Source organism: Scyliorhinus torazame, chromosome 3, assembly GCF_047496885.1.
Source record: "Scyliorhinus torazame isolate Kashiwa2021f chromosome 3, sScyTor2.1, whole genome shotgun sequence".
In the NCBI taxonomy this organism is placed as follows: Eukaryota; Metazoa; Chordata; class Chondrichthyes; order Carcharhiniformes; family Scyliorhinidae; genus Scyliorhinus; species Scyliorhinus torazame.
In genome coordinates this window covers 79,120,537-79,192,625 of record NC_092709.1, presented here as the reverse complement: position 1 = coordinate 79,192,625, position 72,089 = coordinate 79,120,537, and the positions used below count along the sequence as shown (strand labels likewise).

Here is a 72,089-nt window from a genome sequence, read left to right as displayed (position 1 = left end):
GAGGCGGTCAACCCGAACTCGTCGCAAGCCCATTAGACTGGACTTATAATACCTTTCATATGTTTAACAAGTTGCACAATTTTACATGATAACCTGTTGTTGTTTATCGTTCCAGATGTCGTCTGACTGGACAACTGTTCAAGTTTTTTTTTTCTTCTTCTCTCGTTCGCATTTATGTTATGTTATGGTACAACTTGGTTCATGTGACGCACCCGACATCGCCCCATGTACATAGTTCCGTCATATGCACATGCTGCACACGACACACACACACTCTTAGATGCACTCACGACACGATCATATTTATTACCACGTAGGCACATATCTTTGTAAAAAGGGGGGATGTCATGATATTCAAACACACACATCATGATGGACACACTAACAGGCAAATCAGAGTACACAACACCACAACCAATCACAGACAAGAACACCAACCACATAAAAAGCATGAGCACGACACCTGGTGGTCAGTAGGTCTGGGGAGAAGGGAACAAGAAAGAGCTGTTAAAACATCACAAGCAGGGAACCCCCACGTGCAGGGTGCAAAGACAAAACTGTACATAGTAAGTTTAAATAAAATAGCGTTGTACCATATACAACCGTGTTGGCTCATCTGTGTGTCAGAACACCCAACACCACAATCGGTAAATTGGTGGGGTGGTAAATAGTGAGGAGGATAGCCTTAGATTACAGGGGGATATAGACAGGCTGGTCAGATGAGCTGATCAGTGGCAAATGGAATTCAATCTGGATAAGTGTGAGGTGATGCCCTTGGACAGGAAAAACAAGGCAAGGGAATACACAATGAACTGCAGGATTCTGGGAAGCACAGAGAATCAGGAAGACCAGGGTGTGCATGTACACTGATCCCTAAAGGTAGCAAGGGCAGGAGGATAAAATGGTTAAGAAGGCATACGGTATACTTGTCTTTATTAGCAGAAAGTTTAAGACCAGGGAGGTTATGCTGCAACTTTATAAAATGTTGGTTAGGCCACAGCTAGAGTATTGTGTGCAGTTCTGGAATCCACATTCTAGGAGGGATGTAATAGCACTGGAAAAGGTGAAGAGGAGATTTAGCAGGATTTTGCCTGGACTGGAGCGTTTTAGTTATGAAGAGAGAGTGAATAGACTGGGGTTGTTTTCCTTGGAGCAGAGGAGACTGAGGGGGCTGATTGAACTACATAAAATTATGAGGAAATAGGGGCACGATTCAACTAAATGGGAACAAAGTCCCACAGCTAGCGCATTTAGCCATGTATTTCCCGATACAACGAGAGCTGGTTTAGCACAGGGCTAAATCGCTGGCTTTGAAAGCAGACCAAGGCAGGCCAGCAGCACAGTTCAATTCCCATACCAGCCTCCCCGAACAGGCGCCGGAATGTGGCGACTAGGGGCTTTTCACAGTAACTTCATTTGAAGCCTACTTGTGACAATAAGCGATTTTCATTTCATTTCACTCGTGTTAAATAAGGAGCCTCAGTGGGGAACATGTGGGCGAGACCTCACATAGCCCTGTTTTCTACAGTGAGGACCCCTGTTCACCGGAACTCCTCAGCATAGCAAAGAGACATTTAAAGATGGCGTCCCGATCTCCGAGGCCCCCGATGCGACCACCGACCCCCCCCCCCCCCCCCCCGCATGCCCCAAAGCACTATGGGAGGGTTCCACAACACGCACCCCCCCCAACATCCACGGGGGGCACCCCGGCCCGATCGTCAGCGCACAAAAAACACCAGCTTGGCACCTATTTATGTCAATGCGACAGGATTACATTTGGATTGAAATAGCTAATTGCAACGTGGCCATCCACCATCCCCCAGGCTTCCAGTGTCAAAACGTCACCAGTAGTCATAAACAGTTCTGCAGATTGACATCCACAGAACAAGTCAAACAAGTAGGAACAGCAGTCAAACACAATTTGGTTTTACGCCAACAGCAATTTTCTTTCAGAGGATGAAGAGCCCAGGAACAACACCCAAGACAGGTACCTGCCTCTACCATGCAATAATTGCACTTACAGACCTTTCTCTGTCCCAAAAGCTATTTTAGCTGCTCAAACCCAGAGGCTCATCGAGATCAATCAGAAGAAAGGTAAATGCAAGCACATACTTATGCAGTAATTATACTTTAATACTAAGCTCTTACATATTCTGTTTAATGTTACAATTTCAGGGGAGCCCACTAGAAATAACAGCACAAAGGGGAAAGGAAGAAAGAATCTGGCGGAAATTAATAATGGCAAAGTTAACAAAGTAATAATTGGCCGAAGTATCCATTGCCAGCTTGAGATAAATAGGAAAATAAAAAATTATTTCGGCAATTGAGAGAGACCACAGACAACTATTGCACAATAAGAATGGGTTTTTTAAATTTCCCGATGGACAGATAGATCTGGGGCATCTGGAAAGGAGTAAAAGTAGAAAACATAAAAGTAAAAGGGTAATACATTATTGTTTCTCAGCATAACATATAAACCTAGATAAAATATGTTATCAATTACTACTTGTCTGACACACACACGCACACACACAGTACCACAACAACAAAAACTTCAAACTAACACTTTATTAAACATATAAAACACTGGCATATAACTTGTCGCAACTACATTTCAACCACGTGTTGAACGCAATAAAAACACATTAACATCATATACAGTACATATGTGCATGTAAATCAGATCATATGAGAGTGTGACTTGAATCACATTATTCAAATGAAACAATCAAAGCTCATGGTGTTGTGTTATGCTTCTTCGTGTAGCATAAGCTGCTTCCTTGATGTATGCTTTGACAAAGGAAGGTCCAGACTTTGTAATGAGTTCAATATGTTTATTGAACTATTAACACAGTTCTTAAATTAGTTTGACTCTCTTGCTAATCTAACTGTCGTAACTCAGTCTAACTAAACCAGTCTGCTCTAAGTCACGTGTTGGGTGTGATGCTCCTGATCAACTCTGATGTACTCTCTAGATGTCTGTCTGTGGAAAGAGGCAGAGCATGTGTACCCTGTCCTTTTATATGGGTTGTGAAATGCCCCCTTTTCGTTATGCCACCTCTGGGTGCCCTTATTACCCATTGGTTGTGTCCTGTTGTAATGACCCATTGGCTGTATGTCTGCATGTCATGACATCTCTGGTGCTCCCTCTAGTGGTTATTTAGTTGTAGTGTATTTACATTAACCCCTTGTGTATATACAGTGATGCATATCACCACATACCCCCTTTTTCCGTGTTACATATTTTCTGTACTTGGTTCAAGAAAATTGAACAAAATAGGTAGATAAGTGATGATATGTACAAGTCATAATGACAGTGATGATTATACAATACCAAATGATATTTATGAGTCCAAAGTTTACGCATTTATATGGTCAAGTGACTTTCTTGTTTTGTTATTGAAGTGTTGATGTTGATGTTGTCATTTCCTTGTGAACGCCGTCAGTGTCCCTGTGCTTAAGGAACCAAGAAGTCATCAGGAGGTGTTCAAGTGGTCAAATCACTTTGTTGTCTGATTTGGACTCTTTTTTTCTTTGATGCTTGTGGTAGCGATTCTTGATGTCACCTTTCCTGTCTGACCTGGACTGGTGCCTGAGTTTACGGTATTGATGCCATATGCCAGCTGCCTTGAAAGCTGGTCTGCTTGTTTGTAGTGGAGCAAATGTGAATTTGTAAGATGCGTTATCATGCCCTGGTATGTCTGCACACTTGCCATTGTCTTGAGCTGTGCTATCACAGTGTTCTGCATTTGCAGAGTTGTACCATGTCGTACCAGTCGTTGTTCCAGTGTTATTGTTTTTGTCGTGCGTGGTGTTGACATTGGTGCCTTTGGTACGCTTCTTGTTGTTGTCTGTGTTGTTGGTTTTGTAGGTTTTGTTGTTGTGTTTGTTGCGCTCAATGACCATTCTGAGTGGAGAATTTGAGTCCTTCACAAAGTTACTTGTGTCAGTGTCCTTTGTGGCATCTGTTGTTGCATTGAGCGTTTCATCTTTGATTCCTCGGTGCTCCCCGTCTGGCGTCCTGTCTGGATCACCTGAATCATCTTTGGTTTCTTGACGCTCCTCTTTTGGAGTCATTTCAGGTTCACTTGAATCATCTTTGGTTTCTTGATGCTCCTCGGCTGGAGTCAAAATGTTCAAGATTTCATTTTCTCATGGAGAGGCTCGAGTGGATGAGGCTTTAATTGACGTGGTCTCACTGGTCGCACTAGTAGTCTCACTTTGATTGTCGAGTGCCTCTGTACATACGAGCTAAGATCTGTCAGTCTCGTCAGCCTCCCCAAACAGGTGCCGGAATGTGGTGACTAGGGGTTTTTCACAGTAACTTCATTTGAAGCCTACTTGTGACAATAAGCGATTTTCATTTTCATTTCATACCTTGTATGGGAATTGTGATGCCTTCGTCATTTGTCTCACATACAGTGGGTAGACATTCAGTGTCTTCTTGTTGGTTAAATGAGCTGGGTAGACTTTCATAGTCTTCTTCTGGTGGCTCAAGTAATCTGGGTAGATTGTCAAAGGCTTTCTGTTGTTCACGTGAGAGTGGCAGACTTGTATCGACTGCTGCTGGTTGCTCAGTTAAGGTGGATAGACCTTCATGGTCTTGTTCATGCATGGACTGCGCTTTGGAGTCTTGAGTTGCTCCCATTGTGGAGTCTGTCAACGAGCTCGCTGTGGAGGCTTGTATCGCTCTCTCTGTGGAGTCTGGCATCATTCCCTGTGTGGAGTCATGCAGTGGTCTCGCTGTGGAGTCAATCTGTGCACTCTCAACGGAGTCATGCAGTGGTCTCGCTGTGGAGTCTTTCATCGCTTTCTGTGTGGAGTCGTGCAGTGGTCTCGCTGTGGACTCTTTCATCGCTCTCTGTGTGGAGTCGGGGACTCTTCGTGGTGCGTGGACCACTTTTTGTGTGGCATCAGGCTGCTCTCTGTGGGCTTCATCTTCTTCGTGGGTATTTGACAGGTTGCTTTCATCCAATGAATCGACGATCTGCCATTGCATCATGGTATTGGATTCATCTACTATGAGTAGAGTCGTGTTGAGCTTTGCAACCGTGTTGCTGATGCTGTGATCAACATATCCGAATAACTCAGCCATGTCTGAGTAGTATTCTTCAATAAACCAATTACCTTCTTTTGTTTCGGTATTGTCATTGCACTCGCTGTGTCCAAGAAAGAAATCATTGTCTGAGTAGTAGTCTTCAAGGACCAAATCATCTCTTTGGGCGGTGCTAACTGCTTGTTGCAGGGTTCTGCGGAGGTTGATTTCAACTACTGGTCGACATTCAGGCATTGTTCTGTCTTTCGAGGTGAAAGAATGGTGTTTTGCGGCTTTAAAACTCATCTTTTTAATTTCCGGGCATTTCCCCTTTAAGTGGCCGTGGTCCGGGGCCTCTGATGTCATGACGCTCGTGACGTAAAGTGTAGGAATGGATTGCGCATGGGCAAATCGCTTTTCCTTTACTGTGCGCTCTTTTGGCAACTGCGCATGTGCGGCTTCTCGCACATGCGCAAAACACTGTTTTGCCAGGCAACTACGCATGTGCGGACTGGGCCGGCTGGTTATGCGCAAAGATGGCTGCCAATCAAAATTGCCGTTTGCGTCTGTTGCAACCCTATCTCTGCCTCGTGGTGAGTATTGGCGCCAGTTATACCGATTTATTTTGTGTTTACCTCGCAGTAGCTTTCAAATTTGTCCAGGACTGTCTGGAATTGCGTTCTGTCCTGCCCTTTGGAGTATTTAAAGGAGCGGAAGATCTCTGTTGCATGTTCACCCGCAATGGTGAGTAGAAGGGCAATCTTCTCAGCATCGGCCACGCCAGTTAGGTCGGATGCTTCCATGTAAAGCTGAAATCGTTGCTTGAATGCACGCCAGTTGGCACTGAGATTGCCATGGTACCTGAGTGGAATAGGAACCGGATTCTCGATCATCGTGCCTGGGTTCAGTTGCTGGTTGTCACGGATCTTGCTGAGTTCAACTAAATAGATTGAATAGATATTCCTGGTATCATGTTGTGTTATGCTTCTTCGTGTAGCATAAGCTGCTTCCTTGATGTATGCTTTGACAAAGGAAGGTCCAGACTATGTAATGAGTTCAATATGTTGATTGAACTATTAACACAATTCTTAAATGAGTTTGACTCTCCTGCTAATCTAACTGTAGTAACTCAGTCTAACTAAACCAGTCTGCTCTAAGCCACGTGCTGGGTGCGATGCTTCTGATCAACCCTGATGTACTCTCTCGATGTCTGTCTGTGGAGAGAGGCAGAGCATGTGTATCCTGTCCTTTTATATGGGTTGTGAAGTGCCCCCTTGTGTTAATGCCACCTCTGGTTGTCCTTTTAACCCATTGGTTGTGTCCTGTTGTAATAACCCAGTGGCTGTATGTCATGACATCTCTGATGCTCCCTCTAGTGGTTACTTAGTTGTAGTGTATTTACATTAACCCCTTGTGTATATACAGTGATGCATATCACCACACATTGTGCAAAAATATAAAAGACTGAGCCTTCGCTGTACAGAAAGGGAATACTTTAGATAAGTGCAACTATTGTTATTAATAAAGGTCCAAGGACAAAATTTGTGTCTGCAGACCAGGGAGTCTCAACCACCAAGATTGCCTTTCAGAGAATTAATGAGGCTCTGTCTTTGATTTTCTGCCTTTTAGAATTGAATAGATGAAAAGGGGGCCATGCCCACAATTCTCTAATGTATACCCCCAGCGAATGAGGCGGTGTGTTTAGACTGACTGAAAGATCAGGGGCTGGATTCTCCGCCGACGGGGTGCTCCATTTTGCCAGCAGCCCAGGGGTTTCCCGACGGCGTGGGGCTGCCCCACAATGGGAAACTCCATTGACCAGCCGGTGTAACGGAGCATCCCGCCGGCGTGCTGAAACAGAAGTGTGGCGCAGCGGGCCGAAGAATCCAGCCCCAGGTGCTTCGAGGATAGTGTTTTCTACAATGAGGCGGGCTGTCAGAAATGTAGAGTAAGGAAAGCTGATACTGAAAAACTGGGGTGGGAGGACAATATGTATAGTTGGGATTAGATGAAAAGGATGTGGAAGAATTGGAAAGGGTGCAAAGGAGATTTACCAGGATGCTGCCTGGATTGGAGGGTAGGTCTTATGAGGAAAGGTTGAGGGAGCTAGGGCTTTTCTCATTGGAGTGAAGGAGGATGAGAGGTGACTTAATTGAGGTGTATAAGGTGATGAGAGGGATGGATAGAGTGGACGTTCAGCGACTTTTTCCTCGGGTGGATGTAGCTGTTACAAGGGGGCATAACTGTAAGGTTCATGGGGGAAGATATAGGAGAGATGTCAGAGGTAGGTTCTTTACTCAGAGAGTGGTTGGAGCGTGGAACGCACTCCCAGCTATGGTAGTGGAGTCGGACACTTTAGGAACTTTCAAGCGGTTATTGGATAGGCATATGGAGTGCACTAGAATGATTGGGAGTAGGTTGATTTGATCTTAGTTTCAGACTAGTTCGGCACAACATCGTGGGCCGAAGGGCCTGTACTGTGCTGTACAGTTCTATGTTCTAAGCACAGGGCCAGCAGCAACAGCTGGGTAGGTTAGTTGTGACCATAATGGCCACTCAAAGGACTGTGCCAATATTTTCATTTGATGACGATATTTGAATCATTGAGCCTTAGCCGTGCTCTCCAGATAGATTTGGCACCTTCCCATGTTCTAAGTACACATCAAACTTGCATTAGATCTAATGGGGGAAGAGCAAGAGCATGGGGACTAATTCGATAGTTCCTTCAGAAATCTGGTACAAGTAGAATGTACAAAATGACACTTGTCAGTGCTGTAAATTTTAAGCTCCCAAACTTTTAAATGATTGGACTATTGAAATCAATAGCAACCGCCTTGTGTAGATCAGGGGGGATAAAAATTGATTCCAAAAACTAGATGATGGACTAATTAAACTAAACATTGGAGTTGAAAATAAAGTGCAGAATTTTACCACATCTTGTCAGGCTCTGACTGAAAACCGGTATGTACCTCTCCAGATGTACAGCCCAGTTTGCACACCAGATTTTCAAGCACTTAGTGGTTTACTCTGGCGGGGTGGGGCCTGATAGAGCCAGCACGGCTGGCTCCACGGTGATCGGGGTATCATTTTAAAGGATACCCCGATTAGTGCGAAAGTAAGCACCCCACCAATGACAAGACCCCCCCCCCCCCCCCCCCCAAAGCATCAGGCTAACCCACCACCACAGAAGTAGCAGTGGCTCTCTCCCCTTCTCCCCCTTCCACCACAAAAGTGTCGGAGGCTCTCTCCCGAACCCCCCGCCCTTGCCAGGGAGGGGGCTGTGCCAACCTGTGCCAGGGGGCAGTGCCAGGACACTGCTCGGGCATGTCTCCAGGGGCTATACTTACTTTGGTATCCCCAGCGGGTTCCCCTCGACTGAATCCCATTTTTAAATGCTTGTTGTAAACCCTTCTGATGTGACGTGACGTCAGTGAGGTATGACTATTCAGAGAGGAGGGGTGGGATCATGTGGCTCGGAAGCCCATTAATAATATTTAAATGTATTTGATTGAGGTGCGCACCCTTTCTAGGTGGGAAACTCATTATGTCACTGTCCAGGTGCGGAGAAAACTTTTATAACTGTGAGGTCCTACAAATTGGCATGGGTAGCCTGGAGGCAGAGTTTGATGAATGTATTAGAGGTTGTTTTCTTGTATGTTGGAGAATCAAAGGGAGCAAGCTACTCTAGATTTGGTATTGTGTAATGAGGAGGGATTAATCAATGGCCTCATAGTTAAGGATCCTCCAGGGAGTAGTGACCATAGTACGGTAGAATAATAAATTCAGCTTCGGGGCGAGAAAGTGGAGTCCCACACTTGCATTCTGGAATTAAACAACAGAAAATACAAGGCATGAGGACAGATTTGGCCCGAGTAGAGTGGGCAGGAAGGATAAAAGGTAGGACAGCTGATGAGCAGTGGCAGTTGTTTAAAGAGATATTCAATTCCTCACAACTAAAATATATCCCAGTGAGGAAGAAAGATGGTAATAGGGTCAAATCATCCATGGCTAAACAAGGTCAAGGACATTATAAAGACAAAAACTAAGGTATATCATATTGCAAAGGTCAGTGGCAGGCTGGATGATTGGGAAACTTTCAAACATAAAGAAAGGACACTAAAAAAGCCATAATAAGAGCCAAGGTAAATTACGAAAGAAAACTAGCGCAAAATATCAAAAAGGATAGCAAAAGCTTCTATAAGTACACAAAAGGGAAGAGAGTCACTAAAGTGAATGTAGGTCCCTTGGAAGATGAAACCAAGAGTTTAGTGGGGAACACAGAGATGACAATGATGCTAAATCAATACTTTGCCTCAGTTTTCACGGTGGAGGATACTAGTACCATTGTGATAGGAACGGGCAATTCAGAGGCAATAGAAAGGGAGGAACTTAGATGAATCAACTTAAATGGGGAAACGGTACTCAACAAACTATTGGGATTGAGAGCAGACAAGTCTCCAGGACCTGATGGCCTCCATCCGAGGGTGTTAAAGGAAGTGGCAGCGGAGATAGTGGATCCGATGGTTATAATATACCAAAATTCCCTGGACATGGAAAACGTTCCAGTGGATTGGGAAAATGCTAATGTATTGCCCTAATTCAAAAAGGGAGAGAGGCAGAACTTGGGAAATTACAGAACAGTTAGTTTAACATCTGTTGTTGGGAAATAGTTAGAATCAATTATCAAGGAAGCAATATCAGGACATTTGGAAAGTCAAAGTGCTATCCATCAGAGTCAGCATGGTTTTATGAAGGCAAATCATGTTTGACTAATTTGCTACAGTTCTTCGCCAATGTAACAAGCAAAGTGAAGAATGGGGATCTTGCAGAAGTAGTATATCTGGACTTTGGGGAGGCATTTGATAAGGTGCCGATGAGAAGGTTAATTCAGAAGGTTACGTCTCATGGGATTAGGGACAATTTATTAGTTTGGATAGAAGACTGGCTAGCGGACACAAGACAGAGAGCCGTCATAAATGGGTCTTTATCCGGATGGCAAGATATAACTAGTGGGGTGCCACAGGATTCAGTCCTTGGGTCCCAGCTATTTACAGTATATATAAATGACTTGGATACAGGGATAGAAGGTTCTATAGCCAAATTTGCAGACAACACAAAAATAGGTGGGACAGTAAGTTGCAATGAGGAAATAAGGGGTTGGATTCTCCGATAATGGGGCTAAATGTTGACGCCGTCGTAAAGACCGTAAAGTTTTACAACGGCATCAACGGCCCCCAGGCCCACCGATTCAACAGCCCGCAAGGGGCCATCACGGGCGCCACGGGAAGCGCCTGAAGGATCGGCCGGCGATATGTGCCATTGCGTCATTGACGAGACGCTGTGGCGCCTTCAAGCCACATCTGCCGCAAACACTTCCATAGCGTGGAAGATGGCCATCCGCCATGCAGCGCCGAGATTTCAGGAGGGAGAGCTGGACACCCTCCTGGATGCCATGGAGCAGAGGAGGCGGGTCCTGTACCCTGCACCCGGCAACAGGGTAGCAGCCGCCGCCATCTGCCGTTCGTAGGCGGAGGTGGGTGATGCCGTCAGCGCCGTCGGGGCGGTTGTCAGGACAGGCAAGCAGTGCCGCAAGAAGGTGCACGGCCTACTCAGGGCAGCCAGGGTGAGTGCACATCACTGTGCCTGTGGCACCAACCACTCTACCCGACACATGTGAGCCGCACCCTCCCCCCAGTCAAACAGTCCCACCCCTGCCTGGCCCACATGGCTGCACCCACCCATGGCAGCCGCAGTGGCTTTGTGCCCTGTGCACCAATGCCATCACGGACCCAACCGCTGGGCAGCATACGTCAGACTGTTGATGTTTGTGTGCCCCCCCCAGGAGAAGAACGCCCATAACCACAGGGAGCGGGAGAAGACCATGGCTGAGCAGAGGGCACTTGACCTCGCTGGCGGACCCGAGGATCGGGAGGTTGCCGATGCCGAGGTCGGAGGCGTGCCACCAAGTGAGATGCGCCACTGCCTGGCTGTGGCCCCTAACAACACAGTTGTGCCAAACTCCAACCCCCCCCTCACCCCACCCCACAACCCCCCTCACCCTATCCCCCAACCCACAACCCCCCTCCCCCCCAACCCACAACCCCCCTCACTCCAACCCACACCCCTCACCCCACCCCCCCCACCCACACCCCTCACCCCAACCCCCCACCACAACACCCCCCCTTACCCCTGCCCATCGGTCTAACCATTCATGCTGTCTTGTGTCTTACAGGACCAGCCATGTTCCAGGCCCATCCGGCATCCCCCACCCCCAGCCATTGCCAGGGCCGGTGTACCCCAGGGACGCAAGCACCGATGGGGAGGCCAGCCATCTCAACAGCCCTGCGCCCAACACATCTACACAGGACACATCTACACAGGACACATCTACACAGGGGACGGACACACAGGGGACCGCAACACAGCACACATCGACACAGGGGACGGAGAAGCAGGGATCCAACGGACAGCACACAAGGACACAGGAAACGCTGGACTTCAGGTCCGATGAGGATATTGCATTAGGCTCTCCGGCACTGCTATCACCGACATTCTCCACCACCACAGAAACTATCACCGCGGTTGGGATCACTAGTGAGGAGACTTCGGGGACACTTACTGGTGCGCACCACACAGCCGCTCCGGTTCAACAGGTGGAGGTAGGAGCAGCCGAGGGGCCAGACGGTCGGAGGACAGTGATACATTTGAACAAATTAACATTGGGAGGGAGGAAGCATCAGTGATTTTAACGGGCTTAAAAGTGGACAAATACCAGGCTCAGACGAGATGTATCCCAGGCTGCTGTAGGAGGCAAGGGGGGAGATTGCAGGGGCCCGATGCTAATTTTCAAAAGATCTCTGGTCGCAGGAGAGGTGCCAGGTTACTGGAGGACAACTAATGTGGTACCATTATTCAATGAAGGAAGTAGGGGTAAAACAGATAAATACAGGCCAGTGATTCTATCATCAGTGGTAGGGAAATTATTGGAAAAATTCTGAGGGACAGGATTAATCTCCATTGGGGAGGCAAAGGATAGTCAGCATGGCTTTGTCAGGGGGAGATCATGTCTAACAAATTTGATTGATTTTTTTCAAGAAGATTAGGTGCATAGATAGGGGCAGTGCAGTTGATGTTGGCTACATGGACTTCAGTAAGGTTTTTGACAAGGTCCCGCATCGGAGTTTGGTGAAGAAGCTGAGAGCCCATGCGATCCAGGACAATTTGGAAAATTGGATCTAACAGTGGTTTCATGGCAGAAGGCGATGGTCAAAGGTTGCTTTTTGTGACTGGGAGCCTCTGTCCAGTGGTGTACCACGGGGATCGGTGCTGGGTCCCTTGCTGTTTGTATTGTATATTAATGATCTGGACGTGAATGTAGGAAGTATGATCAGTGCGTTTGCAGATTACATGAAAATTGGTGGCATGGTAAATAGCGAAGAGGAGTCTTAGATTATAGGACGATATATACATAAATATATATATATGTGTGTGCTGGTCAGGTGGTCAAACAGTAGAAAATGGAATTTAATCCTGAAAAATGTGAGGGGGAACTAACAAGGCAAGGAAATACACAGTGACACTAGGAAGTACAAAGAATCAGATAGACCATGGTGTGCATGTCCAGAGATCCTTATTTAAATGGGGAGACACTTTGAGGTGATCCAATGTAGAGGGTTCTGGGTGTCCTCATCCATGAGTCACAGAAAAAGAGCATGCAGGTGCAGCAGATAACCAGGAAAGCAAATGGAATGTTGGCATTTATAGCAAAAGGAATTGAGCATGAAGGCAAGAAAGTGTTGCTGCAACTAGACAAAGCATTTGTCAGACCGCACCTGGATTATTGTGCACAGTTTCAGTGCCCTTATTTGAGGAAAGATGCAGTGGCATTGGAGGCAATTCAGAGGAGGTTCACTAGATTGGGAGATGAGGGGTTTGTCTTATGAGGAGAGATTGAACAGTTTAGGCCCGTACTCTCTCGAATTTATAAGAATGAGGGGAGATCAAATTGAGGTATACAAGATGCTAAAACGTATGGATAATGTAGACGTGGAGCTGATGCTTCCTCTTATGGGGTATTCTAAAATGAAAGGTCGTAATCTTGGTATAAGTAGCAAATTTAAAACAGATCTGAGGAAAAACTACTTCTCCCAAAGGGTTGTGAATCTGTGGAATTCTCTTTCACTATAGGAAGGATGTGGAAGCATTGGAAAGGGTGCAAAGGAGATTTACCAGGATGCTGCCTGGTTTAGAGGCTAGGTCTTATGAGGAAAGGTTGAGGGAGCTAGGGCTTTTCTCTTTGGAGCGGTGGATGAGAGGCGACTTAATAGAGGTTTACAAGATGATGATGGGGATAGATAGAGCGGACGTTCAGAGACTATTTCCTCGGGTGGATGAAGCTGTTACAAGGGGGCATAACTATTAAGGTTCAGGGTGGGAGATATAGGAGGGACGTCCGAGGTAGGTTCTTTACTCAGAGAGTGGCTAGGGTGTGGAATGGACTGCCTGCTGTGATAGTGGAGTTGGATACTTAGGAACTTTCAAGCGGTTATTGGATAGGCATATGGAGCACACCCGAATGACAGAGAGTGGGATAGCTTGATCTTGGTTTCGGACAAGGCTCGGCACAACATTGAGGGCCGAAGGGCCTGTTCTGTGCTGTACTGTTCTATGTTCTGTACCAGAATGCGTTGGATGCTGGGACAGTGAGTAAATTTAAGGAGGAGTTAGACAGATTTTTAATTGGTAATGGGTTGAAGGGTTATGGAGAACGGGCAGGACAGTGGAGTTGAGGCCAGTATGGGATCAACCATGATCACATTGTGGGTGTTAGGCTCAGGAGGCTAAATTGCCTACTCCTGCTCCTAGGTCATGTGTCCTAAGGAGGCGATGCTCTGGCTGATTTCACAATCCAGCTCTTGGTCTGCAACATTGAGGTAGCAGATGAGGAACATATCAGCCATGTTAGAATGGTGGAGCAGACTCGATGGGCTGAATGGCCTAATTCTGCTCCTATATCTTATGAACTTATGAACTGGTTAGCAAGTCATTGTCAAGATTTGGCTAGACTCCATAAAGTACTACTGGGTCCTGCTTTCCTTTGCCAAAACTACTCACCATTCCAGCATCATCATGGATTGAAAAAAAAATCCTGCCTTCTCTTTTCCAGTACAAACCGTGTTCTTAAAGTCTTCTATCCTGTCAGTTCTACCCTTAACTTCAACAATAGTTGTGAGGAGCTCAAGGGATGCTTTGTTACTGAGAATGAGACCACTCAATCAGCTACCTCTGCCATGTCCTTCCCTTCCCTTAGCGAACTGGACCAAACTTCCTCTAAGATTTCCACCTGTTATATTCCTGAACTCGCACTTTCTCTCGTTTCTCTCCTATCTTCCTTCACACGCTCCGAGCTCACCTTGTCCATGAGACACACCTGCCTGTTGCTCCCTCAATCCTATTCCACATCGTACAACTTCCCTTTCTGTGCTCCATGTTAGCTGTTATTTGAACATTTCCATCTCAAGGACTGTCCCCCTCCCATTCAGACTTGACAGCATCACCCTCTCTCCTGAAAACTCCCAATATTATTTCCCCTATTGTTGCAAGATCCTACTCCATTTCAAAACTATCTTTCCTGTCAACTTCTTGAATGTATAGCTGCCTCTCGAATCCATCCTCATCTTTCTAAGAGTCCTCCAATTAGGTTCCTGCCTCTGCCACAGGCCTAAAGAGGACCTTATCAAAGTCACAAACAACATCCTATGTGATTGTGACAAACTATCCTTGACTGTACTTCTTAAACTTTCGGCAGCCTTTGGCATAGTTAACCATACTTTGACAATGCCGCTCCTGTGCTGCGCAACCAAGTAAAACTGCACTCGCTTGGTTCCAGGTTCAATCCCAGCTCTGGGTCACCGTCGATGGGGAGTTTGCATATTCTCCCCGTGTTTGCGTGGGTTTCGCCCCCACAACCGAAAAGATGTGGAGGGTAGGTGGATTAGCCACGCTAATTGCCCCTTAATTGGAAAAAAATGAATTGGGTACTCTACATTTTTTTAAAAATGGCTCATCTGACCTTTTGCAGTTCGCAAATTTCAATAACTACTCCATTGCCACCTTCGCTGCTTGGACCCTAATCTCTAGAATTCCTTTCCGAGCCTCTTCACATTTTTACCTACCTTCTCATTTAAGATTCTCCTTAAATCTATTAAATCTATCTCTGTGACTACGTTTTTGGTCATTCCTCCCAATATGTCAATCAACCTCAACTTGTTTTTGATTACACTCATGCAAACCACCTTGGGTAGTATAAAGGTGCGATAGAAAGGCAATTTCTTTTGTTGTTTTTTTCATTAGAATCCCATAAAATATTCCGAATACCACAAAAATACTATCTGTTTCACACTTGACGTGTCAGTGGTCTTACAAAAGTTAGAAAGAATTTATATCTAAGTGGTGCTTAAGTCCGAGACCTCAATGTTATTTTGCTTTTGTAGAAAGTGTGAATTTAACAGATGAGCAGGAATATTGTTTGTATCCTTGCATATGTCTATTTTATTTTCTCCCCCCAGAGTTGTGGCATTCACTTTACATCATTTTCATTACATCTGCATTGTGGTTTGAGTTAAGGAAAGGAGTCCTAATTTGTTCATGGCTGGTTTCAATCAATTGTGGTTAGAGCTGTTTTATTCAACCACATTACAGCTACCAGCTGTTTAATGAGCGATAAAGTTGGGAAGGAAAATAGTGTTAAATGAATGAGGGGCAGGATTCTCCGCTTTCCGACGCCAATTTCGTAATTGGCAAACGGACGGAGATTCCCTTTTTACGACTGAATCGGGGTGGCACCTGCATACGAATATTCCGTCCCCTTCAAAACGGCGTCATCGGGGAGTGCGGCGCCTGCCATTGGGACTGCCTCAGGAGGTTACCTGAAGGCCCTCCCCGATGCTCCGCTCCCGATTGCCCGAGTTCCCGACGGGGCATGTGCGTTCTCAGTTTTCGGGAACCTGGCGTGGTGGCTGCGGACTGTGTCCAGCACCGCCGGTAGGGGGGAGCCATGCCATTGGCCAGAGAGGGGCTTCGGAGAGGAAACTGAGGGACTAGTGGGGGTGGCCCCTGTAGGTCATCGCCGTGCGCATGCGCGGCCATGGACCCGGCATTTCTCTGGCCGTTTATTTTGTGAAGGCCGTGTGTTTTACGTGGCCCGGCTGCTAGCCCCTCACCGGTCGGAGGATGCGGGTCCCGAAGATGTCGGCAAGCCTGGCTTCACACAGATTGGGATGTCTTTCAAAAAGGGTGTCGGATCTCAAAGTGACAGTGCAGTAAGGGTGTGAACAAGATTTTGCCACCTGCAGTGGGTGGGCAGTATCACCCTCTGTTCAGCACCTGGCTCTCCCACTATTCTCCTGGCATAGAGAGGAACTGCGCCCAGAGCAACGAGGTCGAAGAACCACCCACATAGTTTTCGTTATGATTAGCAAATTGAGAACATATTGATTTCTAGCTAAAGGTCCGTTGGTAACTCCTACACAGGCCTTGCATCTGCACTTGTACATGTTTTTACTTCAAAGCCTATTTTATAACAGATATGTCACAAGTTTCATCTCAAATATTATTCCCATAAACACTGGTCACTATGACTACTGTAGCATTGCAATTCTTAAAGCTATTTCATTTGACAATTGCAAAAAGTAGTGCATATAATTTGGATTTCATTAAAAATGTGCACGCTGACTCGCCACAGTAGTTTTACATTAAGCAGGGGGCGGCATGGTGGCTCAATGGTTAGCCCTGCTGCCTCACGGCGCCGAGGGCCCTGGTTCGATCCTGGTCCCGGGTCAGTATCCGTGTGGTGTTTGCAAATTTTCCCCTTGTCTGCGTGGGTCTCACCCCCACAACCCAGAGATGTACAGGGTAGGTGGATTGGCCACTCTTTTGCGGTCCACCAATAAAACAGAAGAAAGGAAACAAACTGAGGGACAAAACAAAAAAGGGCCGATTCTGTTAGGGGCACTGCCCGAACATAACAAAGATCAACGGAAACTTAAAAACATCAAATAAGAGTGCAGTTCAAGGGGTCAATAAAGCACCCGAACCCCTGCGGTGCCTCGATGGTGCCTGTGGACACCGCATGCTTCCTTTCCAGGGACACCTGGCCGCGAATGTAGCTGCGGAAGAGGGGAAGACACTCTGGCTGGACGGCCCCCTAGGTCGCCCGCTGCCTGGACCTATAAATGGCGCACTTCGCCAGGCCCAGGAGCATGTTCACAAGGAGGTCGTCCGCCGTCCCCGTCCCTCTCCGCACTGGGTGCTCGTAGATCAGGAGCGTGGGGCTGAATTCAAGCAAAAGATTGGTTAGAAAACTAAAAAGGGAGGGCAGCCTAAAACATGGAACATAGACATGGTCCACGGACTCCACAAGGCCGCAAAAATGTCAGTCTTCTTGGAAGTCTGTGATTGTACGGCACTGCTGCATGCAACACCCTCCCCCCAGGTCTTGAAGATTGAGAGGGAGGACTCCTCCAAAGAGGGACCTCCAGTGGGGATCGCCGCCACTGGAGGGCAACAAGGCATGCAATGGCATGTCCAGACGACGGGCGAACGTAAGGAGGTGAAAGGTGTACAGCAGCAGCCCACACAGGAAACCCATCCACGCAGTGCAAAAAGGCACGGAGGGCATTTCCGCGAGGCGGCTAGGATTGTAGGGCACCAGCCCCCGAGGGAGGTTTCGGGGCCTGGGGCCAATGTGGAATTCTGTCAGGGCAGGGGTTCGCCCAGACGGGATCACTGCACACCTGCGCGTCTTCAAAACCGTGAGTGCCATCGGGTCCGAGCACGGCCGTTTTGAGGTCTTGGATGGCATTGGCCGCGAGCCGGATGTCCACCGCCGCACATTGTGCTAGCTCGTGGGGTGTCATCCAACCCACTCCTCCATCACCCAGCATGTCCCCGATCCTGGTCACCCCAGCAGCAACAGCGCGTTCCTCCGCCAACCACTCGAATTGGTATTGGTGGAGTTGCGGATTCCTGAGCAGCAGCTCCCTGATGACAGCCACTACTTCTGATGGGGGGAGCTGCAGATTGAGGCGACCATGTTCCAGACTTTGAGCAGGTCCTGGTAAAAGACGGGCAGTGCCTGCAGAGGGTAACAAAGACCCTGCAGATCTATGAACAGGAGTTGCACATCATAATCCAGGCCATGAATCTGGCGGCCAGGGCACACCATCGTGGAGGAGGCTCAACGTAAAGGTATCGCTGCAGGATCTGAAGGCGGAAGGTCGCCACCTGAGTGCGAAGGCACATCAGTGCCTGGCCGCCCTCCCTAAGCGGGAGGCTCAGAACCTCAGCTGCGACCCAGTGCAGTCTCTTGTCCCAGAAGAACTCTACAAGCATTCTCTGGATGTTCGTGACGAAGTCAGATGAAGGGGTCAAAGTGACCAACAGGTACCACAAGGTGGAGGCTATCAGCTGGTTTATGGCGAGAACGCGACCCTTGTAAGACAGCACTCAGAGCCGTCCTGTGCAGCGTCTCAAACGAGCGGTGACCTTGATCTCCAGCTCCTGCCAGTTAGCCGGCCAGGATTCCTCAGCCGGGCAAAGATGGACTCCCAAGTAAAGGAGGCTGGTCCTGCTCCAGGTGAAAGGCCTGAGCTCCTTTGGGAGGTGGTCCATCTGCCACAGACTGACCAGGAGTCCTTAACATTTGGCTCAGTTGAATCTGGCAGAGGACGCATCGGAGTACACAGGCTGGCACTCTTGCAAACTCCATAGGTCAGCAGAATCGGTGAACATGGGGAGCACGTCATCAGCATAAGCCGAAAGGACCACCCCAATGCCCGGCCAGCACAGATATAATCCCGACAAGCTCCTCCGCAGGAGGCACAGGAAAGGCTCCGCACAAATAGAATGAAGTTGGCCAGACAAAGGGCAGCCCTGACGCACTCCTCTCCCAAAGCGAAGGGGCGCCGTCAGAGGCCCAATAACCTTACAGAGACACTCCACGGAAGTGTACAGAAGTCGGATCCGGGCTACAAATTGCATCCTGAACCCGAATGCTTGCAGAGTCCCGAATAAATATTTGTGATCTACCGTGTTGAATGCCTTCTCCTGATCAAGGGACAGGAAGGCGCTCGACATACCAGCCCTCAGGGAATGATGGACCAGGTCCCAGACCAGGTGGATGTTGTCATGGATCGTGTGGCCTGGGACCGTGTAGGACTGGTCAGGGTGGATCATGTGGTCCAGCACGGTGCCAAGGCGAAAATCCGTGCTGAGGAGGGTGACCGGACGGCAGTTTTTAAGGTGGCGGAGATCACCCCTCATTGGCAGCAAGGTAATGGTGGCTCTGCACCATGAGAGGGGCATCTCCCCAGTCGCGATTCTTTCCCCCAGGACCCCCGCATAGTCGCTCCCCAGGACGTCACAGAACACCCTGATGAACTCCACGGTCAGCCTGTCCAGCCCACGGTTTTGCCCCTGGACAGGCTGTCAAGGGCGCCGTTCGGCTCCCCAGGCTTATAGGGGTATCAAGCCTCCCGGTGCCCTCTGGGCCGACCTGTGGCAGGTCCTCCAACAAAACTCTGCAAACATCCTCGCTGGACAATCCGGAGAGAACAGGCCACTGTAGAAGCTTCGAATTTGGGCCCGAACCTCCTCCGGATCCAAGACGAGGGACCTGTTGCCGGCCAGCTCCATGAGGAGCTGCTGACAGACCCCACGCCTTTTTTCCACAGGTTGAAGAAGGGAACGCCGGGGTTCATGTCCGTGAGGATCTGGATCTGCGACCTCACATACGTGCCCCGGGACCCGATAAGTTGCAGGTCCTGCAGCGTGCTCTTATTCCCTCTGTACACCAGCCGCAGGGCCGGGTCTTCCTCTCATCGGGCTGACCGAGACGTGACTCCAGGTCGAGCACCTCCTTTTCCAACTCCTCGACCCTGGATTTCCGCCTCTTTGTCGATCCCCTCGCATACTCCTGACAGAAGGTATGCAAGTTAGTCTTGCCCGCGTCCCGCCATAGCCTCACGGAGGGGAAGCCTCCCCTCTTCCTTCTCCAGCCGGTCCAGAAGTGACAAAACGAGCCCAGGAACCGCTTATCCTCCAGCAGCAGGATGTTGAAATGCCAGTACGCGACCGCGACTGAGCACGAGGCAGAGTAAGCCCGCCCACATGAGACGGTGGTCCGAGCACGGCACCTACTGCACAGAGACCGTCGGGACACGGGGTGGTACGCCCTTGAAATGTAGAGGCGGTCGATTCTGAACGCTCCAGCCCCAGGCCTCACGAAAGTGAAGATGCTGGAGTCAGAAAGGAGAGCCCGCCAGACATCCACCAAGTCAAAGAACCCGACCAGGTTCATTAACTTCACCACCGCACGAGAGCTGCACTGGGTACCAAGGCGGTCCTTTGTCCCGTGGGTGCAATTAAAATCCCCCCCCCTCCCCCCCCTCCCCCCCAGGACGATGCACTCGCCCACGGCGATGGTGCCAAGATGAGTGGACACTTGTTCGAAGAAAGTCGTCTGCTGCTCGCCTGCCTGGGGAGCATAGACATTCACAAAGTGAAGTACCTCAGCCCCCTCGCGGACCGTCAAGTGCAGCAACCGGCCTGACACTGGCTCCTTGACTCCCAAGAGCTCCGGCTGAAAATGTGGGGCCAACAAAATAGCCACCCTGCCTAAACGTGAGGTTAGGTGACTCATGTAGACACCCCTCGCCACTCCAGGAACCATGTGGCTTCGTCTCCTGGAGCAGTGTGGGTTTCTTGCGGCAAGCACGCTGCATACTTCCCGTCCCAGAGGACCGAGAAGTTCTGGAACCTGCGGATCGCGTCCCTGCTGCCGTTAAGGTTGAGGCTGGCTATGGTCACCTCCATGTCAGTAGTAAAGTGCTACCGTCACCTTTTCCGTGCTCAGAAGGAACAGAGGAGCGCAGGTCGCTCTGCTCCCTCAGGAGTCCAGCGAGTAAGGATTTCTGCCAGCGCTGCTCAGAAGCGTCCGTGTCTCCCGCCTCTTTAACGTAGGCGCAGGAAGACGGGACAAGCAGCGCCAACTCCGACCACCGGTCGAGGGCTAGCTGCCTCGATTTCGGCGACCATGATTTGCACGCAGAAAATCCTGGAGTTCCCCTCGGGGGTTGAGGGCGACTCGGAGTCGGGCACGAGGGAGTCCACCGTCTCGCTGCTGATGGACCCAAATTCATTCCCCAGGCCCTGCAACGAGCAACCGTCCTCCTCCGGGCAGTTGGCATCTGGGACCGATTCCTCCGCCACATTGAGTGTGGCGGACGGCACGGTCCCACCAACCAGCCCTGTGTCTGCCTCAATCCCACCCCCCCGGATCATCGACAGAAGGGTTCCTCACAGGCTCCACTCGTGGTATCAGGCCAGAGGGAGGCGGCAGCTCAGATCCCTCCTTCTCTTGCGACGCCGGGCCACCGGATAGAACCGGGAACAGTTCCGGAAAAATCTCCGGGTTGGGGATGGGGACGCCCGGCATCGAAGGCTGGGATGAAGAGCTGGGGCTCTCCTCGCCACCGCCGCCCAATGACACTGAGGTCAGGGAGCAGTCACAGCCCTCCGGCGTTGCAAAAAGGAATGCCTCTGAGGTGCAAAATGGCACCAGGCAAAACGGACCCTCGGGGGTCTCGCTTGCACCCGGCTCCAAGGTGTCCTGCTCGGGGGGCTGTGACAGCTCAGGGGTCGACAGGAAATGGACTTTGTCCAATCCCTTCCGGGGGCACAGTGTAATGTCGACGGTCAGGGGTTGGGATGCCACCCTCTCTGCACCGGGGGTGGGGGTCATGATGCTTGCAGGGGGTAGCCTGCATCACAGAAACCTCCAGTTGCGCATCGCCCCCCTTCCCTCAACACTCTGCCCCGGGTTCGAGATGTTGCTGTCTTCCGAGCCGGCCTGGGAGTATGCGCATCACCGCCTGCCCCTCCCCTTGCCGACTTGTACCAAAATGATGCCGGGCATAGTACTGGACGCTGAAGCATCAATGGGTTTCAGATGAGTTTGAGTGGCCGCGGTGGCCGCCAGGTCAGAGTTCGGGGGTGCAGGGGTCTCAAGGCTGATGGGGTCGAGGGTATTTGGAGCCGATCCCACCTTGCCTACTTTCGGGCCTTGCAGCCTGGTGGATGCCCTCCCTCCTCCACGCCGGCAGCCCACGGTGTCCCCCTGTAGGGTCGGGGTGGTAATGCCAATGGATGGAAAGGGGGCGGCGGTGCCACCTGCAGTGGTGGCTTTGGAAGCAGGGCAGTTCTTCCGCACGTGCCCATCTTCTTACAGGTGTGGCATCTCATGCCGTCGCAGACCAGAAGATGCGGAAGGTGTCCCCTAGATGGGAGACCTCGAATTCCCCCTCTGATACATCCTCCCGGGCCAAGCGGATAAAAGCCTGCCGCCGGAAAGAGTACATGTGCCTGAGGGGGGGGGGGCATCGTTCAGGCCAAGAGGGAGCGGCGCTACCTCGGAACGAACCATCCCCAGTAGTTGGAGGTGGATGAGGAGCTCCGTAGGGAGGTAGGATGGGACATTGGACAATATGACCCTCTCGGCTGTGGCCTCAAGAGGGTCCACTGCCACATAGGTCCCGTCCACCGTAAGCCCCTTTTCAAGGGCGAGGTAAACTGCCCTCCCAGCCCTCAGAAAGAACACGACTTTCCCGTACATTTGAGAGGCGGCCACAATGGCTGAGGGGCCAAGGACTCCGGCCATTGCGCGAACGCATGCCTCTGTGGTGGCGGTGGGGTGAGCGGAGCACTTTACGCCCAGTTTTCATGTCAGCATCCGGAAAAGTGGCGGGGCTGCGGGAGCAGTGGAGGCCGAAGAGGCCACCACCCCTGCATAGGTGGCTCTGGTCAGTCCCGCCACAGGCGTAGGTGGAGTGGCCACCAGGGCAAGTGCCACGCCCACCCCAATGTGGGCTTTGTCACGTTGGAATTTAATTGACAAAATAGATAGTGGGAAAGTGGGTGTCAGGGAAGAGCAAGGTGGAATGACGTACTCTCCCCCTCGGAAGGTATTTGGGGGAGTGAGGCAAGGAAGGGAAGAGAGAACAAGGAATACAGTGGGGGGAGGTAGCCACACAGGATGGGGCATTGTAGATGGAATGGTGCCCGAGGTGAGAGACTCCTGAGACTCTGGGTGAAACTGGTGGGTGGGAGGATTGGGGATCTTCAGCCCAGGAGGAGGTCCAGCAAAAACACAGTCCATCACCCACCCTAGGTCACCGCACTAAGATAAGTGATGCTGGTTTGAAGAAGAAATCTTGGCCCAAGTAGACTCAGCAAAATACAGCCTGTGCTCCAACCCTGAAATGACCACCCAACCAAACTGATTGCCTCCCTGCTGGTGTATGTGGTCTTCAGCCTGGGAGGTGCCCAGCAACCACTCGATATCCCCATCCCGGAACAAGCTCACCAGTTGGAATGAGGACGGCCTGATAGTTGGGAGACACTGGGCAGGGCCGGGCCCTCAGCCTAGGAGGGGCCCAGCAAACAAACAGTACAGGGGCTTTACTCCCACCTTATTTTTGAAGCCACCTTCCTGTTGTTGTTTTTCCTTCTCTCCTTCCTCTCTCCTCTCTCTCCCTCCTTCCTTCCTGCAGGCAATTCAGCAACAACCAGCACTGGAAACAACAGCAACAACAGAGCTTCAGCCTCTCAAAATGGATTGGCCATGCTAAATTGATCCTTAATTGGAAAAAATATATATATTTTATATTAAGCACATGTTGATGAATGTGCATTTTATGCAAGAAATGTCTTCATAAATGTTTGGTTTTCCCATGGAATACCAGCATTAACATCATTGGTACCTTTGCAACTTCCCTGTTATCAGAAATGTTTCCAATACAAAATGCTGACATCTCTCTGGTTTCCATGACCAAAGTAATAAATGCCATTGTTCACATTACATAAAAGATGTTCTTTGAAATGGTAATGTTATCATTATAAAATTCAGAATATTTGCACAAGGGACATGCTTCTGTCATTTATGGATTAAAGAGATGTGAACACAAATGTTATTGTATTGACTTTGAAGCCAGTTTGATTCAATTGTAATGCATCATTCAGTCTGTACCAGGAAGAGATGGGTTCTGAAACACAACCATTTGAAGCAAGAAACTAGAGATGAAATTCAGCCCAGTGATGGTTAATGAACTGCGTTCATCCAACACAATTGATTGATCGAAGCCTGAGGTGAAATTTCTTCAGAGCAACGATCTGTTTTAGAAATGAGTCAAATTTGTAAGCAAGCTCAGGGACCAATCGAAAATGTTCTCATTCTCAAAGGATGATTAGCACAAATTTAAAAATATTGTGCTATGACAGTGATAACTGATGTCAAAGTGACTATGTTTATTGCCACAAAAAAAGAATGATATATATCAGAACCTCAAGTTACCTTCAGTCAGTGCTCCCAAGATACTGACATTTTCCATTGCGCCAGTGGACACACTAAGGTTAATTGGAACTCATGCATGGATTATTAGAAATTAGTTCCAATTGCTGTCATTTACTTTCCAATACAAATTACAAAACAATTAAGGAAAGGCTTACTTCCATTGACTAAATTACCATTCTACCTGTCTTTAGAATAAAAATGCCATAACCTAGAAGTTGCCACAGACTCCATCCCTCTCAACAGACATTATTTCAGATTGAATCATTTTGTAACTCTAATGTCCTCATGCATCCTGAGCTAAACTTCTAACCCCATATTCTGTCCTTCACAAAGTCCACCTATTTACACCTCTGTAACATCAACCATCTCTTCCTCTATCTTAACCCATCTGGCACTTACATTCTTAGTGATACATACACATGATCTGCACGCACAATTATTCCGTCATTCTCCTGACCAACCACTCATCCTCTACTCTATATACTTCACCGCATCCAACACATTGCTGCCCGTATCCTGTTTCACACCAAGTCTCACTAGTTCATCACCTGTATTAAAATGATTTCCACATGTCCAATGCACCAAATCTAAATATCTCATCTTCTATTCAAGCCCCATCATATCCTCACATCCTTCCTCTTTTAAAAACAACTTTAAGCACTGTGACTGCTCCAGATACAAGATAGGTTTGATCCATAGTGGACGATTCTCTGACTGCTTGCCAATCTTTCATGAACTTGTATCCATAGAGAGTGAATAAAGTACTTCACTGTACATTTGAGCTCTACCGCAGCTGGTGAGGGTCTTAGGTTGTTAAATGTGTTATTAATGAAACAAAGCAGTTAAGTGAAAAAGCAATGATTCTTTTTGCATTTTTTAAATATAACCACTCACCTTTAAGTAGAAAAAGATTTTGTAGCTTTCTACTGCAACATATTGCTCCTGGATTACAGTTCGAACTGTAAGTTTGGGTAAAAGCCAAAAGGAGAATAATTATCACGGACCCATATCTCATCCAGCCTTGAAATGCTAAGTACTATTATCACTTGCAACAGATGTTCCTAGTCTTGCTACATTGCAAGTTTCATATTTATACGACAAGTGTAGACAGATATATTCTTTCTTCTAACGTATCTATATAATTAAGAAATGAAGATGATCCCAGAGAGCCTCATTTGTATAACCATCTTGACACTGCCCAGTCTTTGCTGTCCCAAATTGAAATTACTTGACATTACTCTTTTATTCAATTTTCAAAAAACTACATTTGCCAGAATAGAAAGTATTGGCCATTATTTGTTGTGGCAGAGCATCTAACAACATCTGCCACTAGTTCGACTTGTTCTTTTATGTTTAGGTTTTTAATTCTTTTGCATGGCGGGTTGCTGAAAGTGTAAGCTGAGAATGTTACAGTGAGGGTAACTGGGCACCTGGGACCTACATGAATAGAGCAACTTACTATACATCTCTTTAACCATTCAAATTGAAGGACGATGAAGTTAACAGTAAGAACACTGTGATGGACATACAAATCAAAGTGGGTGAAATAAATTTCAAAGCAGATACAGGAAGCGAAATGAAGAAAGGCAAAGAAAGAAGAGGGTGTGATAGAAAAAGAAATATTTTCATTTTAAATTCTACATGTCTAAAATTTCCAACAACAATTAAAAGCTGATGGAATGAGACACCACACTTGTGATGGTCAATTTTCAGTGCCAGAGAAGTTGATTAACACTTAACACATCATTTAAATGGTCCTTAGACATGCAATGACTTGCCTTAGCCTGCTGTGGCAAGTTGAATCCATATCCACAGCTCAAGGTCAGTAACTTAATGTCAAGCAATATCGCATTTCAAAAGCGAAATGGACTATTAGTGACCGAGTGGCACAATTTAAGCAGCTGCATCTGCATTTAAGAGTTTGACTGTTAATTTTCTCAACTGACTTACTGTACTATTTGCACATAAGCAATGTCACGTGACGTTAGCATTATTTGGACAGAGAATCTGGATCAGTCTGTTTTATTATAAAACAATTACACCAGCAGAGCTAGCTGCCATTCTGCGAACGACGGAGCAGATACTAATGCTGATCCATAACTATGACTGTCCCCAATTCTTTTCTCTTCACAGCCACTGCAGACATTTTCAGAAGAGCTGAAATCAATGAATTCACTTAATCAAGAATATCTATAAAAACAATGGCATTTGTATTTGTAAGTAAAATTCAATCATTTGTTTATTTCATGAATTCACTTTAAATAACCAGGGGGAAACATCTTCAAGAATTCATCAGCACTGCTTCTCTCAATATCTATTTAAAGTGACAAATAAATAACCAAGCTGAGGATTACTGAGCTCGTAAGTGGATGAGAGAAGGCACCCAGGATAGGGAAAATAGTCCACATTTTCACCTGTGATCTTAATCGATGGGGATGATGATTTGCTGTGGGAGCTGGTTGGAAGAGGACCTTTGTTTCCAGGTTATTAGTGAATGGCTCATTTTCTGACATGCTTCAGAGTAGGAGTTCACAATGATCTGGAGCTGGGTGGGGTGTGTCATTCATATACTTGAACACCAGACTCCCGAATCAACTGTTCTACTCGGAACTCAGTCCAGGCAGGAGACTCCCAGAAGGACTGTGGAAACAGTTAAGGGATGTCATGAAAGCATCCTTGAAGAGGTAAAACAAATCCACTGACTCCTGGGAGACCCTGGTTTGTGAGCGACCAAAATTGAAAAGGCTCGTTCAGGCAGGCTCCAAACGCATCCAGGGCGAGTCGTTTCATAGCCATGGAGAATGGGAGTGACTGGCAGTTAACTGCCGAGCATTGTTTGAAATTTAAGCCAGGCAATTTGACAATGATCGATCAAAGAGGAATGAGTAAGCGAATGACTTTCATTAATTTTGTTTCGCTGAAACAGGCGCAATGTGTGTACATGATATTTTGTCTGCAAAGAAGAGAGCTCTGTGTATTAATATATATTGCATCCAGTACATGCAAATACACCACACTGTGAGCCTGATTGATAATATTAAATTGGTTGTCAGCTTGATTCTTAGCACATTGAGGATTATTTAGCAAATGTTATCCAATCATCGAGTCACATCTAATGTTTTGAGTTTTGTAAGTGCGGGCTGGTTGGGTACAGTCTGTACCTTGCCTATTGCGACCAGTGGCTAGGATATTCTGTTTAATATGATCCATCAGACTTTGGGATGTACAGCCTACACTACCATGGTTCAACCCAAACATACCTTCACTGTTCATTACTCACTGTGGGATTCGAACAGTTCCACACACTATAAAATTGGTCTTGTCAGCAACCTTGTAAACTGGGTTTGAACCATTTGCTCACCATGCAAGTTTGATGCTGAAATAGGGTGCATCAAAGACCTCCTGTAGGATAATGGCTCCCCTGATCAGATCATTTGTGTTGTATATCACACAAACCTTTGGCCCTGAAAAGTGCCCAGTCTACCTCAGACTACCTTGGAAGGGCAAGGCATCTCAAAAATTTGAGCAACAGGTGAAACTAGCCATTTCACACTGCTACTGTGCAATAGTAGTGCAAATAGTATTCCCCACTCACAGTATGCTGCTATCAAGCCAAAAAGACACTGTGCTCATCACACAAATGACTAATCGGGTATATGAATTTCAGTGTCAGTGTAATGTTAGGATGTAGGCTTTACATCCCAGAAACTGGCATATCATATCAAATAGCATGTCCCAGCCATTGTTCACAATGGACAAGGTACAGACTGTACCCAGTCTCCCATACTTGCAAAAGTCACAGTGTTCAACATTAGATGTGATTCTGCAATTGGACAACATATGCAAAATAGTCATCACTGTGCTGAAAATTATGCTAACAACCAATTTACAATTGTCAGCCAGGCTTGCAGTGATGTATTTGCATGTACTGAAATCTAAATATATTAATACACATGACCTTGTTCTTTGCAGACAAAAAGGAACATGTACAGGCACTGTACTGTTTCAGTTGAACAAAATCAGTGACCGACATTCACTGACTCATTCCTTGGGACAATCAGTGTCAAACTGCCTGATTTAAATTTTAAACAATGCTTGGCAGTTAACTGTCAGTCACCTGGTGCATTCTCCATAGAAACCAGGAGAATCTACTGAATCCATTTGCCAACTAATCAGCACTATTCTCATACAGCACAAATGGTTGTATTTCCATTATATTGATATTCTTGCAAAGTGTCCTGATGAGCACAGGTCGAAAGCTTTGACATGCTTCTTTTTTCAGCAATACACCCAGGAACTTTGTTGGGAATGTGCTGAGGTGATGGCAAGCCATTGGACAGAGTGCACAAACCTTCAAACAACCCATCACACATTTCAAAAGCAATTGAAATGGAGTAGAAACATGACAGCCTTGATCTGGAGGAACTGCCGAAGGAGAAGGGAATTAGCAACAACTTTCTCAAATGGATTGGTTTCGAGGAGAGATGGGCTTTTGGAGGAATTTAATGATAAAATTGCAGAATGTGACACCTGGGTAGCTGAAGGCATGGCTACCGAGGGTGGGATGATACAAGGTGAGTAATACACAAGAAACCAGTTTCAGAACTCGATGGTTTAGGAGAAAGAAGTGAGAAGACCATGAAGAGTTTTAACGGTGATCATTTTAAATCCTGGGAATGGGAGACCAAAAACCAATGTAGGTCTAGGAGGTTAAAGATGGTCATGTGGGAGGTGATGAGGACAGTAGTGTTTTGAACAAAGTGAATTTTCACATTGGTTGATAATGAGACGTCAACCAGGATAGCAATGCAATAGATGGGTGTCTGAATATCAAAGATGAAATTGGTAGCTCCGTCAGAAAATGGGTGAGGCATGAGTGGAGTTGGACAATGGAAGTGGAAGTTGGTCGTTTGTCTGATGAAGGGGATACCGGATTAATGCTTAGCATGGGGTTCAATATGAGATGTGAAAGGTGCTATGCAAATGCACCTTCTTTTTAAAAATAAATTTAAGGTACCCAATTATTTTCTTTTTCCAATTAAGGGGCAATTTAGTGTGGCCAATCCAGGGAGAATGTGCAAATTCCACACGGACAGTGACCCAGAGCTGGGATCGAACCTGGGACCTCGGCGCCATGAGGCAGCAATACTAACCACTCTGCCACTGTGCTGCCCCCCAATTTCTTTTTTTGGCTTTGTTCCTAGAGTGGGCATTGGGCAGAAAATGGAAGGCCACATTATACTTTATATATTGGTAATATGGAAACTTTAGTTCACTTAAGGTCTAACTGGTTATAAGATGCTCACGGCATCACTAATCATGTTGTAGGGTCACTCGTAATTATTTCTTTAAATTCTATGATTTTATTTTTTCATACAAACCTAGGATTACTGTTTTCCATGTTACCGGATGAAAGTCTGATATAATAATGGGACAATCCCCTGTCCTCCACCAAGGCCAGCAGTGCAGTTTCAATTCCTGTACCGTCTGAGGTTATTCATGAAGACCCCGCCGTCTCAACCTTATCTGTCGTCTGAAGTGTGGTGATCCTCAGGTTACATAACCGCCAGTCAGCTCTTCCCCCTCAAAGAGGAAAGCAGCCTATACTCACCTGGGACTATGATGACTTCACATATGTTGGTGGTATATTTCTCTGTTTGTTTTGAATAGGTTAATGTCCTTATTACAAGAATGTGTGAATGTTGTACAACTTTATTAATCATTCACCTCCAAGTGTTGCCAATAGAAAGTTTTAGCCACATGTGAATCTTAATTGCATGAAATTCACATTTAACATAGGATTTAACAAATAGGGAGACATTTAGAAATCATAAATAGCTTCCGCAAGACTCATAATTACACACCAGAAATATGCAAATTAGTGTGATTTCTTAATTCTGGGCATTGCTCAGGCTTTAAGAACTATCAGAAACAATCTACGTAATGTACACCACCACATTCCTTCATTATCCTGGTTCAACCATGGACCCATTATAATTTCCATCAATGGACATCTATACTGCTGACAATAAAATGAGTGAATGATTTCCATCAAGCTCATAATAAATGCAATGGCCATTCAGTGCCTTTGGAATATTCTTCAAAATGTGCTCTCAAAATGTAGATGAAGCATTGAATATGACTTCATGCCAGAAGCTAATTATTAGATAAAAGCATGTTATTCATCAAACTAAGCATGTTTGAAACTGAACCATAGAGATCAGGAAGATTCCTGGTTTCCATACCTTGTCTGTACTAAATTCAGTGGGGTGGAAATTGTGTTGATGGAGCCAGTCAAAAAGAAGAAGATAATTACCCAAGATTCCCAGCCAAGATGACTATCTATTAATCCCAATGCATATGCAAATGTTCCTTGAAGACAGGATTTGGCTTGGTCATATGTTTTCCATAGTCAAATAGCTGAACAATAGTCACAACTTGGATTCACACAAAAGTACAGGCTCTTTGGAGCTCTAATTTTGGGCTCATAGAATGGAACTGTAACTGATGCTAAGCTAACATCCTCAAGAGAAAAGGGGAGAAAATAAATAAATAAAGATTGGTGAGTTCTTGCTTCAAAGCTGCATGATCGTTCTTCAAATGATGTCCTTGCTGTTCTAGGCCTAAAAAGGATGAAATGCCAAAAGAACTAGTAAAGCTTGGGATACATATGTCGTCAACTACTAATACTTCACAGTGAGAAAGAAATATGGGCAATAAATTGATTTGTTGTGATAAACAATGAAAAGATAAATACTGATTGGGTGATGTGATCCATGCACACACACATTTATACACACATTAAAAGCAGGTAGTTGAAAGTCAGTAATATAAATCAATAGTTTCATTCAACCTGCAGACACCTAAGCTATTTATATACTGGATTCAGTGCATAACATAATACTATCTGAATCGACCTCAATACAACCTATTCTGCATCCAACCGACAGGACTGCCCCTTGACACCATCATGGAATTCAGACCTTTAATCTGGTCATTAGGGTGCATCGGGAGAATGTATTGCAATGAATTGGCAGTCCTGCACTCATTCCCATCCCCTGTTATGTAGAGACAAACACTACAAGATAAAAAGCGTCACACAACAACTTTGATCTGCAATGTTACATTAGTCTCTGAAATAAAGCTGATTTTTTTCTGATTTGGAAAAAACTGATATATATTATGGATTAGATATTTGCTAAATTCAGAATCATTTTGCCTTTCAGTATACAATATAACTGAAACAAATAAAAGCAAAATACTGCAAATACTGGAAATCTGAAATAAAAATGGAAAATGTTGGAAGTACTCAGCAAGTCTGGAAGCATCTGTGGAGAATCAGAAGGTAATGAGTGACATGGTGGTTAGCACTGCTGCCTCACAGCTCCAGGCACCCAGATTCAATTCTAGCCTTGGGTGACTGTGTGGAGTTTGCACGTTCTCCCTGTGTCTGCGTGGGTTTCTCCCGGTGCTCAGGTTTCCCCCCACAGTCCAGGTTAGTTGTGTTAGCCATGATAAATTGCCCCTTAGTGTCCAAAATGTCAAGTTGGATTACTGGGTTTACGGGTATAGGATGGAGCTATGGCCTTAAGTAGGTTACTCTTGCCAAGGGCCGGTGCAGACTCTAAGTTGAATATGACTTCCTCAGACCTGTTTATTTTGCCATAATATAACTGAAGTGTAAACAGTGACTTGACTTTTGACAGTATGAAAGTTATAACAGAGGGAATTGAGTTTATGTGTCAAAACCTACAGCATCTGAATTATATTTGAAATAGTCCATTTGAATCACCAATTTTGTACCAAAGTGATTCCAGTGTAGACTTTAGGCAGATCAGTAATTATCAATCCAATGTAAGTCATACTGGCATGTCAAGTTACCATTGGTTATGAACTCAATGCACATGGTTACAGCATGGTTATTTGAATTGAACTAGCAGAGAAATAAATTGTGTGTGTCGAGAAGCAATAATAGGACATTACTGATGCTGTGGCTCTGTGGCCCAATTCACAATCTTATAGGTTTGTAGCAGTGTAAACGAGCACCTTATTAATCCCAAAACTGTAAATGCAGAATTGAATCAATATAAGACTCACTATAGTGAGTAGGAAGTTTCAACGGCAGCCTGTTTTTTTAATGCTAGCCACTGGCACAAGACATTATTTGGCCACTAGTAGGCAATAATTGAAACAAATTGACCCAAAATTCTCATTTGCTTTAATGAGTGTTGAATATCTCAAAACATTCTTCTAATTGTTTGGTTTAATTTTAGGTAGGTTTATAGTATAGAAAAGCTTATATGCAGACAATCTTGAAAATGTGTTCATAATTTACCACAAATGTATTCTGCTCGCCACCATTCAGGAGTGGCTAAAGTTAAAGATTATATATTACAGATTATGAATGTATTATTTTTCAAGAAAGTGTACACGTGTGAAAGATGAGTCACGTAGTGCTATATTTGTAACATGTACAATTTAATAAAACATATCCCGTATTTATTTCATGAAAAATAAGTCATGACAATTGCTACCGTCGGTTAACTCAAATTTTCATCACACATGATAAAGCTTAAGAAAGTGAACATCTTCAATTTAGCAAATTGTGAGTCACTCGCTATCCTCCCGAATGGTATTCCAGTTTTGCCAAATTTCCAGACACTTTCAATGTTTCTATTGCCTTGTAAAGAGAGCTTCTCAATGGCGTAGCAATTCTATCAATTTCTTTAAAAACCAATGGACATCCACTAACTGAACTCCAACATTAGAAAACATTAAACATTCATAAGAAGAATACTCGAACGTGACATGTTCTCTCACAATGCATATACAGTGCTATAGGCAGATACACGCCCCTTACGGTTAAGCCGCTCATGAATTGTCTTGATAATAATCCATCGTCTTCTGCTGTCGCTTGTGCTCAAAAATTAACTGGTTCTTAATAATTGAAAATTATTGTTGTACATCTGGAAATGGTATTTATTAACATCCGCGTATTGTACAAACATCTGGACTACCACGCCTGTCAGTTCTCGCAAGTTGCACTCACTTACATGCGCCGTTATATCATCTGGATTAAAGAGTCGGACAGACAATTTTGAGCAAGACATTTTAATTTAGTTCTGAGTTCACTCAGACGCGAACCATTTGCCCCATACATTATGGGAAAGACCATTTAACCCTGCACCAAAAGCGCAGTTATAAAAGAGCAACGATGTTTACTGCCGTGGCCATCGATATTATTGTACCTCATCTCTGAAAAAAAAGTTTCAATCTCACTGACACAATAACAAATAAAATGCACAATTCGTTCTTCACATTTCAGATGATGCTCAACAACCATTCTGTCCCTCTGTGATCCCCACATAGGATGGAGAGAAATAATTTTGAAATGTGTTATTCTTGCCTGCAGTGATTAACTTATAGTCTTTGAGCATGCTATTTTACAGGAACACTCCTGTAGCACTCCACGGGAAACCCAGCCAGTTTTGCCACGTGACGGCCTGTGATTCATAATTGGGCGAATCGGAGGAGTGGCTGAGGATTGGTGCATTGTTTGTGCACTGCATGTCTCAGGTGCGTTTTGCCATGTAAAAAATAAAGTAACTTCATCAACGCTAACTGCTTCATATACTGTACCCTCTGGACTGCAATTAAATGTGTGTGGGGTGCAAATAGTCAAACTTGCAGTTTGAGATGAGAGAGAGGCCTGAGTATTAGTTACTCAATCAGCTCCTAACTTTATACCTGTACGATCTTTTTTCACTAAACCACAATGAAGGATTGCTCACATCTCAATTGTCTGACTCCGCCCATCCCATACTGGAGACACAATCAGAAGGTCATTCGCTAGCTCCTGATAGAACCTGCCAGTGACTTCCGGCAGACCATAGCGGCTGCAAACTGTCACCTTTTTCTTCTTCATGTTTTTATATTTGGTGTACTGTTGATTTGCTACTCAGGCAAGTTGGTCATCTATATATTCTGAATGCAATAATTAGTAGTCGTATGCAGAAGCAATAATTGCACAGAACTTTATTTAAAAAAAGTTTATTTTCCGATCTGGGATTTGGTGCAGTGCATTTCTGAGTAAACATTAAACAAGACGAGAAGGGAACCTTCACGCAATGTTTTTAAAAGGCGATTGGGGCGGCGGGCTCACAGGAAAGATGGACGCAGATTCAAGAGATTCAATGACTTCGACCACCATCGCTCCCGTATGTAACCCGACCCCTACTTGTTTCTCCAAAGGTTATAATTGTAACCACAAGCAACAGCGGCACTCGTCGACTTTGCAGTTTAGACCTGGGTTTTCAGCTAAAACTAATAAACAGTCAAGTGTCCCCTTGCATTGCAAACCACCGACCCGCTTATTGAGGAGGTCAAATCACTCTCAGCAGCATCGGCCGCCCCAAAGTTGGTTGTACAAAAGCAAAGAAGCAAATGCGGATTGAATGCCTCCGATACCACGTTATAGTCGAGAATAGCGGAACATATTGTGATTTCATATGAACTGGACTCAAAAAGGCCTAGGCTCTTCATTTATCTGCGACCAGATTCTCAACCGCTTTAAAAATTGCTCTCTTACAGTGGATCACCCACTTCCTGCTACAGGCTGCTTATATTGATATGCAGGAACTTCTGGGATAAATGTGTTCGATCTGAATAAAGAATCGCCACTAAAACTGTAAAGCTTCAATCATTTCATGATTTGGCCAGGCCATATACTTACTCAATCCTACCAGGTATCGAAAGGGGCTGGTTTAGCACACTGGACTAAATCGCTGGCTTTTCAAGCAGACCAGTAACGTGGGTTCAATTCCCGTACCAGCCTCCCCGAACAGGCGCCTGAATGTGGCAACTAGGGGCTTTTCGCAGTAACTTCATTGAAGCCTACTTGCGATAATAAGCGATTTTCATTTCATAAGGCGAAGTCAGTACTTTAAAAGACAACAACCCGAATTTCAACTTTTCTACACCATTTCAAATATCGAATTTCAAAGCGAAAGAGTTCAGCGTCCATACTAGCAGTGTTATTTTAAGTTGATTTATCGGAAAAAAAGTACACCGCAGGCATAAAGGCTGTGAATATTTATGTTGCTGAGTCATTAATGTAAACTTCACAAGTGCTGTCCGTGAGTTTATAACATCAAGGGTATTACTGTATCTCCGCAACATTCAGTGTGTGTTTCCATGTGGGCCTGCAATACAAACACACAGATGTGTTAACAAAGGGGATGCACCAAAAGGAATATCGCTCGCTTATTTCTACAAACAACGGGTAAGCATATGTTTGTGCATTCCCAAATAAGGGGCTGTGACGTTCAGGCACTCACAGCAAGAGAACTTTGTCGCTTGTTTTGTGCAGTTTTGGAAACCCTCCCCAAGGAGTGTGCTGTGCTTCGGCTAGTGTTAATAAGCAGACTTTAACCTTCGGCCCCTTTAAATTATAAGGAGCCAATAAGATGTAAAGGTGGCCCTGGCAAAGACACGTGCTAGCAACCCCCCCCACACGAATACTGCCGCATCTGCGTGAAATTGAATACGAAAGAAACAAATGAACTCCCAAGCAAACAGTGACACGTGTTGTCGCTGTGACTTTTTCACTGAGCACTCTTTCGCCATCTGAAATGGCAGGAAAATCAAACAAGCCAAAATGTAAGATTTTTTCCCCCCGAGTCGACAAAAGGGAGGGTTAAGTTCCCTCTCAGAAACACACACAAAAAAAACATTTAAAGTTCAAGTAAACGAGAGGCCGTGAATAACTTTGTTATACCTGGCTGAGGGCGGGTGGGCAGCAAGGAAAATAGATCACTCAACGTGTCTTCTTCCAGTCAGTTCGAAAACACAGTTAATAAGTGTAAAGAAGCCAGGCGAAGCAGCCCCTAAGGGGACAACGATCTGGTGTAGATCACGAGGGTATCTGTTCAGATGTGTGTTAAGGATTGTTGCTTGTGCTCACAGTGTGTTCAGGCGGAGCTGCTGAGGTTTCAATGATCATTCTCACCCGCCCTCTGTCCAGAAGTCAAATCGAATAGGCGAGAGGAAAAGAAACTTTGCAAATCGGCGACGCTTTCCTGACGCGCATTTCCCCATCTGGCCCGGGTGTAGACCATTTTAGGAGAAAAATGGGTTAGCACTGGTGCCGCTGCCTAACAATTACAGGAAGAACATCATAAAAATGTAATCTCTGCAATCACATTTTCCTAATTGAATCAAATTTGTGAATGCTTTGGGCGTGGGGTGGGCGTCACTGGCTCAACTTCGAGCCCAGAACAAAGTTGACATTTTTGGTAAATGTGGGACCCCCCCCCCCCCAACCCTTATTTATTCAGTGAAAGATCGGGAATGGGAGTGGAACCACACTCATGAATATTTTTCATGCTTTATTCCATTAGCAGAATCCATATGAGCGGGTTGGTGGTGTAGATTTTCCAATTTGCTCCCTCGGAGGCCCATTTCAAAGGAATGAATTTGCTCCTTGGTCGCAATATTAAAGGTTACCCCCCTCGAGCGAGTTGGCGAGGTGGCCAGCCTGCCATAACCAGTCATCTACCCCCGTTCTGCAAGGTTCAATAATACAAAGCAGTGCACAGTTTCTCGTTCGACATTTCCACCAAAATGCAACATAAGGCAGAGAAAGGAGGTTTCCATTGGCGCAGCGGTATGCTGTCATTTGTAGAAATGAACTATTGCAATGGTCTGGAATCAACAAACAGGCAACCAAAAAACCTGACCCTGTCAGTCTCCACAAAGACTAATTTGGAGGGGAAATCATATTGCTACTATTCCAGAATCCTTTCCCTACAGGTGGAAGAGCTGCAATGTGAGGACAGACCTAAATCCTTAACCGAAACCATCTTAAGCGGAATCAAAACCCCAAACCTGCGACTTTCCTCACTCCATTGAAAATAGTTTTAAAATAGCCAATACCTCGGATTGAAAACAAAAGAATCCAGAAGGAAGACACTTACTTTTGTCTGTAAACTCGCCGAGTGCTGTTTGCTTAGTGCTGCAGGCAGCAGATTGGCGGTGGTGTGTTAAGCAGACTGGACTGAAAACACACATCAGCTCGATGTGGATTGGGATGTGGATTGGGTCCCCCCAAAGCCAGACAGACACCATTGTTCGTTCCCCCCACTGAGATGTTCAGTGGAGAGTGGCCTTTCCACCTCGCCCTTCAGTCACCTCCAGGCTGGGGGAGAGACACCACAGCCAAGCAGAGAGAGAATGGCGGAGTCGTGTGTGCTGCAGATTTGATCAAATACATGGGATACCAGCAGAAAGAAAAGTTAAACAGAATCTAACGCTAATGCCTGCATTCTTCCAGTTTGAAACGTACCCAATGGGTATTAATTCCACCCAGAGGTAAACGAGATAAGTGCAATAGTGATTGGAAAAGACAGCCATTTGTAGTTTCGCCTACAGTTTAGAGAGAAAAAAATGAAGGCGATCGATTTGAAAGCGTGTGTTAATGAGACGTCGATTTATTTTTGTTCTGTGATTTTTTTTTTAATCAATCCCTTTCGAGATTATATAGACCGAGGTAGTCGGTACGCTGGTCATTTACTTCAGAATAAACAAGAAAATTGCCCACATTGTTAGCGTTCATAGAAAGGAAGGTGCTGCTCCCCTCCCCGACATATTTCAACTGCCTTTTTATTACTAGTTTCGCTCCTGACCCGCGCAAGTACAGCCAGTCCGATCAGAAAGCTGTCCGAATTAACCCGGGCATTCAGGAAACCGTCCAAATCGCTGGCGATAAATATAATTTGGGAAGCGTAATTGAATTTACTTACACCACAGCCTTAAAAAGTCAAACGTCCCACAGCCGAGCTCCATTCGACTCGAACGCCCGCACGTTTCTCTCTTCCACGAACTGGCAGGGCAACGTGGCGCCAAAAATAGAAACAATATTCGAAAGCTTTCCACCTTCCTCTTCGAACTTCTATTCGATCCATCTCGTTGATTTATATCCGAATCCATTTTTATTTAGCCTCCCATCCCTCCAGTCGAGGCCAAGTTTGGTCATTTTTCCTTCTGAACTCTCCTCACAGATTTTGAAGATTTAGGGTTTGAACCGAGTAGTTTAAAGCTGACTGCCATTTTAGTCTGGTCTTCGATTATACAGATCTAATGTACTTAATATGTGCCCGAAGCTGAGGTAAATGAGCCTTCAATCCTCCTGAACCTCGATACTTTGCTCTATGTCTGAAGGCACCTCATAAAAGGGCACGTTCATTTTTTTGGGGGGGAGGGGGGCGGAGAGCACTTCAGTAAATTAGCGTTGCATAGTCTTCCCCAGGGGTTTGCATGGCAAAGATCTCCCAATCCACAAACCTGTCTGCGTCAGTGCTGAGTAAACTGGAACGTGTTCTCATCTCGCCCCCTTTGTCTTGTCTCCAATTAATGTCATGGCGCTTTTGAGAGTCAATATACAATCTTTCATAAAACGTTAAAATAATCTTTGATCTCAGTCTTAAGTGGTGTCATAAAGTTCACAGGTCTGTCTACCTATGGGAAGTTGCTGTTGCAGTGCAGCATTCGAAAGGAAGCTTTTCACTTTCGAAACTTGTCTTGATTTTTCCAGAACATTGCATGCTCTGAAGGAGTCGGTCAAGAAAAACACTTCATTTCCCGCTCTACATCTCTAATCTTTATTTGGCAAAAAAAAACCGTCGCATTTTCTTTTTATGTTTCGTATAGCAGCCTCATACCACCCACCACCCGAATCAGACCATGCGGCTGGTAAACTGCTGTATAATTTATCTTCATTTGCACTCTCACTATGCACTCTACACGACATAATCCTGTATGATTTAATGTGCAAACAGGCCCCACACATGAGAATGCTGGATCAACATTATTAATAACCAAACACAAACTGCCTGACCTTTAATAAGGTAACATAAGCCTAATAAAGTCGTCTGAAATGTAATACGACCTTTGAACCTGTGATTCTGTATTAAAAAAGTATTTTAACCTCCAAAATCTGTTACAAACCAGAGGGAACCTGATATTAGTTATGATCTGCACACATCGCTTACCTTGTAAAAAAAATAACCTTGATGATTAGCAAGTATTTGGGGTTCAGACTGGACGTAGCTTTGAGCAATATTCTGACATTATTGTTTTAATCAAACCAGCCTCCCCTCGCTGAGCATCTCCTTTCGCCATCAATTTACACCGGCGACAAAATATTGATTTGTTTCATTTGCTCAATGGTGCGTTAAATCTTAGAATATTTTCCGGCAGCAGATTGGCCGGGCAACCTGATTTTCTGCCGGTTGTTTTGCTTGCTAAAGCAAATATGGGCCCGGGTTCCTGGAACTCAGCAATATACTTGCAATCGACTTTGAGGCAATCGAACTCTCCAGACAGAGGTGGTAATGAGATGGATAGAGCGGTTGTTAGTGATGAGCGTGTTACAATGTTAAAGAAGGATTTTTTTGTGTGTCGAACTTTGTGGAGTGGAGGGGGTCGTTGGATGACCGTATCTGTTAGGTCGGTGCACATTTATTTGGAGGAATTGTACTTCTGTGGATTAAACACTTCGATACAAAAACGATCCAGTTAGACAAAATGATTTCACGGTATATTTTTCGTCCCAGTTGTGCACAAGTTTGACTTGCAAAAGAAACGCGTTAATGCCGTGTCCAATTTTACACACAGGATAAGTTGTACATGAATGTTTTTTTTTTCGACAACATCACTGAATCTTACAACCAGAGGTACTAGTCTTAAAACTGATATCCACACAGACTTTTAATAATAATAATTAATAATAGACAGTGTTAGAAACATACAAGTGTTGCAGTTAGTATATACATTCCCTCGCTTTTAAGCGGAAATAATCCTTCAAGCTTCCGCGTGACATGCTTTATTTTTTGATGTAACTTCAAAAACACTGGCGTGATATTACTAACAATTGCTTTTATAAAATTAATTTGACATCTCGATATATACACATCCGTTCCGCCAAACATGTCTTTTATTATCACAATGCTGAACTTAAAAATAACAAGCTTATATAGTATTAATAAAGGTGTTATCCAGTCAAATAATCAGCGTATTTCTTGTAACCATCAAACGTCCCTGTATCTGATGAAAAATATTTGCAAACTGGGTGTCAAGGGAGGAAATTGCGCCTGCGCGCCTTTAAATTAGAAAGTCGGTTCTGTGGGGGTTTAGCTACACAAGTTCAGTGATTTCGTCTGTAGTGCTCATTATATTTTAAATTATTTCTTGGAGTTCATCAGTCTAAGAAGTGTCGTCTTATCTTTCACACAGGCCTGTCTACAGCATACTGGCAGGCACTCAAGTTGGACGCTGGATTCTGAACACTGGCGTACCCAAAACTTGAATGCTGCTTGGCTTTGAGTCTAAGGCTGGCCAGGCTTGAGTTGCAAGTGTCTCTGTAGACGTACGGTGGGGTTGGCGGAGCATAGGGGCAGGTTGCAGATGGGACGCCGGAGTTTAGAGACGGGTTGCTCAGGTTGTTCAAGTTATTGAGACCGTTGAGGCCGGAGCCTGGAACCCCGGTCACTGCAGAGGGGACCATGCTGGATGACATGCTCATGGAGGAGATGGAATTGGGAGAGGAGAACATCGCTTGAGAGGACAGAGGGTTCACATTCATGGAGTTGAAGAAAGGGAAGCTTTTGGTGGAGAGCGAAGCCGATGTCAAGCCTTTGGCTGCCCAGTTGTTGTAGGAATAGCCCGGGTACATGTCGTCGTAGGGTTGCATCAGACCATTGAACTGAGGCCCAAAGCCGCTTTTGCAAAGCTCCGCTTGCTGATTGCGCTCCCGCTTCCTCCACTTGGCTCTGCGGTTTTTAAACCAGACCTGAAGGAAAAGCAACAATCTTGTTATCAGAAACATGCAACAGAACGAGTGGGGGGGGGGGGGGGGGGGGGGAGCGGAAGATTCATCAGCACACATCCCACCCATCTGTGCATTTCAAACACAGCAGATAAAGCGCACATGAGACGGGTCCAATTCGAATTTAACTCCAGCAAGTATCAGCCTGTCCTTCTGGGAGCCAATAAATCAGTCAGGTAGATTTGTGATTTTTCAATCACTGAGAGTCCCAAACATTTGGTGTAAGGGATGTGGAAATAGGTAAGGGATGTTTATCACAAATATACACAACCAACCCATTGGACCTTTAAATGGCAAACTTAACGAATGGTATAAAAAACATAATTAATTTTTATGGGACATTTAATCGTCCAATAAATAAATCAGCTACTTTAAAATTAAGTTCTTCAACAACAGCTTCACTTAACATATGCTTCAGATGTTTTATTAAGAAGCATTAATATAACCGAGAGATTTATCGACATATGGGAAGCACAATGCATCGCTAAAGGAGGCGAAATCATGATCATTCCTTTTTTTTTACAAAAATGGTCCTTTAGTCTGATTTATTGTTGGCGCCGTTTCCGTGTGTGAACCCGGAATGAGAAGTAAACTGAACAGCGTGACACATGTGAATCCAAAATATGGATAACTGAAAAAATTCCACGAATATGTCGAAACTGTGGTTGCGACCTAATCGATTGTGAATGCTGTGATCTGGAGGCCTGCTGCTTCTCACATTGTTTGTCACCTGGAAGGCAATAGTGAATTAATAATTCAGACACAGCACAGTAAGGACAGATAACGCAGTGTGAAAGTAATAAGTAAGATTCCATTCGCTATGTGTTGAAGGATGCATTAATGCGTTCGGAAACACAAGCCTAATGGAAAACACATTACCCTTCTGTGGGGTGTGCTTTTCCAAGAAATAAAAGCAGCGCGCGTTTGGATAGTGTATTGGAAATTGACATTTACAAACATGCCTATAGCTTGCTTGCATTTTCCATGCTATAACCAGATAACCCATGGATTGCGCGATACGTTACCTGTTTGGCAGTCACACATACAGGAATACCAGTGTGACTTCGTTACTAAAAATCCCGCACCACACGAATTTCACGTGTTTCCACAGAGCTGCGAATCATGTGATTGAGATACCAACTAACAACGACCCATCCATCTAGCTATCTATCTATGTCTGTATCTATCTATCTTAGAATAGAAAATTGTTGGAGGGGCTAAATGAAACCTAATGAACCACGTCGACCTGAAGGAAAATCCTCTTTTTTCACAGCTCTTGGAATCCACATTCAGGCAGCGAGACTAAGCACGCAGCGACATTTGTGTATTGGGATGTGAACTCAGACAAACATCACAATGGCCTGTTACACGGCATTGTTTACACAACTGGTGTTCTACATTGACAAACCAGTGTTAAACGGTGTTTAGCAAGCTGGCACCGTATTCCAGTGTGAAATAAATATGGCACTTTAATTTCGAAAGAACATTACAGCGGAATTTTACATTATATTGGGCAATATTATAAAATATGCTTCAGATTTTGCTGATCTCCCTGTTTAATGGATACCAAAAGGCAGCAGGAACAAGTGATTGTGACAAGCTATTGTAGAGTCTACCTTGCCTGCCTGATGCAAATAATTCAAAGAAAGTTGTCAATGCTCAGAAATGCATCCATGATTATAACCTGGCAACATCTACTGTTACTGTTTGATTCAGTTCATCTTCAAAAATTACCGACGGTACAAAATTATGAGTACAGAAGCTTTTTGCCAATGGGCGAGGAAATGTAAAAAGGCAACATTCTAGGTGAACCTACCCGAACTCTAGCTTCAGTTAAATTGGTCCAAACTGCAATCTCTTCCCTTGTCGACATGTCTGGGTAGCGATTTCTCTGGAAAGTTGCCTCCAGTTCTTGTAGCTGTTGACTGGTGAAATGGGTTCTCTGGCGCCTTTGTCTCTTTTTCTTCGACGGGTCGTCTGTATTCGAGTCATCGTTTTTGCTTTGCAGATTTTTTTCTTTTTCTGGGGACAAAAATGAGCAATGATTTCCCAATTGGTTTACTTGGGTGTTGAACAAATCGTGAGCACACACACCTGAGAAAGGTACGTCCAACTAGAAACAACGAACCATATTTTGCACATCTCAAAGGTGTCTTTTGAGTACAGGGGACAGTGATATTACGGGTTCAAATTGTAACACCTCACGATTAAGTGATTAACTTAAATGCCTTGTGTCACCTTTAAACGACATAAGTATATTTTTCCGCATTCCTTTACATATTTAATTTGTATATTTTCAGAGGTGTCTAGCACTTACTCTGACAAAGAAACATATATATGTATAATATATTACCGTCCCTGCCAAGCCAATAGCATGTTTTCTTCGTCTATAAATTTCAAACAAGCTACTCAATTGGCAAATGTACACCTTTCTTTGCCAATAATGATTAAAGTACCAACAACCCCATTTTAGACTGTAATAAATAAATGAATATTTGATAACCCTACTAGTATTTATATGAAACAATATTTCATATAAAACTTAATTGCACGCGTCCATAGAGATATAAATCAGAAACGGTGCAATTTGTAGACAGAGCATGTGCAGCGCTGAATATATCATCTCGTACGAAATGACTAATAAAATGATTGCTGATGCCAAAACGCATTGCATTTTTGTCCTGAGACGCAATAAATTTCGGCCATAAAATAAAGAAGTGGCACTATTTTCGACTGTAGTGAAATCGATGCGGTGTTATGTGGATGCAAAAGGCCTTACCTCCCGTGTCAGGGCTCGAGGTGTCCGATAAAGTGTGAACCTCGAGCCGTTGCTTGGGCTCGCTTGTTCGCACTGGTTGCAAACCCGAAGCCATGGCTAATGCTGCCTGATCCCGCACCAATTTATTACCGCTGCCGTTGTTTCTAGGGTGGTCCAAAGTCAACGGATCTTTTGCACTGTTCATCTATAAACAAATACAAGCAACCGGACGACGTTTCCAAAGAGGATTAAATTTCCTTGCAGCCCACCTTACACTTAAAAAGAAAGTCCAAAGGAGGGATGTAATGATCTAGGGGTGTGGTGATCCAGGAACTGTCGTGCGCCAAACATTCAATAGATAGTTGCACAGCTCTTCTTTAAATTGCGCTTTCGGGCTGCTGTCTTCATTGGAACCCATGCAGGAATGAAAGTGTGCCAGAGGAGAAGAAGCAGTGGGGTTACAATGAATGCGTGATTCCGGGCTGACACTGTGTATTGTGTGTGTCCGAGTGACAGGGGATAGGTAACTGCAGATAAGGATCCCCGGGCTGCCGCTGCTCCTGCCGCAAACGCGCGCTCCCTGTCCACCAGTGGCTTTAAGAGCGGCGCCGCCTCTGATTACCTCCACTGTTCCTCCTCCCGGCCAGCCTCCGCCTCCCCGCTGTCACTCAAGCTGAGTGACGCGGCCTCCCGGCCCGTCAGCGGAGCCGGGGGGCGGGACTCCCGCCGAACTCCCTCGCGTCACTCAACCAATAAGTGAGGCGAAGACGGCGCCCGCCCTCCCTCTGCGACTGTGACGCCACGGGCGCGCGGGGGCGCCGGGGTGGGAAGGGCCCAGAATGCACCTGGAGAGCTGCCCGTTCCCTCAGTGAGGAGGGAGAGAGAGAGGGAGCAGGGTAAAGAGCAGCATCAATGATTTATCACCCCCACATAATACACATTCTCAGTCTCACTTAAACCGCGTGCAGCTTCTTGTTTAGGCTGCTATTAGTTCACACAACTACTCTCTTCAATGCCACTTTTACCATTTCTTGGTTGTGGAAAATAACCTCAACCCCCAGCCTAATAATACCAGTCGTTGGCAATTTCCCATGGCTCCATGCACTAAACCCAAATATTGCTTATTTCTCTTCGTATGCTAGATCGATCAGTGCTTTTTGGAAAAAATAATGTTGGGTACAAATGAGACTATTTGCCCCACTCCTTAATCATTGCCCAATGCCAAGCACACAGTAAACTCATTCACTCCTCTTGATGGCCATCGCACTTTCAAAGAACTTGATTGAATAAAACAGCATTCAGATGGGAAGATATCCTTTCCGACTACCCTATTATTGCTTGAGTAAGTTGCCAATGAATCGATTTGTACTCAAATGTTTGGTACAACGTAGAATGGTAACATCAATAAAGATTTTTTAAAAGTCTTGAGATGTCACTAATTTGGAAAATACACATCTCGTTGGAATGTTGTAATCATTTGCTTCTTCCTTCGAAGACAGACATAATATTTAGGCATTTTCTTGATATGTTATTAATATTGACATTATTAATAAGACAACTGTCTGTTTTACAGCTGCAATTGCAATCATTTCTTAATTCACCGATCTGCATTACATCATTATATCTTCATTGCAAAGCAATACTAGCAGTCATTCGCTAAAGCAAAGAGAAACGAAATATATATGTCTACAATTCAGATTATTGCATTTTCGCAGTTTGCATTGAAATTGCAAGGTTGATTCCACGCATGGGTTATCATACAAGGGCAATATTAATTCAAAGGTTGAGAGCTTTAAGTAATCTCATTCTTCTCCATAACTAGCGCGATTTAGTGTGTAACGAGTAAGATTAAATGGTTAGGTACTGTTTATAAGGATTTCGGAAATACACAGCAGGTTGGTTAGTATCTGAAGGACAAAGATAGGTTAACGTTTCTGGTTTCACCCTTGATGGAATATCTCATTCCGGAGCTGAGCCGCTTGTGATGTGTTGGCAGCATTTTGAGTTTGCATTTCAGGTCTCCAGCATGCTATTTAATTTCCAGTTTGCCATCTTTACTGTTCAAATAACATTTACAATAGACTTAAAGAAAGTGAACAACGTGGAATCATTCTTCCGCGAGTGAACGCGCCGAATTCTTCAAATAAATAATGTCTCCTTATTATGGTATACGTTTAAGACACAATAGTTAGGCTTTATTACCACCAGAAAAAGAATGTAAAATGTGTGTTTGTTTTGCTTGCACTGTGAGACATTTAAACATATCTTGCAGCCTGGTCATTTTAAACATCCTTGATTTCAATTCTCCAGTCAAAAAAAAAACATTTTTGGATGCCAACAATGCTGGTTGTTTAAATAATTTTAAATTTGATGTGGGGCGGGGGGGGGGGGGGTGCAAAACACATATGAAGGCGTCATCTTAGATTTGGTGGTAGCTTTAGATTAATGGTAACTTTTCAGCCGAGTTTGATTCAATAAGCCAAGCAGGTTTGCTGCAAAGATCTAAAGTCGGAGAGCTCTTTGCCTGATTAACCTGACTCGTGAATCCTGGTGACGAGGCGAATAAGGGAGGATTTGGCCTGACATGGGGCTTCTGACACTTGCCGGTCTCAGTATCTCAAATCTTGGTGTTTACCATTCCGCCAAAGCTGCATAAAACACACACACATATAAAACAGATCTGCAATAAATATTTGGATTCCTTTCCTGTCTGAAAGTTTATCATTAATCGGTATTCTGTTCGTTAGCTGTTTTTAAAGATCCCTGAGACTTGGCAAAGATTCTTCCCCGCAGCACCGCGCGAGTTATGATGGAGAGTGCGTCCTTAAATTTGTAGTGGATTTTAATCTGATAAGACTCTAATTTGCTTAAGTCTTTTAAATAGGCTTTAAACGGGTTCTGACAGTTTTCTTATTGAATTTCTATTAATTCCCAAATGATCATAAAGTACTGACGTAAAGTAAACATTTCCTTTCTTGGGTGCGGAATGTAACCTGGAAAGAAATTAACCAGTCCTCGGGCCGAGAACCTTTCTACAAGCAGCACAACCTGGCTAGGGATTTAAGATCGGATTATCATTACCTCCTTGACTTCAAGTGACTGTTAAAATTAATAATAAAATCAAGCTTGATCTTGAGAGCGGAGCAATGAAGGAGATCAAACTTAATGCAAATTTTCGGAAGTTTGTGGTGGTTATTGATAAGCCATCGGCGGCTGTTGGCCAATTCTTATTTTTATTCCACATTTGAAGCGAGGAGGGAGATCTAAAACCGCAAGTATTGTGTCCAACTTTCTTTGCTTTGAACTGCAAAGGCGATTTCAGTTTACTGCTATATCATGAAGGGATACTCATTCTAATGGAATTGCCTATATCATTTGATTGCGACTTCGTGAACTTGGGAGATTTACATCTTTCCTAATTATTTTGAATGCATCAGCGCCAATCACCACATCGGACCAGTAAAAGAGGACTTTCAGGCCAGTCCGCTCAATCGCAGTAATCAATTAAATTATTTGCCGCCTTTAAAACAGTTAAACTGAAAGCATGACAATTTTCTATCAATTATGCACTTTCACTGGGTCATTTCGGCTGATGTACAACTACCGTTATATTTAGGGATAGAATTTGGATATTTAAAATACGCGTGCCTTAATCTTACAAGTAAACGTTGACGATACTGTCAGCAGGTTCGGCCTGAATAGATACATTTCAAGAGATAGTTCTTGAACAAAATAAATCAGCATATTGACATTGAAATCTTGAGATGGCGTGTGTGAGGTGCTGGGTCATGATTGGAAATGGGTGCAATCTATTCACCATAACATCCGTGGAGTCATACTGGCTCTGGTGTAAAACTGAACTCCCAAAACCAGTATCTGTATTTCAGACATACCACTCGCATTGGCACATTGAAAACAGGAAACGCTTCATAGTACTACAGGAACCCATTGAACCTCCCAAATGCTCAATTTAAACCACTTCAAAGCACCCAAGCATCCCGTCCAGGGGTTTAAATGCACATCAACTTGTAAGATTCTTGCACTTAGCCTCGACTGAAGATTGCACTGTGTCGAAATTCGTGAATCCTAAAAGGCGTGCTTAATCCAGCCCCAGTCCGATCCAAACGTGGGTCTCCTCCAGGAACATACCTGCCAGTGAAATGTTAGTTTGTGTGCCCAACAGGTTCACGGCACTAACTGCAGCGCCTTAACCCATTTCAGACTTATGCGTTCATTTCCTGGGTCAAGCCCTATTGCCTGAAGGAAATCAAGTACTTTCAACTTCGATCAGAAGTCTCTCTTATTTGTCAAGGACAGTTAGGATTTGTGTCAGTTTCAAACTTCCTTTTCTTAAACAAAAAGGATCGGTGTCCACTCCCAAGGGCAGACGGATGGGTTGCGGGGTTCCCTTGGTAAAGAATACAATAGGAAACGGAGGGCGCGGAAGGTGGTGAGGGCTACTATTGTCCCCACAAAACTGTTACCACAGTGATTTGTTTGCAACCTGGCTCGCTGTTTACCTGCTCCCCCTCATCGTCAGCCCTTGGATTTGGCATGTGCTACTAGGATGGACAGTAAAAGCTCGACCCGTTTGTTTGATTAAAGGTCTGCGCGTTTTTGTGGCAGAGAATTGGGGAGCTAACATTCAGCATTAGTTGCCATGGTTACCGTAAGTCACATAAATCCAAAAAATACCGACCTATAATCTGAGCCGAAGCTTTGATTTCCCTGGTGAAATAATATTTAAAAAGACTGTCAGCTGACAAAACAATCTTATTAATTTTCGGCGGGTAAGAAGTTAACACCAGAGAATTTTCATTTTAAAATGCGTGTCTCCAAACAGCCAGGCAAAATATATCTAAAATGGGACCATGTCTTTAAAATTTGTAATTCAGGCATTACAATAATAGGGAGCTTAATATGTTATGGCCGAACGCATTACGTTTTGAAGATATATCAGCACGCACTAAAATTCTATTTCCAATCGCATAACTGAGTCAGAACAACGATATATGTTTTATGTTGTGTGTCAGTGCGCGTGAGATAATTAGCTATGTGGTCTATTGAACATCATTGTGCTCCGCATCAAAGAGTAGATTCTGCACTTGACCATGTGTTTGACAGCACGAGATCGCTGTATCCTACACAGTGTTGTGGAGTGTGTAACATTTTCTGATTTTTTTTCTGGGTCATATAATTTGAGAAAATCTAATGATTATTTCTGAAGATTGCACCTGGAAGATGTCCATGTGAAGTGAATCACTTTGTTTCATTCCCTCCTTCTCTATCGAGAAACGGAGCCAGCTCACATCCTTTCCACGATGTCTAACCGAAAGCGTGCCAAATCAAATGCCAGCTGTAACATCTTCTTTTCGCAATGAACGCTGGCACCTGGAGTAACGACGTACGTTTGTCTCCAGGCATGTCTATTTTGTGCAAGAAAATAGATGTGGCAGCTTTGCAATACTTGTGTACAATACGAAAACATATATAATAGCACTGAACGATAAAGTGTGCATTTCCCTGTGGGGTTATTTAGTAGTTCCAGCACTTCAATAAAACAATTGATATTTTATATAGTGCCTCTCCTAAATTAAGATGTTGCAAAGCACGTCATATGTGTGTTGTCAAACAAAATTGACACAGCCACATACGGAGCTGTCAGGGCCAATGATCAAAGTTTTGATCAAATGTAGCTGATAAGGAATATCCTAAAGGAGAAAAGAGAGGCAGAGCGGTGGGGAGTTTTGGGGAGGAAATTACAAAGTGTGGGGTCTAGGCGGCTGAAGCTTTGCCCACCAAAGAAGTAGTGATTAAACGACCAGAATGAGAGGATTACAGAGATCTCAGTCCTGGGGCTGGGGAAGGGCAATTGTAATGCGTGTGGATGTTACATGGATATGGAGGGGATTTCAAATCAAGGATGAGATTTATTTTTTACATAAATGTGGCATACTTAACCAGGAGACAATGGAGATCAGTGACCAGAATGAAAGGGTGAACAGGGATAGGTGGAAGGAAGTAACAGAGTTTTCGATGAACTCAAGTTCACAGAGGGTAACCTGTGGAGGCTAGCCAGGAGTGTGCTGGAATAATTAAGCATAGAAGTAACAGAGGCGCGAATGAGGGATTCAGCAGCGGATCAGTCGAGGCAGAGGTGGAGTCAGCTGATGGTATGGAGCTGGAGATTCAAAGTCTTAGTGATGGCAAAGTAATCTGGTGGGAAACGCATCTGTTGGTCAGGTATGGCATCAAGGTTGTGAACAGTCAGTCTTGTTCAGCCTCTGACAATTGTCAAGGAGATGAATGGAATCAATGGCGAAGGAACGGAGACTATGGCGGGAACCAAAGACGTATGGATTCAGTCCTCTCAATATTTCGTTGCAGGAATTTTCTCCTCATCTAGTACAAGCAATTTGACAATTTAGAGTATGAAGGGGATCTAGAGAGGTGATGGTGGGGTAGTGGGGTGTGGAAACATGCTGTATTTTGGGCTGACGTTGCCGAAGAGTAGCATGTTAATCACAAATAGGAGGGAACCAAGGATAAATCTCATAAACGGCGACATGGCAGGAGGAAGAGTCGGCAATGGCGGAGTCTCTGGCTATGACTTGATAGTCAAGGATGGGACCGAGCAAATGCAGTCCCTTGCAGCTGGGCAACAGTGCAGAGGTGTTGGAAGAGGATGGTGAGACCAACCCTATTGCAGGCATGTTCAGAAAGACAGGGAGGAAAGTTTACCCTGTCTTGGTCGCATGGGGTGCTCTGATAAGTGTCGCTTTGGCACGGTGGCATGAGTGGAAACCTGATTGAAAGGAGTTAAAGTTGCAGTTCTGGGAAAGCTGTGCACGAATTTGGGAGGCGACAACACATTCTAAGATTTTAGAGAGGAAACTGTGGTTGTAGATGGGGCTATTTGAATGCTGAATATTGCATGAGCAGAACATGATTGAAAAAAATCCTAAGTATGTCTAGCTATTTGCGCTGACACATGGCAAGGACCACAAAACTGGTCTGAAACAAACACGCCGTGGGTTAAAAAAAAGTTAAATTTAAATGCACTTCTGATACATCAATTGCACATTTATTATAAGGCTTTTAGGTATCGAATTAGAATGTTTGTAGCATTGTGACATGGTCTGAGTTTGATTGTATTTGCACATATACATTAGAAGATTACTTCCAGAACTTGTAGTCTGTTAAGTGGATGAATTGGTGCTGTTTGGGTAGATTTGTGCTTGTTTTGTTGTCTTATACCTTGGGTTTGTTGTCTTTTTCCTATGTTGGATTACTGAGTATTCTCCAAGATGAAGAGCCATTAATTACCCATTCAGTCAATATTAGGAAGACGACAAAGCTTTTTACAAAGGATTAAGAAGATATCAAATTGTTCCATTAGTATATTCCTACTCACGAATAAGCTTTCATTATACATTTAGTTTTCCCTTGAGTCAATCTAACAACTGCTGCATATATTACACAGACTGTACAAAACAGATAGACAGTAAACAGACCTTAAAGGGAAATAAACTTTCTTTTCTTGATATTTGACTAATTTCTAGTTCTTTTTCCGTCTCCATGGCACCCTCTCTCCATTTACACACACAGCAAGGATTAGCAGTACAATAACGCGCTTCTATAGTAAAAACACCGCCTCACTCTTCACCTGAAACATGCGTCCAAAATTCTAGTTAAAAGACTCTCACAATAACATTTTATGCACCATAGTACACAAACTGCTACTACAGATTAATGGATTACCAGAGTGAAAGAACAGCCAATTTAAAGAGTGGCAGAGGTACTGTAACATGATTGTATCGTCAGGAAAAACGACGTATTTTGAAATTGTTCGCAATTCATACACTTATTTGTCATTAAAGAATTGTTATTTGTTATTAAAGAAACGTCGAATTTTATTTTACATTTAGAATTACGGGACCTGCAGGTAATAAATGCTGCAGTTTGTAACATATGGGTTTCCGACATTACTTAATCTCCTCAATGTCATCTGACAATTTAAACGGTGTCGGACTGGCTGAATTGTAAGGGTAAATTTGATCATAAACCCTTGTGCCATTTTTCTGTGTAAGTATTTAAACTACATGAAGTGCTAACATGTAAAACATACTGGCGTACAATGGAACAGTGTTGACTAAAACATTTGGACACACAACACATCTGTGCACACATATACACAATTAAATATACCGTGGAATATATAAAGCCTTCAAAATAAACGTTTGTAAATGGTCGATCTGGAAGCACAGATAACATTAAAACACACGCACACGAGATCAGGAGTTGAAATGGATGCCGTAAACTATTGCAGCAAATTGTTTTATTTTTGTTCAGTTTTACTTTAAGATTGTTTGCCTGTAATTTCATACATATGTGGAAATGAGAGAACCTGCTGCATTTCCAACACGTCTATAGATACGCAATCTGGTGAAGGGCCAAGTTACAAACAGAAAACAGAATATAATCTGGTATGTTCGGGCCAAATTGATAGAAAAATGTAGATTATACCCCCTGCAGTTGCTAATATAAACACATCGTTCTGAACACAACGGATACTTTCAATTCAAATCATGGATTCGAGCGAAGCAAATGACTTACTTGCATATCTTTGTACATTAAACGTAAAAGATAACCAATTTGAACCTACTTTTGTAAATTACAAGATGTCAATTGCCGCACCTAGCATGCACAACAAGAAAACGATAGCACATCAAGAATTACTAACGCGATGTGAAGAAAGCCTTTTTATGGGACAGAAAAGGCGCTTGCAAAGTCGACGAATTTTCTTCAGCCGAGCGCTTTGCTTCAAAATATGGGATTCGCGAAGGTAAAGTCTTTTTCAAAATAGCATAATTGGTTTGTACTCATATAGATGTGTACTTCTTGAAAATATCAGAAATTGCATGCGTACAGATAATTTTCACCGTTTAAAGTAGGCAAATTATACAGGAATTTATTTTGAAAAGAAAAACAAAGACGGTAGAACCAAATAGATAAATACGCATCAATATTGTATTATCCTGTTGTTTTGTGAATGGACCTACTGTTTAGTCAAATATAAATTATCCAGGTGAATGTAGGAAAAATACTTGATCTCAATGGCTTTGATTTAAAATTGAATGTAGTGTGTTGCTAGTAGGAGATATAGAATAGCCGGGTTCACATGGCAAGCAGAACCCCTTCAGGATCGATACAATTGCCCATTTTGTACAGTAGAGGCCGCTCTAACACAAATTTTAGGTATCCGTTGTAATTCTTAAAGGTTTCTTTCAGTTTTCTAAGAAGATGTTGTGGAATTCTGTTGTAAGGTTTAATGTAATGAATGATCGTTACGCATATCATTATCATTTCCACCTGATCACGTTAATATTTCAAGACTTCTTATTCGGAGATGTTAATATACAGGGGACGATTTTATTTTGCCTACCATGCGAATCGAGGTGATGCCTCAGTAATTTGCTGTCTTTTCGACTGTTTCCAGCTTCCGTCGCAGAACTTAATTCAGATTTTCGAATGTCTGCGTCCTTCGTAAACAAATACTCCACAGCAGAGGGCTGCGAGGCTGAGAGGGAAACATATAGAAAAGAAGCTCACATGAGAGACACATAAATAAAATGCAATAGGAAGTTCTGTCAGGCCTTCCGATTGTCTGCTTTCCCGAGTTTAGATGGTTCGTTGGCTCTCGCCAATTTTCCTTCTCAGACATTCATCTTTTACATCCTGAAATCTATCAGAAATCGGCTAGAGTACCGTCAGGCAGGCCTCGCAAAATACACGTTCAATACTAGCAGGAAGGTTATTACATAAATCAGATTGTAGCCAACGTTTTGGGTATGGAAGAATAGGAAAGTGCACTGACAAGATTTAGAGACTTGTGCTTTTAAACTACAGCCTTTACTTTTGACATGCTTTCTGTCTGGGCGTTTCAATGTTGAGGCAAGAGTTTTTGTGTCGGATTATTCTTATGGGGCTATGCAAAGAAAGTGGCAACACGTTTGATTGAAAAGTAGCATTCCCCCTTTTTTCATATGGGATGAACTGCAGCCTGGCGTGCCTGTATGATTTTCGGTCCTTCCTTTTGGAGTGCTGAAGGAGTTGCACTGGCCCATTTTGCCGCATAAGCGCTGAATTTTCAAGGTTACAAAAAAACCCAGACATGTCTGTGTATTCACTTCCCAATGCGGGAGTTAATTAAACGTTCCTTATGGTACATGGAGCTCCAGCTCTCTCCTTTGCTGCCTACTTAATTAATGTCAGCCATGACATCATCAACAAGCGTCACCCACAAAAACTCCTCAGTATCTTGGTGCCTGGAGAATCTCACAACTATAATGGCTATACATTTTAAAACATCTTCTCGGCCTTTAATGCAAAATTATACATTTGTTACTTATTAAAATCTATAATTTTACATTTGCAGCAACATTTTTTGTTTGGCTTCCATGAAACACTGTTGGGATGTCCATCGTTATTTGTTGTCGCTTCGGGGAACTGAGCCTCATTGCTCAGAGCTGAAACTTGCTTCCGGATATAATTTTAACCGGTCAAAGACAAAGTGAAAATGCCCTCTGTGGATGTCAGTGGTGGACGGTGTATCAAGGAGAAATGAGCTCCAGTGGAATCAATTACGTCTAATTCAGCTTCCCTCTGTATCAGTTATACATAGGGTCAAGTTTCGACAAAAGTATGAAGCGGTTTTACATTGCAGGTTGTTTTAAGCAAAAAAATAGAGAAACGTATACTCACATAATTCGACGCAATGCTTACGGCAGTTGGAATCCATAACACCGCCAGTCAATTGTTTATCTGGAGAGAATTGCACAAGATTAACTATCAGGGCCAAAGTAACACCGTTAAACATGGAGGCAAATGTTGCTACTTTACTTATAATTACAGCAAAATGAAATAGGTAACGCCATGATGTGGAAAGGGATTATCTCGGTTTAAAAAAGTGGAACCTAATAACCGACGTTCAGAACTATAAACAGAAACCCATAATAGACAATTCGTACTGTAGCCTTTGCAACCTCTATTTTATCAGCGGCCAGTTTGTAACGAATGCAGTTACTTGAATTCACAAAACATCAAGTTATAAATACATAGCGTCCTTTGTTCAATCTGCTTTACACATTTCTAATGCGCATTTCATTAAAACGAGAAAACCAGCAGCGTGGGTTTACCCGAATGTACAGGAAAGGTGGATTGAAAAACTGATCTTAATTTAGAATTCATTGAGAATTCCGAATTTGTGTCGCTAGGGTTTTTTTTGCTTAACCTTCAGCCGGATTTAAAAGTAGAACAGCAATTTTACAGCACTTTCTGCAAGAAATGCGGGTTCTTGGCAACCGATGTCCCATGATCAGCCTCATCTCAAATCCGAGCGATTTCACACGATTTAATCTGTTTCTTGTTTTCTAAACTATCGGCGCAGGCACGGCCACCAGCGCCAAAGTGCGACAGTTTGCCTGCTGGATATTTAGTAATTCCGCAGTAAAGTCACAGGATTAGTGTCTGATTGAGATGTCTGTCGGTGGGATATTACAAAATTCATTATCAGAGCGGTGGACTAACTCGATATGAAGTAACACAGATGGGATTTTATTAGTCCAGGCTTCAAATGTTTGCTTATGATAATTTAAAAAAAAAATTTGCATGTCATCATCATGGTAATGGTTTTTTTTTTCGCTGCTTTTCAAATCTATCTGGAACTAAACTATCTCCCTTGCAACAGTGCTGGCTTTGCTACGTTGCAAAGCATGAAGAATTTGCCAATCATTCAGGCAGGAGCACCAAAAATGATCGTCTTCCGACAGATTTTCCGTAAGATTCTCGGTATTTCCACGCAATTATTTAAAAAAAAAATTTCCAACAAGTTTAAATTCGACGTTAATAATGGCAGCGTCACTTTGTGCCGGAGAGACTGACTAAATCGCCCGTGACTGCACAAACTATAGTGGACACGAAACACAATTTGATAAAAGTCCTAAAGACCGTTGAGATGTATATGATACGACGCTCACTTATTGTAGCTCCCATTGTAAGTGGCAGGTTAAAATGTAACAATGTACATATGCTTTCCAACTACTTAAAACAATCGCATTACTTCAAATGTTATTGTATGCGGACCAGAAGAATTGTTACGTCTCATTTTCTTTCCTGATGTCCAGTGAATAATACACTAAAGTCGAGACTTCAGAACCACTAATGCATTAACACCTACCTCTCCTTCGTTAATAATTGCAAAACGCGCACCTTACGGGTCAAATTTGTTCAAAACAAATACCCAGAATGGCCAAAAAGTCTAATCCTCCACATTACATGAACCTTCAACATTGTCCTCTTGCATTAACTGTACAGATATGATTATCCCCGCGCACTATTTCAATCTAAACTCCAGTGTGCGAAGTCAAGCTGGCCTTTCTGCTGAAATTTTCCGTTTTGTTTTCATATTTGCGGATGAAAAATACACACCCCTCCTTGTCCTGATACTTGGCTTCATGGCGAATAATGAACTCGCTGTGCTGTTGTGTGCAGGTGCGGTTTGCCAATAACATTTCAATCCAATTTTGTTTTGCGTTTCATTCCAATAAAGGATGTGTCAGGTTCAAAAGATAAAACTGAAATTAGGTGAGAGCGATGGTTACCCTCGATTAAAACAAAATTAAAAATACAAGGGCAAAATGATACTGCAATGATTCAGAATGCTCGCACGTCATTTATGGACTGGTCAACCTGCTGGGCATTGCAGTTTAAAACAAACATTTGATGTTCCGGACGCACATTTCCCGCGGACATCACCCAGAAGCAAGCAGAATGCACCTTGCAAAGTTACCTTTCTTTACCACCAAAGCAGTAACACGAAGCCGCCTTCGAAGTCGGCCGAAGTTCTGTGCAGTTACTTTTGAAATAACCAGGCCCACCTTACACTTGGCCACGAAAAATCAAGAGATAAGCAGGCGGCCTGTGCACCGTGACCCTAAAGCTGCTCTCCAGTAGCTGCTGCTTGCTGGCCTGCGGAGGGGTCAGGGCGGCGCTGATGCAGTTTCCCCAGATTTAAACAAACCGAATGATCGAGGAGAGCAGCCAGGCCAAGGGGAGTTGCTGAAACTTACCGACAACTGCCACTGGGGGACGGGGTAGGAGCTGAAAGAAAAGCGCATCTTTAGTTAAAACGGCACTCTCGCCGTCCTCCCTCCAGGACTTGAGGCAGGGGGTCCACAGCGCAACTCAACCCGGAGAACGAATCAGTGCCACTGTGGAAATGCAAAGCGCAGGAAAATGGTGACCGCGGTTACAAATCACACACACTCGGGGCTCTGGGAAGGTGGAACGAATTCTCCCACTTGCATTATCTCACACCTAAAAAAAAAAGACGACTCGACTTACCAGACAGAAGCCGAGTTTTTTTTAATGCGTGTGTGTGTGGTTCTCGTTGGTTTTGTAACAGTCCTAAGGACGGCGGGTGCAAGTTGAAAGATTATACAAAATGAAATGAACTAACGTTTCCGCTTGATCTCCTTCTGTTTCTCTCTCTCCCTCTCTCTCTCCCCCTTTCCTTTCTCTCTAGATTCTTTAGGATCTGTTTCTCTGTCTATTTTAGAAAGACGTGACGTCAGGAAAGATTCCAGTATATCACAGGGAGAGAGAGGGAGACAGGAGGGAGAAAGGGGAGCTCTTTTCATAGAGGGACCGAGTCTTAGGGAATTCAGATCTAACGCCCCTCCCCTACCCCCCCCCCCCCCCCCCCCACAAACCCCCAAAGAGCAAGCTGCTTTGATTCCACTCCCATCAGATTCAACTTTTAAAGAAAGGCGCAAAGAACAAACAATCTGGGCAAATTATCTATTCTGCTGTAAATACATGGGCCACTTAAAGCATACCTGCAAACTCCTTTGGACCTTAGAGTTATTTTTAGTGCAAAAGTGCCGTAGAGGGAAGTTTCCAAGAGTATCAATTGATAATAACTGAATCTAAGGTGACACACATCATGGTATAATGTTTACAAACAAAACAAGAGCCGCAATTGACTTGCAACTTGCTTCCTGCCCCGCATAGTACTGTCAACTATTTACGGCAGCGGGATTTGCTTTATATATTGCAATTTAAAATAAAAATGTGTAACGGAGCCCATGTTTACCGTTATATTGATACGACGTGAAATACACCTAACTTGTGATGAATTCGAGTGCATGTTCTTTTGGGAAGGCCGATAACTATCTATGACTGTTGGAAAGGTTCGCCTGCCACGTTGAGTTTTTTTTAAAACCACGGGTGCTGTGCATTAGTTGGGCAGTAAATAGAAATGATTGTCAAACCCAACATCAGGATGCTGGGCGAAGGAAGCAATTGGCCAGGTACAATTTTCTCCCAACACCTCAGCGGTGATGGGCAGAATATTTACTTTATTCAGGATTCAGTTGCTACAAATGTTCAAACCTGCGCGTGGACTGTCGTAACTCGCCTGTACATTACACAGGGAAGCGGGGGAGGGGGGGGGGGGGGGCACACACTTAGTTTTCACGGTTTGTCTGAAGAACGAATTCTGCCAGGGGTTTAGATGGATGTCTTCCCACATGGTTTTAGTGCAAAAGAAAATTGCACCATGTTCTCGCCTCTCTCCGGGAAATGCACAGATGTAATGCAGGTCGTTCTATTGACAGCGAGGATGCTTAAAATGCTTCGAAAAGGAACAAAATGTGAGTGGCAGGCACTTTTGAAGCGTTTTCGATTCAGCCAAAAAGGACAAAAAATAAGTCCTTTCAATCAATTAGATTAATTACAACTGCCGAGTTAAATCGAGATGTACAACGGCCATAGAGTCTCCGTAATCTTTTTTTCTCGAGCTTTCCCACTGACCAGCTATCCCGCCATTCTGCCATACGTGTTTAATTCGATTCGCCGGTGCAGCTTAAGTGAGCATCTGTTGTAAAATGCAAATGTACCACAGGAAAACATAAGATACAGAATGCTTCTCATTGGGATCTCGAGTGTGTCGAAGGAGCTCTACATACGTTTCGCTGTCTTAATCCTTTTTTTACATTTTTAGTCATACCCCTATTAAACAACTAATTAATGCCTTTAATCACCAGGGGATAAAACATTAGACAGGCCGCTGGAGGAATAGGGGATTTCTGGAAAAGCTAGACATCCTAACATAATTAGGGGCACTAAAATAGTGGTGCTTTACCTTACCCTTTTCAACATGTGTACTGCTCTCTCTTCCCTAGATGTACAAAACAAGAACTAGCTAATATAAAAGATCTTCATTCTGCATACAACTGGAAATATTGCTGAACCACTAGGGTTGTTCATTTGAGCTACTTATAGTAACCCCCTTACACCGCTCGTCCGGCCAGCCCCCGCCACCCCAGAGTTAAAGACGCTTATATTTATGGATATGTTATGTTAACTAAGAGCCGCCTCAGTGTCTGCTAAGCACAAATCGCGGAAAATGGCAACTTTCTCGGATTAGCGTCCGTACTGAAGCTAAAGCCGCGTGCATTTTCATGGATCTCACGGTTTTACATTGATGGACATTTCAACTTCTGAAGCGAATTCCATTAAAACCCAACGGAATAATCATTGTGAGCAACACTGCCATAACGTCGCGAAAAAAAATGTTTAAGGCGTCAGAATAAATCATCGCACCTCAAGCCCCGACTTCTGCAGCACCCCTATCTAAACGGTGCTTTTGAGTCACCTCGGTGCAGAATTCGCGCGCGAAAGAAAGGTTCCTTCCGATACACACAGTTGCTGCCGGCTTGTAGTAAATCATTTCAAGCAGGATAATAAAGCTCAGGTTCAAAATTATTCTTCCGGAACGCCCTCCGTTTACACAACGGAAACCCGAGCCTGTCAAGTACATCCGTATACAGCACAATTCATTTATGTTTTAAACTAGAGTAATTACACATTGATCTGTTTAGTCCCCAGCACCTTTTTTTTTACACCTTACAAGGATGCTCAGCATTATTGGCCTGGCGCCAAATTGTAAAATTAAAAAAAAGAGAGGACTCTGGAGGACAGCATATAATGTGCATTTTCTGTTAATTGAGGATTTACCTTCATCAGGAGGATCCAGAAGCGTCTCTTTCTCAGGGAGAAAGTGCAGAGGAATCCGCCAACTTCAGAAAAGGCTGGGGATGTGAGATGTGTAGCCTCGAGGGGTAGCGATCAAACCCTTTCATTTGAAGGAGTTATCGATTTGCTGTGTTGTCATCTTTGGCGACGCAAAGGAGACTTGGAAAGGATTTCTGATAGGACTCTCTGAGGGACGAGGTGACCCGAGCGTCTCACGAAATTCTTAATTACCATATCAACTACTCAGAACCTGCATCTTCTGACAGAGATGGAGCTGGAAGCTATCAGTGTCCTGTCTTCTAACATACAAGTGGAACTTTATATTCGTTTGTATTTGACAGGTCTAAGCAGATGTATGTGTCACCACGTTGGTAACTTTTGATCTGTGTTGTGTGTATGTGCCGCGCTATGCTCCAGCCCAGTCTCCCTAATTGCACTACTGTCTTCTCCTTTAACGGCGCTAATTGGGATGCACCGTGGACTAGTGAAAATTCATGTAAATCTTCCGAGCAGCCAACAATTTAACTTTACTTGAACGTAAACCTCTTCCTGACAGATTGATAAAATATGGAACGTCTGTGAATCCGGAATTGATGGAAGTTATTTCTGTCCCATGTAGAATAACAAGCACCGCACAGATAACACATAAGGCGGCGGCTGGTCGCAAATAACTCTGCCGCTATTAAAATAGCACGACCATCTAATTATAATTTCTTTATGAACGGCCAGAACAGGATGAAGACATTGGGCTATAATACCTCTGGTCAATACACACCACGCACATTATCATGGTGGTATGTTAATGAATGGATTGATTTGGTGGCCTGTTACAGGTTAGCAGAGTTGAAGTAATCAAAGAAAGGGAAGTGCATCAGATTGCGCTGAACTCTGTCACGACTTGCCTTGTACCTGACTTAGAAGGTCTGAAATGTTAATCGCATGAACCGTTTAGCTTACAAGTAAATAGAACAAAATAGTTGCAGCAATGTATTCGGACAGTCGACATCTGGCAACCGATCAGCTCTTGGAATATGAGGTAAAGTGGCAGAGGAAACGTGGGTCGGGGCAGCACGGTAGCATTGTGGATAGCACAATTGCTTCACAGCCCCAGGGTCCCAGGTTCGATTCCGGCTTGGGTCACTGTCTGTGTGGAGTCTGCACATCCTCCCCGTGTGTGCGTGTGTTTCCTCCGGGTGCTCCGGTTTCCTCCCACAGTCCAAATATGTGCAGGTTAGGTGGATTGGTCATGATAAATTGCCCTTAGTGTCCAAAATTGCCCTTAGTGTTGGGTGGGGTTACTGGGTTATGGGGATAGGGTGGAGGTGTTGACCTTGGGTAGGGTGCTCTTTCCAAGAGCCGGTGTAGACTCGATGGGCCGAATGGCCTCCTTCTGCACTGTAAATTCTATGAAATAATTCTATGAAACATGCAATGTGTGACATCCATTCCCGAACTGAAAGAGCTTTCAATGTAACGTTTCAAACTTGAGAATTCGAAGTACAGCAGGCTGCTCCAGTTCAAACTCTACAGAGTAACTTTTATGGACTGGGAAGAATATTGTTCCCTTTCCAGCAGTATTACTGTCATCTTTGATTGATTTTAAAAAAAAATGTGCCAAGGCAGATTGATTTTTGCTGCTTTTAATGAGAGGCACTTCCAAACTAATAACACTGAAATATACACGTACACGGGCACATATATATTGTGTGTGGCTAAAACGTGAAAGGAAAATAAAACTTCTACTAACTGATGATAGTGTGGCTAGGCAACCTCCCTACCGCCCCCCCCCCCCCCCCCCCACCTCTCCCCACCTCCACCACTTTGTCTAATAGTTGCAGAGGCTGAATAGCGAACACTGGGCAGGGTGAGTTGAGCGAATGCATGTTTAATGCAGTGAGTGTTAAGATATGTAATTTAATAAAACCGAGACAGCCAAAAGGTCGGGAATTTCGAATTCTCGGTCTCCAGATCGTAAGTCATTCATCCTAAACGATGCTTGCGCCGTTGGGGGCCTTTCTGACAATGTTTTGAAGGCAGCGCTCTCTGAAGCGTGGAATTAAACACTTCTCGTCTCCGGGCGCACTCTAATTAACATTTGTATGGATCCGCAATCCGGGCTGAGTCAGTCCCAGCATAATTTAAAGTTAACTGAAATCGTATAGTTTAAAAAAAAAGTTCTGGAAATGATGATTGGGTAAATAGTTTGTCCTTGCTGGGCATTATTTAATCTATAACCCCAAATGCACCCAATCGATCATTTCAACTGGACGTTGCCCAGATAACGACAGCAGTTATTTAAAAAATAGTAATATTAATTATTCAAAACTCGAAAATGTTTTTTTTTTCTTTGATCCATGGCTTTTGTAGGACACGGGCCTTTAAATATTTAATTCGGAATGATACTCATGCTGGTTTATCATTGGAATTAACTATTGTTGTTCCACCGGCCGTAGACGCATCAATGTTGAACATAACAGCATTTTGGGTTTTTTTTTTTGGGGGGGGGAAGGAAACGGGGTAATTGAACATTTCACATTCATTGGGGAAACGTGCGCCGATGCGGCAGCTACCTGCTTCTCTACAATTCTGCATGCAGGTTTACCTTGCAGCACTCCACCAGGCATCCAAAACAACACGAAAGTAAATCCCACCTGAAGAACAGCGTTTTCCCAGCCGTTATACTAATGTGCCTGGCATGTTTTGTTTCGGAAACAACTTTCCATAATCATACTTCATTTGGCAGGCCATTCATTGCGTGATCACTTTGATTACAGGATTCATCGAAAAGATTAGGGGCGGGCAAGAGGATATATTTGGGGAAACCGGGTACACTGATCAATTAGAAATTATTATTTGGAAGAAGATATTAAATAGTTGCATCATGTCGCCCGTGCTATTTTCACTGTTATAGTATTTGCATTCCCAATTCCATTCCTCAAGTATTCTTTAATTTAGCTCCTGCAAGGTGAACTGGTGAGCAGCACGGTTGTCCAATCCGGTTGTGCAACACCTTTCCACGGGGCAGATAAATAGAGGTTATCTGCTGAGAAGTGGACAGAGGTCATTCAGATCCACATTATATGTCACCCTCGATTGTAGGGGACGTCAACAATAGGCATCTGAGCACTGCGGAAGCCCATTTCGGATGCTTTTCAATGCGTTGACATGAGCTAGGCGTTCAATCTTACCATGACATATCTTGCTACTCAATCAGCAAAAATAAGAACATGAACGCGAACTTCGTTTACCACAGGGTGAGATAGGCCATTGAAGCACTCAATAAGAATCGATGGGATTACAAATCAGATGGAAAATAAAAATGATTAATGTACAGTTCGCAAAACTTTATGATATGCGCATCACGTTTGCTTGAGCATTGATAGCAAACTGAAACAGTTGATTAAAATATTTTGCTTTCTTGGGATACTCGCAGATCGAGAACGGAGACCGTTCCATGTCACCACATCATATAAGTGCTGGAGAGGGAATATTAGGTGTTGGACTGCAACATTGGGGTAGGATGGCACATTGACCACCGGGAATTAAGTGGTTTTGCATGTCATGGAGTAGCAAAACAGTCAGAGATTTTTTGTGACATGGAAGGATATTGTAAGACTTTAGTGATTCAACTAAAACGTGCAATGTTTGCGTTTCCAATCTATTTATTGTCGCAATGCACTCTGCACATTGCATCTTCCGATAAATGCGTGCTGGCTATTGGTCGCTCGGGACTCAACTACGAGGCACCAGCAAACGCTTTGTCTATATTTATCTATCTATCTATCCATCGATCTATCTGTCTATCTATCTACTCACGGTTATCAAACTTAGTAACCATGGAGATGAAGTTCTACGCACGTTGGTTCTGTTTTTATTTTGAAGGGTTTAGCCCACAGCGCCACGCGCCCATTTTGCCGCCATTTTCTGAGTCAGTCAGGGCACAGGCACATTTTTCCGCAGTGGAAGTTATTTCTATCAGCAACCTTCCGTAATCTCCACTCAATAAAACAGGCACCACAAGAAAGGATCCGGTTTCCTCCCATAGCTGAGGTAAAATGGGGTACAGCGTTCCCTTTCCAGCAGTTTCGGAGTCGCCCAGGTCCCTATCGATGGTTTCGGGGTGAACGCTCGCCGAACACACAATACCGTGTTTTTTGTGACAAAGTGTATCTGAAAATGACAGAATCGTGCGACATTTAGGTGTTGGAGGCAACCCCTCAAAACTGCAGTGAACAACATTTCAGAGAAAATGCTGCTTGCAGCACTTCTTTGCTTTAAAGTGTGTACGAGATTTTTTTCCAGTTTACAGGAATTTCCCATCGCATAGGCGTTGCAGCAAATAGTCAAAAACTTTCGGCTTGGACTGTGGGAAAAGCACATGGGAAGATTTCATGTTTAAGGTTGCTACCATGCTCTGATCCTTGTGTTGAATTGAACGAGATTCAGGTGAGCATCAACATAAACGTGTCAGCATAAATGAAACTGAGGATTTGGCTCTGTAGCAAGGGTATGTGATGAGCTTCAGAAAACACCACCCGTAGTCGGCACCATGTTTGGCATAAGTCCAGTCTGTTTCAAAGCCATATTGTTGAACAATGTTGTAATATCTGACCACCTTGAACCATCCATTTCAAATGCCCGAGCAACTCCAAATGAATAAAAATGCAAACTATAAGTAATCTTTTCCAATCACACTGAGACTTAATTCACACCATGCTATCTCAGTTATTCTAAGAGAATGACATTTCATTCTCCAAATCCCTTCTTCCACCATCAATGGGAGGACCTTCATCCATTCTGACCTGACTTTCTCGAACGGTTGTAACACTGTCTCATCTACTGCACTTTGTATCCTACCTCTCCACTTTCAAAAACTTGGCAAAAAACAGTTTCTCCAACCACCCAACTTCACTCTCTCCTGTTGCTCAACATCCAGTTTCGGTGAGTGATTCCCTGCTGCTTCACAGTCGACAGATTTTAGTCAGTTAGAAATCACTGAATTGATGTAAGATTCCACTTAATTATTCTCACCGGGTGTAACCGGGTTCTAGTGTCCACTAAGTCACAATTTCTGCTCAGCAGCCTTTCTGGCTCTGAAAGCCTAATTTTATATTGCCAAATGAAATACTTCTCCATTTCATGATAACTTTCATAGATTATTAAAATAATTGAAAATTGCCTGATACTTCAGCTTCTACCTTAATTGCATGTATATGCTTCAATCTTTATTTTGCTTTCTGTAAAATATTAAAATGTGAATGATAGTTACTGGCTGGTTTGCTATCTGTATGAATTCTTCAAAGTGATTGGCTGCTTATTCTGCTTGATGGTATTACTGTTGCTGGATATCGAGTTCCTCATAGCTGGCTGCAGAATGAAGCTAACACTTAGAAAGGTGAAATCTATGGCATAGAGCTTGCTAGATATTTATGAGCTGCTTTCCTCAAAGGCAACAATAATTGCTATTGCATGGCTGCTAATTGCAAAATCTAGGCTCGGCAAGCCCCATTTCTGTGAGAATTCCACAATCCTTCGGGTAAACCAGCCTGTCACAGTTTTGCAGTTCATTGTGCATTGCTCTCTCCTCCAACAGGAAAGAACTCTGTACATGCTCATGACTTAATCCCCCAAGTGTCTAATTTTAATGCTACACAGGATTGATCAACGGTACCTATTTTTTTCCCCAAACATTTGATTCTATAGTACTTCCCATACAAAGGAATAATTCACAGGAGAACCTGGGAAATCTTCCAATTCTCATATGGCCTGACCACTCCTCAGTACAACTGACATTTTCTCTGTTGCAATGAGATATCTAAGCCCATTGCAATCAAAAGCTTTATAGCATACGGGAACTTGTATGTATGCAGCTGAATTCAAATATTGCATATTAAAATTATTTTTTCTTTTTACTTGCTGCTCCAGCTTGCCTCAACTATTATAATAGTGTGCTTGCTGCATTTTGTTCAGCTATATTTCAATTTTTGTTTGGTCTGAGGTAGTCCCGAAAGACGTGCTATTGGACATCCTAAATTCTCCCTCAGTATACCTGAACAGGCGCGATAGTGTGGCGACATGGGGATTTTCACAGTAACTGCATTGCAATGTTAGTGTAAGCCTACTTGTGACACTAATAAAGGTTATTATTATAAATAACAGAATCCTACTCAGTGTCCATGGTAATAGAAATTGAAAACGTGAATAGAAAATTAGTTAAATGGAGTCACTCATAAATTAATAACGATGCAAATTAACCTTGCAAAATCTTATACCTTATATGTACTCCATAATATCTATGATCATATCAAGTGCTAATCAGCCCTAGTGTATTATTTAGATATAGGCACAATACATGCATAATCTCTTTTATTTGCAGGGAACGTTTCACCATTAATTTCTAACTTTAAGTTGTCTAAATTACTATGTACAAAGCCTGGCAATGGTTTTGTTTTAAACAGCAGTTATTTAATGATATTAACAATTGAAGTTTACAGAGAGTTCAAAATAGCATGGGTTAAAAGATAAGCTAGCATTAATTTTACAGGAAGCTATTTTAATTTTAAATTGAAATATCAATTACATTTTTGGAGAGACACATGAAGACACTTGAGTAGTTTACTCTGTTATGCTATATCACTGTATCCAATAATAATGTCAAATAATCTGTGTTTTGAACAATTGCTATGATAAGTTTGTTAGGATATATGTTTATTATGAATTTCTCACCCCCCTGTATTCAAGGAAAGAAAAACGCTTGAGCAAAATAGTACTGGAGTAGGAATAAACAAAGCATCAGCTGTTGTTATCACCTATAACAGGTATTTTCATTTTATTATGCAGCTGCTGTAGGATCTACCAATGTCAGGTCTCTTCCATCTCCAATCTTTCTTGCATTTGTTTGCTATCTCTTTCTTATTTTGCCTTAATATTTATGCCCATTTATTTGCTGCTTCTTTAAATAATTCACTGTCCATGAGTCTTTCTGCTGCTCGGTCTCCTCATCATTTTGACTATTCTCTGTACTTTTTAATTTTGTCTCCCTTCCCCACCGTGACTCTGTGCCATCTGTTCTGTGTTTACCTCTATCAGTGTTGTTCTAGTCATTTTAAACTCTTAAGAGGTCTTCCTTTGACTTTAATCTTTGCTTCTTTCTGCCCTTGCTAGATCTTAATAGATTCCTCTATGAGAGGGGGGAAAGGGGAAGAAAATAAACAAAACAGCAAGACAGAGAAAATTATAAGTTCATGTCAGGGCAGAAAAGTATAAGTGAATGAAATAAAAATAAAGGAAATAAACAAGCAGATTATAACATTTCATTACAATGAAAACCGATGAAGAACATGAATAAGGGGAAACAAACAAGTGAAATGGGACACTTATAATTAAGCAAAATAACTTCAATGAGTTATAACCTATAAAATGTAAATAAAAGAAAATAGAGAAATATAAACAAAAATCATTGAGAATTAATTATGAATGAATAGAATTCAAATGATAGGATTGTACAATACAGACGGTCATACCTGTGCTGGCTCAAGATCAAGAAAAAACCAAATGGATTTCAATTTAATACTGCAGTAATATCCAACAATTGTTATGTAGATACTGAACCAATGTTTTTGATATATTAACTCATAAAATGCTGTGACAAAAAGTTTGATTTGAGCTTAGGTCTCTTAAAATATTAATGGGATTTTGGATTCTGATTGAAATAAATTTTTTTTGAGCAACAGCAGGAATGTAGTAAAAGGTACAACAAAAGGCATGTATGTGAATAAGGGACTGTTACTGTATGAAAAAAGAAACACAGACATGAGTATCATAGTAATAGACCTTATTATAGAATGATTCGGTTTGGGAATGAAAGATAGGTTCATATTTATATAGTGCTTTCATGACCACTGGATATATCCCACTGCGTTTTAAAACGAATGAAACACTTTGAATCATAGAATTAATTGAATTTGCAGTGCAGAAGGAGACCATTCGGCCCCTCAAGTCTGCACCGGCCCTTGGAAAGAGCACCCTACCTAAGCCCACACTCCACCCCATCCCCGCAGCCGAGTAATGCCACCTAACTGTTTTGGACACGAAGGGCAATTTAGCGTGGCCAATCCACCTAACCTGCACATCTTTGGACTGTGGGAGGAAACCGGAGCACCCGGAGGAAACCCACACAGACATGGGGAGAATGTACAGACGCTGCACAGACAGTGACCCAAGCCGGGAATCAAACCTGGGACCCTGGAGCTGTGAAGAAACTGCTACCGTGCCGCCCGTGAATTGTGGTCACTGTTGTAATGTAACAGTTAAATGCCTTAATGAATTATGTAAAGTGTGTGTTGTTTACATATAAAGTTCTGCTTGCCTAGATTATTGGTAGAATTAAAATTGGTTTGCCTAGTTACTCAGCTAATGATAACTATGCTTCAGTATAGTACAGTGCACAATCAAAAACCACAAAAGATTTGCAGTAAAATAATTCAAAAATACTTCACCACATAAGGACCAAGTTTGGCATATAATGCCAAAATATAAAGATAATACAAGGATATGCAATGTATACTTTGAAGCCAAGTCCCTCTCACAGAGAATAGGCTTGCAATTAAATTGTTTCAATTAAAGGTTTTGGATTCTTCTGAGATATGCACAGACTTTAATATGTGTACGTATTTTTTATGTCTTTTGTTTTAAATTTAGAGTACCCAATTCATTTTTTCCAATTAAGTGTCAATTTAGTATGGCCAATCCACCTACCCTGCACATCTTTGGGTTGTTGGGGCGAAACCCATGCAAACACGGGGAGAATGTGCAAACTCAACACTAAGAAGTCTTACAACATCAGGTTAAAGTCAAACAGGTTTGTTTTGAATCACTAGCTTTCGGAGTGCATCTCCTTCATCAGGTGAGTGAAGAGTACGTTCCACAACCACATATATAGACAAAGTCAATGATGAAAGGTGATACTTTGATTTGTAGTCCTTTTGGGACCTTACCTGCTTTCCTGCATCTTTGTAGAAACTTGATGTCAGTGTCTATATGCCGATCTTCTTGGATATCCTCTCCACTTTGAGTCGTCAGTTTGCGGTGTCTATGGTAGCCATGATGTGGAGATGCCAGTGTTGGACTGAGATGGGCACAGTAAGAGTTAAAGTCCAACAGGTTTGCTTCGAATCACTAGCTTTCAGAGCGCAACCCAGTCGTCAAACTTCAGGAACTGTATACCCCTTTAACTTTACTGGACTTTAATTGGTTAAACAATCCTCCCAATCTGCAATCCATTTCTGTAAGTGTGGAAGTTGGAGCATTTTCTTTTCTTTTGCCAAGTTAAGCACAATAAAAACAATACATTTTATTTTCAAACAGCCGAAGAAAACCTGCCTGCATGTGTCTTTTATAGTAATAGCATGTAAACAGCTAAACACTCACTGAATTGGCAAGCATATTCTTTTTTAAAAAGAAATTGCGGGAAATGCAGGGATGGGATTTTACAGTGGGGCAGGGCCGTAAAATGCGGCGAGCTATTCAAAACTCCATTGACTTCGGCAGGAACGTCAAATCCTTCCAAGGTAGGGGCCAGAAAATTCCACCCTCGGAGTGGGAAAACAGGGAGCCATTTGTCCCTCCTCACTTGATTGAAACAAAACATGTGGGGCAGGAATTTCCACCCTCCCAACGTCAAGTTTTGCAGTGGCGGCTGTCCATTGGCCGGCAGCAGGATATTCCAGTCCCGCCGCTGTCAGTGGGATTTCCTGTTGTTTGCAGCCTTTTCTGCCTGGGAACCCGCTGGTCGGTGGGGGGTTTCCATCTGCGGGATTGGAAGATCCTGCTGGTAGGAATGCCCATAAAGGTTTGGCCATAATTGCTAGGTCAGCAAAGAAAACTTCATTCGAATAACACGTTCATAGTGGGTGTATGAGAATGTAGAATATTTGTCAAGGACTGTAGGTTCCATTGTAGCACAGTGGTTAGCACTAATGCTTCCAGGGACCCGGGTTCAATTCCTGGCTTGGGTCACTGTCTGTGCGGAGTCTGCATGTTCTCCCCGTCTCTGTGTTTGTTTCTTCCGGATGCTCCGGTTTCCTCCCACAAGTCCTAAAAAAGATGTGCTTGTTAGGTGAACTGGACATTCTGAATTCTCCCTCTGTGTACCTGAACAGGCGCTGTAATGTGGCAACTAGGGGGTTTTCACAGTAACTTCATTGCAGTGTTAATGTAAGCCTACATGTGACACTAATAAAGGTTATTATTATCTAGATTTGTGAATGTTATGAAGCGCAATTAAGATGGTTTTTAAGATGTTTTGGGACAGGTAAAGGTTATTTTTAAATTTTTCCACTTTGTAAGTGCCTTGAGGTGGTGAGGCAGATGGATATGTGGGATTCTGAACCTGACTTACAAATTAATTACATAGAATTGCATTTATATTGGAGTAGAACAATGTTCTGGCACAGTTCACTTATGCAATCCAAATATGTTCAATTCAATATGCCAAAATATTTGTTCAAAATTTCCCCAACATTTTAGAATTATTGAATAATACACTACAGAAGGAGGCCATTCGGCCCATCGTGCCTCTGCTGGTTCTTTGAAATTAGCTCCACCCCCCTGCTTTTTTCCCATAACCTTGCAATTGTTCTGCTTTCAAGTATTTATTTCTCGTTTGAAAGTTATTGATCCTGCTTTGATCACGATTCAAGACAGTGCATACCAAATCATAGCAAATTCCTGAATTTAAAATCATTCCTCATATTGTCATTGGATTTTTTGGAAATTACCTTAAAATCTATGTCCTTCGGTTACTAATACTTATGCCATTGAGAAATAGTTCCCCCCTAATTCTATTAAAAACCGATTCATGATTTTGAAGGATTTTCAAATAATTTTCAACTGGAAGAACTGTTGCTAGAGACTCACCCTATTTGGTTTTTCATTCAGGATGGCGAGGCTAGATTTCATGGGGCATTGTATTCATCCTCCCCCCTCTCCCCATGGTGATTTAAAAGTTTGTTGTCAGCCTGCCTTCCCAAAAGCCATCTGCTTCACTGCCATCTTACATTGGGAGACTTCTGCTGTCACCTTGAAGTAAGTCCTGCCTTGGAGAGCTTCCAGCAAATCTGAATGGTCAGCAGCTCCATAATTCCAGATGCAGCAAATTTGAGCACTGGTCAATGATGGGACAGCAGGCAGTACCTGAAAAGAAGTGATGGAGCCTGGGCTTCAAAGTAACTCTGGGGGTTTGGATGGGCAAACCAGGCAGACTGCATTGAGAGGAATATGGGGAGTGTGGGGGTGGGATTGAGAAGCCTGGGGGCAGGGGGGAGATGAGGGAGTGAGGGGGTGGGATCGAGGAGCCTGGGGTAGGGAAGGTTAAAGTGGGAGGTTGAGCGTGATCTTGGGTTCGAGGTGTTGCCTCAAGTGAGTACAGGGACCCCTCTACAAAGGAGTTCCCCCCTTCCTGCCTGACAGCAGTGAAAACGGCGGTGCTACTTGCCTGGCCTCTGCTTTCCCCCACCATGGCTAAAATAGTGGCAGAGGCAGAATAAGGACCTTATGTGGGCATCAATAGGTCTAATGGTGGGGAGTTGCCTGGCAACTTCCCTGGTTATCATAATATGGGGGACAGATCAGGGTTGGGCAGGAAGGCTGTGGGTAGACCCATGCAGTTTAGTTTACAATGCCACCTGCCTTCATATGTGCTGGCAGACATACCATATAACCCAGCCCTTAATGTCTGAGGGATAAAATAATATGTCTGTTTTTGGCCACCTACTATAATATTGAGACCTGAATGTTGTTTTCAATGCTCCGATGCAATAAAAATGTTCAATCTTAGCTGAAGCGCAAACCTTATCCCATACAGAAATTCTTCAAATTCATTGGAGTGTCACTTTTAGCATTCAGATTT

The 72,089-nt window shown here is 43.8% G+C and overlaps 1 protein-coding gene and 1 long non-coding RNA gene across 8 annotated transcripts; both read right to left on the bottom strand.

The window, feature by feature from the left end:
- Positions 1 to 33,538: 33,538 nt before the first annotated feature.
- Positions 33,539 to 39,069, bottom strand: LOC140408533 (uncharacterized). The gene is made up of 2 exons (XR_011940128.1): positions 38,243 to 39,069; positions 33,539 to 35,644 (listed from the first exon to the last, which is right to left on the bottom strand). It is a non-coding gene; the product is annotated as an uncharacterized lncRNA (long non-coding RNA).
- A 957-nt stretch (positions 39,070 to 40,026) lies between these two features.
- On the bottom strand, positions 40,027 to 60,405 carry pitx2 (paired-like homeodomain 2). Of its 7 annotated transcripts, none has more exons than XM_072495894.1 (5): positions 60,164 to 60,405; positions 54,848 to 54,907; positions 53,529 to 53,663; positions 43,142 to 43,347; positions 40,027 to 41,289 (listed from the first exon to the last, which is right to left on the bottom strand). In XM_072495894.1, the coding sequence occupies exons 2-5, from the start codon at positions 54,882 to 54,884 to the stop codon at positions 40,726 to 40,728; spliced, it is 942 nt and encodes a 313-aa protein (XP_072351995.1). In that variant the 5' UTR covers positions 54,885 to 54,907; positions 60,164 to 60,405; the 3' UTR covers positions 40,027 to 40,725. The 7 variants fall into 7 exon arrangements, with proteins under 7 accessions (XP_072351995.1, XP_072351997.1, XP_072351994.1 ...); XM_072495896.1 differs by lacking the exon at positions 60,164 to 60,405 and adding an exon at positions 59,750 to 59,767; XM_072495893.1 differs by lacking the exon at positions 60,164 to 60,405 and adding an exon at positions 57,488 to 57,705.
- Positions 60,406 to 72,089: the final 11,684 nt, after the last annotated feature.

What these genes read in the sequence shown, in the direction of transcription:
- pitx2 (XM_072495891.1), bottom strand. Translation starts at nt 55,333, where the DNA reads ATGAATTCTAAATTAAGATCAGTTTTTCAATCCACCTTTCCTGTACAT. An exon ending in CACCTTTCCTGTACATTCGG is followed by an intron (nt 54,908 to 55,281) that starts GTAAACCCACGC and finishes AATTCTCTCCAG; the next exon opens with ATAAACAATTGACTGGCGGT. An exon ending in TAACTGAAGCTAGAGTTCGG is followed by an intron (nt 41,290 to 43,141) that starts GTAGGTTCACCT and finishes CTTTTCCTTCAG; the next exon opens with GTCTGGTTTAAAAACCGCAG.